Below are 72,089 nucleotides of genomic sequence, written 5' to 3'. Positions count from 1 at the left end.
AGATGGCAAATTAGCTGATTCCAGTAGTGTCAGGGCCTGTTCCTTCAGCCCGTCCTGCTCCACTTCCAGCACTTTCACCCTGTCGGCGTGGACCACGGTTTGGGCATTGAGTGTCTTCTTGTGCCTCTGCTCCAGCTCTTGGGTCCGCTGCATGACGAGCGTCTCCACCTCCTCATCCTTGCCGCGGAGTGTGGCGGTAAGCACCTCCTCACGAGCGGCGAGGTCCTCCTCCTGGGAGTTCAGTAGAGCCTGGTGCTGTTGTTGAGTGGCCTCCTCCTTGGCGGCCTGCTCCATCGCCAGCTCCTGGGCCTTCTCAAAATCAGCTTGTTGCAGAAGGAACTACTGTTGACACTGGGCCAGCTCACCTTGGATGTCCTTCAATTCCCGGTGGGCGTCGTGAAGCCAGGCTTGCGTCTCAGTGACACGCTCCTTGAAGTCTACTTCCGCTTTGTCCACCACGGCCATCCTAGATCTTATCTTATCTTGGCGGGCGCGGTGGAGCGCCTGGAGCTTCGGGAAGTTGGCACCCATGGCCCGGAGAAGCCGCTCCTCTTGATAATCACCGCCGCCGGTGCTCGGTTCATCAACAACCTGGAGCGCGGTGGCAGCAAGCGCTTCATCATCAAACACCTCCCCCTCAGCCGGCGCTCTGGTGCTTGTCATCCCGGGAAGGTGGATGAACAAGTCGTCACCCACCTTCAGGTACTTACCCGAAGCAGAGGCTGTGGACGAGGAAGGATGGTCGTCAAGCTCCTCCTCCTCCCCGGCAGCGGCCTTGACGGCCTCTTCAGCGGCAACCCCACCGGGGCCCCCGGCGGATCCCTTGTCGGCTTCCTCCTCAGCGGTCTTGTCGGCCTCTTCGGCGGCAATCTTGGTGGCCTCGGCCTCAACATCCTTGGCGACCTGCCCGATAATGGCGTCGACGTTCTCCTGATCCGTCAGGGGAGGATCTGGGACCCAAGGGAAGAGAAGCAACGAGGTCAAAATCAAAGCGAAAAACAAGAAAGAGCACAGGGGCAAAAAGCGAGCAACTTACCTGCGCCAGGCCTGGAAGAAGTGGCGCCCTGCTCGCCAACGTTAATTGCTGGGGTGGGACCACCGGCCCTCAAATTTGTCTCCTGCTCCATGTGTGTGGGCTCGGTGGAAGGTGCCCTTGCCAGGGATACCTTTTGGGGCGGCGTGTTGAGGGTGGCCCTCGGCGGCTCCTCCTGCTGCCGTTCCTCTCCTGCGAAAACCCGGCGGGATTAGCACCAAAGAGTTACACCCAAAGATCATCAATGGAGGAGCAAGTAATGGACTCACGCTGGGGGCTGCGTCGGGGGCTGCTCTCCGGGCTGCTGTCTACCACCTGCGGTGTGCTCGAAGTACCCGCCAGGGGCTTGTCGCCCGTCGTGGCCTTCGCCCTCTTCGCCACCCTCTGCACCAGCGTCTCCGTGTCCCTGAGAAGACAACATCAGATGAAGAAAAGACAACACAAGAGTAAAGTCAGAGGAAAATGCAAGGGGCAAGGCGCTTACTCTTCCTCCACCTCCTCTTCTGGTTTCCTCTTCCTCCTCGGGCTGAGGGACCCAAAGTTGAAGATGACCTCCATGTCGGCGTCGGCAGGAGGAGGGGAAGCGGGTGGAGACCGAGGACGCTTGGACGAAGAAGAGGCAGTCGCCTTATTCTTCGCCACCGTGGTCTTCACCGCCTTCTTCGCTGCTGCGGCCCTCGTATGGCACACGGACTCCTCCGGGGCCTCTTGCCGCTACACAGTCTTGCCGGGCCGAACCGGCTCGCTGGAGACGGCCCGGCACAGGACGCGTCTCCTCCCTGCAGCCGACGGATCACTGGCCTCGTGTCGGTGTACAAAAAGAGGGGTGTGTTTTTGTACCCCTATACCTGTGCACAGGCAGTCAGAGCCGCGCCTACGGTCACGCCAAGCAGAACAGGGGAGGTGAGCCAAGATAAGACCAAAGCCCAAGACAATAAGAGCAATGCCAAGGCCAAGACCACAAGGAGCAGAGGGACAAAGCAGGTTCCCCCAGCAACACCCTTGCCGGGGCAGCCTCAGCAGCCTCGGCAAGACCCTTGCCGGGGCAGCTTGCCCCACACCAACAGAGCGAGCCAGCCTTGAGCCCACGGTCCCCGACGCCATCATCCACGTGGGGACAGGGCTCGGGAAGGCACCTCTGTGGTGGCATGCAGATCTTTGTGAAGACATATTCAAGATCAGATGAGGATTAGAAGACGACGATCCTCGGCAAGATCCTTGCCGAGGAAGGCCACCAGACCCCCGACAAGGCCCTTGCAGGGGACGACAGCGCGCCACAGTAAGACCCTTGCCGGGCCACCCGGCAAGGCCCTCACCAAGGACGCCAGCAGGGCCACCACCAGGCCCACGCCAACCAAGCTTCGACACCGACATCTTTGGCGCGCCAGGTAGGGGTGTGCGTAGTTGTGAGAATCTGGTCTAGTAATCAGCCTAGCAGTTCTTCGTCACCATGGCTCCTAAGAAGAAGACGGCCACGGCGTCGGCTCGTTGGGAGCCAAACGGCCCGTGCCGATGCAGGCGAGCAGTGGACCGGTCACAGACAGGACCCGGGCCGCGGTCCGCGAGCACCAGCATGGCCCTGGTAGTCAGAGGCTGGCGAGCGGCGTCGTTCGTGCACCAGACGACCGGCCACACGTCGTCGGATCCAAAGACGGAGCTGGCCCCCCCGCAGGCGGCGTGGGGCCCTCCAGGGGTGTCGTTGTGCCACTTCCGGGCGGCACAGCGACCTCCAGGACGCCCACACCGGCGACCACTGCGCGCTCTTCCCATGGTGTGCGCGCCGAGCAGCGTCACCATGTTGGTGACCCTGAGCACTGCCGTGGGAATAGCCTCGTGCGTCATCCGCATGATGAAGGGGTTCAGCACGCCCGCCGATGCACTGGCGAAAATGGCACGCGGCCGCTGGGTCGTAACGGAGCTTCTTCTAACGTAGTTAGAAGTAGAAGCGCGCCGCGATCCACGCAGCTGTCGCCGCCGCCCACACCAGCAGAAGCTTTGGCGCGCGCGCAGCTACTCCTCGACTTCCCTCCTGTTGCGGAGAAGCTTGACGAGTGGAGGGCCACCATCCGGAGCCTCGTCGCCGTCGCCAACAAAGACGATCCACGACCGGCGGGACCTTCGGGTCGGCGCTCCACCGAGCCACCGCATGCTAGCGCTAGGAGGACCGGGGGAGTTACGGCCACGGTGCACTCTCCTCCTCCTCGCCAGCCGCAGTGGGCATCCGCCCGTCGTGACGACGCTTGTGATAACATCTCCATAGCATCATCCGACCCGCGGACCCTCCGCAACCAGCGCCAGGTCCTTCGGGAACGAGCTCACGAAGACGCTCGAACCACCGTCGAGCGCCGGCGCGAAACGCGCCGCCAGTCGGACAAGCAGGCGGGACCCGCTATGGGCCACCCGGCACCGGGGGGCTCCGGCGGCCTACCTTACGAGGTGGGCTGCCCGACCTTTACCCGTGAGCTGCGGCAGTTCAAGGGCCATCCCACCGCTCGTTCAAGCCGGACGTCGGCGAGAAGTACACTGGCAAGACCCATCCGTCCGAGTTCCTTAGCATCTACACCATCGTGATGCAGGCTGCTGGGGCTCACGACGACAAGGTGCTTGCCAACTATTTCCTGCTGGCGCTCAAGCCCAATGTGATGTCTTGGTTGATGCACTTGCCGGTGGATTCCATTTCTTCTTGGTCAGATCTGTGCCATGAGTTCCTTGGCGCCTTCACAGGAGGCCACCAAGCTCATGGCCAGGCCAGTGATCTGCACATCATTCCCCAGAAAGAAGGGGAAACCCTGCGCAAGTATATCCAGAGATTCAGCCGAGTGCGGTACAACATCCCCGACGTTTATCCCGCCGCTGTGATTAGCGCGTTCCACCAGAACGTGCGCAATCGCAAGATGCGCTAGGAGCTGGCGATGACCAAGGTTAAGGATGTGGCCGAGCTCTACGTTCTGGCCGATAGGTGCACCCGGGCTGAAGAGGGAAGGAAGTACCCCGGTGAAGACGTCGGCGCGGAAACCGACTCTACCGATGAAGATGCCGCTACCCCGACGAAGAAGGGCTGGCGTCACAACAGGAAACGCAAAGGCAAGGCCGTGCTTGCTGTTGAGGGGTCTGACGATACCGGTGCCGGCAAGAAGGTCAAGGCAGGCGCCCCCGACGAGGAGATTGCCGGGTGCGCCGCCTGCCGGGCCTTGGCGGCTACCGACAAGCTAGGGAGCTCCGGCAAGCAATACTGCAAGATCCACCGCACCAAGGGCCACGACCTCCAGAACTGCCGACAAGTCGAGCTGCTTGCTGAGAAGCAAAAGGCTAAGTACGAGAGGCGGGACAAGGAGAAGGACCAAGACGGTGCTGAGGGATCCGGCAAGAAGCGTGGCGGCCAAGGAAGCCGCCCCGGCAAGGACAACCAGCGAGAGAGGCCCGCCCGGGGCCGCGACAAGAAACAAGAAGACGATGATCACGACGAAGACGACGAGTCTATTGAGCAAGGGTTCCAGAAGGCTACAGAGGCCATGTGCGTCGATGGCGGCGCCTCGCTGCATACCTGTCACCGCCAGCTCAAACAGTGGGCGCGTGAAATTACAGCAGCAGAGCCGTCATTCGACGCTCGGAAGCCGCTGAAGTGGTCCAGCACGCCCCTCATCTTTGATGCCGAGGACCACCCTGACCGCACTACCGCGGTCGGGTGTTTGCCATTGTTGGTCTCACCAACGATATGCAACCTCAGGGTGAACAAGATGTTGGTTGACGGCGGGGCCGGCCTGAACCTGATCTCGCCTGTCGTGATCAAAAGGTTGCAAATCCCTGATGGAGACCTCGAGGAAACGGGCACGTTTCAAGGGGTCAATCCGGGGAGGAGCCAGCCAAAGGGAAAGGTCACACTGTCCGTGACATTTGGAGGAGAGTTGAACTACAAGACGGAGAGGATCGTCTTCGACGTGGCCGAGATCCCCTTGCCCTACAACGGGATCCTCGGTCGCCCGGCGCTAGCCAAGTTCATGGCGGCGTCACACTACGCCTACAACATGCTAAAGATGCCCGGGCCGTTGACCATCATCTCCGTCCCCTCTGACAAGAAGGACGCGCTGATTTGCGCCGACCATCTCTACCGGGAATCAATTGCTGCAGCTGCCACCAAGGCGCCTGCTCCTGCCGCTGAAGCCCCGGGAGGGAAGAAGAAGCCCGACAAGACCTCTCGCACCCACTCCGGCAAGCGCACCTCTTCAGAGTGTTGTGCTGCCGTCGAGGACGTGCCGGAGAGCTCTACCGGCAAGAGCAAGAGATCCAGAGCCGAGCCACCGCAGACCAAGAAGGTGTCCGCCAGGGAGGATGGCACGGGAGGGGCCTTCACCATAGGCTCCACCCTCGGCAGCAAATAGGAAGGAGCACTCGTCAACTTCCTGTGGGCGAATGTCGACGTGTTTGCATGGCAAGCATCTGATATCCCCAGTGTTCCCAGGGAGGTGATTGAGCACCACCTAGCTGTCTGCCCCCATGCGCGGCCCGTCAAGCAGAAGGTCAGAAAGCAGGCTCTGGAGAGGCAGGAGTTCATCACAGAGGAGATCAGGAAGTTGGAAGCGGTAGGGTTGGTGAGAGGAGTGCTCCACCCGACGTGGTTGGCCAATCCGGTAGTGGTGCGCAAGGCGAATGGGAAGTGGACGCTTTGTATTGATTACACAGATATCAATAAGGCTTGTCCTAAGGACCCCTTCCCGTTGCCGCGCATTGACCAGATTGTTGACTCCACAGCTGGTGTGATCTGTTATCATTCCTCGACGCCTACTCGGGCTACCACCAGATCTTCATGACAAGAGAGGATGAAGAAAAGAAAGCGTTCATCACCCCATGTGGTACGTATTGCTTTTTACGGATGCCTTTCGGGTTGAAGAGCGCTGGCTCAACATTTGTAAGAGTAGTCCAAATTGGTTTTGAACCACAGCTCCATAGAAATATGGAGGCCTACATGGATGACATAGTGGTCAAAACCAAGGACGGGCCAACTCTTGTGCAAGATCTAGAAGAGACATTTGCCAACCTGCGCAAGATCAACCTCAAGCTGAACCCTGAGAAGTGTGTCTTCGGTGTTCCATCCGGCAAGCTTCTCAGATTCTTTGTGTCGCAGCGCGGGATCGAGGAAAACCCAGACAAAATCAAGGCTATTGAGCAGATTGAGGCACCCAAGCGGACCAAAGATGTGCGTCGGCTCACCGGCTGCGTTGCCGCCATGAGCCGATTCATCTCCAAGTCCTCCGAGCGCGCCCTTCCTTTCTTCAAAATCTTGAAGAAGGCAGACCCAATGGAATGGACCCCAGAAGCCGAGGCAGCATTGAAGGATTTGAAAAGATACCTTTCCTCCATGCCAATACTGGTTGCGCCTAAACCACAAGAGCCGTTGCTGCTGTATTTGGCGGCGACGAATCAAGTGGTCAGCGCCGCGCTAGTGGCGCAGAGGGAGGTTAACAAGGAAGAAGTGACGCCGGCAGAACCAGCGGATGGCAAGCCCAAGATTCCCCCGGCAGGGCCTAGTGCCGGCAAGGCGAGGCCCCCGGCAGAGTCTGGTGCCATCGAGGTAGTGCCCGCGCAGTCAAGAGAGGTGGTGCAGAAGAAGAAGATGATGCAGCACCCGGTTTACTTTGTCAGCTCCCTCTTGCTGGGAGCTAGATCGAGGTACTCCGGTGTGCAGAAATTGCTCTTCGGCCTCCTTATGGCCTCGAGGAAGCTGCGTCATTACTTCCAAGCCCACGAGATCACTGTCGTCACCCGCCTCCCGTTGCAACGGATACTACATAACCCAGATGCAACCGGGAGGATTGTGGAGTGGGCCTTGGAGTTATCAAGTTTCGGTTTGAAGTTTGAAAGTACCTCGACAATTCAGAGCAGAGTCTTGGAGGAGTTCATTGCAGAATGGACCTCAACGCTTGACAAAGAAATCCAGGAGACCACCCTCCCCGGCAAGGAGGAAGATCGCGACTGGATCATGTACTTTGATGGGGCTTTCTCGCTGCAAGGTGCCGGTGCCGGTGTGCTGCTCGTCGCACCTACCGGGGAGAACCTCAAGTACATGATCTGGATGCACTTTCCCCGAGAGATGTCCACCAACAACACTGCTGAGTATGAGGGATTGCTTGCCGGTCTCAGGATCACGGCAGACCTCGGGGTTAAGAAGCTCATCGTCAGGGGTGACTCGCAGCTTGTTGTTAGGAAGGTCAACAAGGATTACCAGAGCCCATTGATGGAAGCTATGTAGATGAAGTGAGGAAGCTGGAGGAGCGCTTTGACGGTATCCAAGGGCAGCACGTCCCCCGAATGGGGAACGACACCGCTGATTACCTGTCAAAGCGTGCCGCATTCAAGCTACCTATGGAACCGGGTAGCTTTTTGCTCCGGCTAACTCAACCATCCGTCAAACCATCAACGGGGCAGAACAAGCGAAGGAAGTCGGGTCCCGGCAAGTACTTTCCTACCGAGCCCTCTGGGCTGTAGGCAAGGGTGCTGCCGCGGACGCTGAGCCTGCCCAAGAGCAGTTGCCTCCGGCAGGGCGTCAAGCCCTAGCCGTAGAGACAGCCTTTCCCATGGCGGAAGAAATGCCTTTGGTCCTTGCCGTCGAGCCCCAGGCTCCGGCGTGGGCGCAACATACCGTCCGATTCCTCCAAACAGGGGAGATTCCTGAGGAGCAGGAAGAAGCGGAGAAAGTAGCCCGTCGGTCCACCCTGTACCAGTTCGTCGATGACGTCCTGTATAGGAGAAGGCCGTACGGCGTGAAATTGAAGTGCATCCCCCGGGAGGAAGGACTGGAGCTGTTGGTGGAGATACATGGAGGCATATGTGGCTCCCACATAGGGTCGAGGGCCCTTGCCGGAAAGGCGTTCCGGCATGGTTTCTTCTGGCCCACCGCCCTCCAGGATGCGACGGCACTAGTAAACAAGTTTGAAGCATGTCAGTTCCATTCAAAGAAGCTTCATCAACCAACCCAAGCCCCTCAAACAATCCCTCTCTCCTGGCCATTCTTGGTCTGGGGGCTCGACATACTGGGCCCTTTCCCCCGCGTTGTCGGGGGCTTTGAGTACTTGTACGTTGCCATCGACAAGTTCACGAAGTGGCCGGAGGTGGAAGCAGTGAGAAAGGTGACTGCTCAGTCAGCTGTCAAGTTTTTCAAAGGACTGGTCTGCCGTTTTGGTGTGCCAAATAGAGTCATCACCGACAACGACACACAGTTCACGAGCCACACCTTCATGCAGTACATTCAAGACCTCGGCAGCAAGGTCTGTTTTGCTTCCGTGGCGCACCCACGGAGCAACGACCAAGCGTAGAGGCCGAATGCTAAAGTGTTGCGAGGCCTAAGGACAAAGACTTTTGACAAGCTGTGCAAGAGCGGAAGGCGCTGGATTGATGAATTGCTGGCGGTTGTTTGGTCAATCAGGACGATGCCAAATCGAGCCACCAGCCAGACACCTTTTGCCCTGGTCTACGGGGCAGAAGAAGTTCTCCCCACAGAACTCATATACAGGTCACCTCGAGTGCTCGCTTATGATGAGCTTGAGCAAGAGCAGTTGCGCCAAGATGACACGACGCTCCTTGAGGAAGATCGTCTTCGGGCGGCTGTGAGAGCAGCGCGCTACCAGCAAGCCTTGCGCCGCTACCATAGCCGCAAGGTTCATGCCCGAAGCTTTGAGGAAGGCAACCTTGTTCTTCGGCGCGTTCAGTCATCCAAAAATGCCAACAAGTTGACACCGAAGTGGGAAGGCCCTTATCGGGTAATACGAGTCACCAGGCACGGCGCAGTCCGCCTGGAGACCGAAGATGCCGTCCCAGTGAGCAACTCCTGGAACATCGAGCATCTTCGCAAGTTTTACCCATAAGGCGCAGCTTGCCGGGCCTCCCGGCAAGCCACCTTTTGTACAAGCTTTGCCGACAAGGCATGTAACCCTTCGTACAAAGCCAGGCGCAGACCCTGAGCATAAATAAATGAAGCGCTGGCGCCCTAAGTCATAGCATGCATGCTAGGTCGAGTCTCTTCCTTAGTTAGGATTGATAGTGCTCAGCAGCGTCTAACCCCTAGCATAGAGGTCGAGTGCGCGTCTATCTGTTTCTCTTCTGTCCTCCTTTGGTTCGCAGGGCACATGAGCACTTCTGCCGAGCTACTTGGAAGAAAGGAAACGGACCGGCGTCCTGACCCCGGCAAACCAGAGTTGCCGGGGGCTGCAAGCACAAGGATCCAACCGCGGCAAGATGAGATTGCCGGGGGCTGCAGATCCAGATAAGTCTTTCATCCTCTGTCATGCATTTCGTAATGGAACTGGGGCATGTGAAACCTCCTTTTTATCTCTAGGCTTCCGTGCTCCCCTTTTTCCTATACCTAAGGATTATTTCTTGGGTCCAGATTTGGTTGTAGCCGCGGCGGCAAGGAGGTAGAACGAGGAGCCTAAAGCCCACTTCATCCCTGCCTCCGCCAAGAGCGCGAGAATGGTCGAGTGGAGTGGGGGGACGGCAAGGCCTGTTGCCGGGCGAAAAATGTTTATCTTAAATAATAACAAGGATTCGCTCCTTGTCGCGGGGTCTACCGACGAACGAAAAACCCGGCAAGCATCCCTTTTTCATTAAAAACATCCCATATAGGTACAGTTCATACGGAATGAAAAACATGAGCAAGGGGATTACAAGTTCTGAATTTAACAAAGGCCCGCAGGCTTACAAACTAAAGAAGAAAGATAAGATGCCCGTGATCCCTTTCTTGTCCCTCTCCTCAGGAGGCAGGTCAAGGAGGCGAGAGGGGAAAAGGGGTGCCTAGGTGAGCTACGAGCAGCAGAAAGCACCAAGAGAACACCTCGGTGACCGCCCAGGGGCGGGCCGGTGATGACGGTGCCGGGAATGGAGCTGGAAGTACGCGATGAAGGCATCGGTGCCCGCGTACTTCGAGTTGACGGCCTTGCCGCTCGCCCTCTTCCTCTTCCATAGCCTCCCCACGCCAGCCGCCCAAGGAGACGGCCCCGAGAAGTTCAAGGAGCTGGCCCCGCCCCGGCAAAACTCTGCCGGAGGAGCGGCCAGGTGCAGATGTTGCTGCTGCCGCACCCGCCCAGGCGCGGGGCGTCCGACGCCTAGTCAGACTCGTCCCCGCCGTCTGCCCCGCTGTCCTCCTCATCACTTTCGCTCCAAGAAGAGCTTCCATCATTGGAATCTCCATCGGAGGAGCTCTCCACACAGCACTTCAGGCGAGTCCCGAAGTCGCCGAAGACCTTGACGGAGAGCAGGCCGTCCTCCATTAATTTGAAGTAGAGGATGAGCCCCACCGTTAGGCTGTGGATGCGAGCGAAAGTCTTCCACCCACGACAGAGGTATATGACCCAAGGAGCCGGGAAGTCGACATCGACCCGCGTGCCCCCATTCCCACAACCCCTCATGTGTAATCTGAGGGATTGGGATGGGTCACGCTCCATCTCCCGAGCGAACGGGGCAGGAAGATGAAGACGGCGACGCAGAGGCCGGCGCAGCCTGATGAAGAACTCAGGGGGCTGGTCTCCAACATGGCCTTCCATTGGAGAAGGCATCATTGGCGGGGGCGAAGCCGGCGCGCCGCCCCGTCCTCCTCTTCCCCGATCACTACAACCTCTGCCCCGGCCTCGCCCACGACCTCACCCCCCCTTCCCCTCGTGGCCGGTTCCACCACCGCGGGCTCAGGAGGAGGACGGGCGCGCTGTCGGGCGACGACCCTCGCCGCCACCGCCGAGGGACCAGGATTCCCCTTCTCCATGCCGAGTGAAAGGAAGAAGAAGAAGCGGGAGGAGATAGATGACGGAAGAGTGCGGGGCACCATCCCCCCTTCCCCCTCTTTATAAGGAGGCGGGGACAGGGCTCGGCCGCCCTGCTCGGCCAATCCAGCCACCAGAGGCACAGGGAATCAGGACCGACCCGCTGCCCTAACCAGCGACGGCCCGGTTTCCTGCCTCCACCGCTTGCAACCCCAGGTGCATGGAGGACGCGTGCCGGACGCGCAGAACCGAGGAGACAGGCGAAGCGACCTCTCCCCACCCCGTGATCGTGGGGAGTGGACGCCTTGAAGACCGCGCCCCGGCCCCGTTCAGTAAATGAGCCGCGCCTCCACGCCTCCCTCTTTTTACGGGGAAGGCACGAGCCGCCTCTTTACTGCAATGTGACGCATGCGTGTGGAAACCGCCCCACGCATGCCGCCCACGTCACGCACACCCCTCCACGCCGCGCCGCGCGCGCAGGTCGTGGGAAGCGAAGCGCGCGAAGAGTTTTACCGCGGTAAAAACCGCCCCGCCTGCCCGCGCACCGTTTTGGGCCTGGCCCAACAACGTGTCGCGCTTATGTGTGGTCCAGGCCAAGGGGCTCCTGTCAGTGTACAAAAAGAGGGGTGTGTTTTTCTACCCCTATACCTGTGCACTAGCAGCCGGAGCCGCGCCTACGGTCACGCCAAGCAGAACAGGGGAGGTGAACCAAGGTAATACCAAAGCCCAAGACAATAAGAGCAATGCCAAGGCCAAGACCACAAGGAGCAGAGGGACGAAGCAGGCTCCCCCGGCAAGACTCTTGCCGGGGGAGCCTCAGCAGCCTCGGCAAGACCCTTGCCGGGGCAGGTCGCCACACACCAACAGAGCGAGCCACCCTTGAGCCCACGGTCGCCGACGCCATCATCCACGTGGGGTCAGGGCTCGGGAAGGCACCTTTGTGGTGGCATGCAGATCTTTGTGAAGACATACTCAAGATCAGATGGGGATTAGAAGATGACGATCCTCGGCAAGATCCTTGCCGAGGAAGGCCACCAGACCCCCGGCAAGGCCCTTGCCGGGGACGACAGCACGCCACGGCAAGACCCTTGCCGGGCCACACGGCAAGACCCTTGCCGGACCATCCCGGCAAGGCCCTCACCAAGGACGCTAGCAGGGCCACCACCAGGCCCACGCCAACCAAGCTTCCACCGCCGTTCACATGCAGCTGCCAGCCCAACCAGCTGGGCGGGCACCTGCGTGGCAACATGCAGCTCCCAGGCCAACTCATCGAGCGCCTACGTGGCGGCATGCAGATCTTCATGAAGGCTCCGCCACTGCGCCACCTCAGCTGCCTGCCTGCCTACATGGAAGCACACGCCTGACTGGCCAGAGCGCGTGTCAAAGCGAGGAGGAGCGGCGACGGACGGGACGGGCCTCGCCCCCGTCCCCAATAAAGCAAGGGGACACCTAAGCTACGCATTAAATGCATCTTGTCCTGTAATACGAGCGATAAGCTTAGGGCACTGTGCGCCTTTCCACCTCCTGTGTGCCACTGTGGCAGCCCCTTTCGACTATAAAAGGAGGCCCATGGCATACTGGAGGGGGATTCGGCTCTTTCGAACCATGCACTGACCACAGCTAGTTCGAGAGCTCAAGAACTCTCTGAAATACACCCACCAAAGCAGGACTAGGGTTTTATTCATCCTCGCGGCCCGAACCTGGGTAAACGATCCTTGTGCTGGCTACTAACCCTGCTCTTCTCGCAACCCAGCGCCCTGGCAACCGTAGTAGGAATTCTTGTGATCCGATAGGTGTCGTTCCACACCGACACCTCGGCCTCCTCCTCGGTCGACTCATCGACCACATCTTCAATGAGAGGAGCCCCGGTGCTGGCACTGCTGGCCTCTCCAGCAGACCCTGCCCACTGGGCGAGCTCCTTTTCCTCCGCAGCCGCCGCGGCCTCATCCTCCACGCCGCCGGCGCTGCCGGCCTCCTTGGCGAGCTCCGCCTCCGCCGCCCTGGCGGCAATATAGTCCAGCTCCGCTTGAGTGGTGTCCCGGATGAGCAGCGGCTCATCGCTGACATAGCTCTCCAACAAAGTATCGAAGAACTCCTGCACCCGATCTGCCTCCGGCTCGGCCCAGTTTGGGTTGAGGCCATGCGCGTTGAAGTCCGGCATCATGGCGATGATGTTGGTCCGGCGAGAGTTGTTGCTCAGCAGGACCACCCCTGCCGGCAACCCAAACAAGGGCCCCTTGATAACCTTGCCAGCCTTCGCGGCCTTGCCGGACCTGTCGGCCCTGCCGTCGCGATCCACGTCGAGCTGAAAAAGCCGCTGGCAGAAGTGGGCGTGCCCCATCACCGTGAAGTTGTTGTTCAAACCGGGGCGAAGCCTCATGATGTCGGCCGCGTTCCTGAAAAGCCAGGTCGGCCTCCCCTTGTTGTGTAGAGGAGCGATTCGGCGGCGGATGAAGTCCGCCCCAATCATCTCCAGGGAGAGCCGGGCAACGGTGAGGCGATGGATCCTGGTGGTGGCGACTGTGAGCTTCCCATCATCAGCATCGACGGTGCTCCAGTCATCTCTTGGACCAGCGGCACCTGGCGAACCCGGCAAAATTCCTGCGGATCTTCTTCCTCAATCCAGCACTACCGGCCCCGCCACTCCTCCCACCTCTCCTTCTGGGCACCCTCCGGATATGTCCCTTTCCCTAGAGTCCTTAGGATCCAAGTGACACAGCCGGAGATGGCGCCTCCCTTTTGGATGTGAGGAAAGAAGAGTGGCGGAAGAGCGCCGTGTTGGGGAACACTCCGGCGAAGCCCTCACAGAGATGGGCAAAAAGAGCCATGCACGCCACGGCATTCGGAGTGAAATCCAGAAGATGGAAGCCGTATGTGTGCATGACATCATTGAAGAAATCGGAGAAAGGGGGGCAGAGGCTGCAGGAAAAGTAATCAACGAAGAATGGGTACCGATTCGGGCCAGCCTTGGCAAAATAAGCGGCGATGATGCGCGTGGCCAGATGCCGTGTCGTCTCCCCCCCCCCCCCCCCGTCTTGCACCCCCACAGGGGCTTGAAGTAGTCTCAGAGGTGGATCGCGTCGACCGTCGACGGAAAGTAGGCGAGCTGCGTCCGCCAGACCGCCAACTCACTCTCCGGCGGCTCCTTTCCCCCGGCGTCCTCGGCCACTCCCTTGCCTTTGCTGGTTTTGGGTGCCATAGCAGCCAAAGGAGACAGAGGATGGGGGATGACATAGACGCGGCGGCGACGAGTGTCGGTGTCAAAACCGGGGGATCTCGGGTAGGGGGTCCCGAACTGTGCATCTAGGATCAATGGTAACAGGAGACGGGGGACACGATGTTTACCCAGGTTCGGGCCCTCTCTGTGGAGGTAATACCCCACTTCCTGTTTGATTGATCTTTATGAATATGAGTGTTACAAAAGTTGATCTACCACGAGATCGTAATGGACAAACCCAAAAAGTCTAGCCTATATGACTATGGTAATGTGTATATCCTTTCCGGACTAACCCTTCCGGTTTATATAGACACCGGGGGGATCTAGGGTTTACATAGAGTTGGTTACACAAGAAGGAATCTTCATAATCGGTCGCCAAGCTTGCCTTCTACGCCAAGTAGAGTCCAATCCGGACACGGGTACAGTCTTTGGCCTCCATGTCTTCACAGCCCATCTGTCCGGCCCAATGGATAACAGGCCAGACGCCCGAGGACCCCTTAGTCCAGGACTCCCTCAGTAGCCCCTGAACCTGGCTTCAATGACGAGGAGTCCGGCACGCAGATTGTCTCCGGCATTACAAGGCGGGTTCCCCTTTCCGAACTCCAAGGTAGTCTTCGGATGTGATGATAGTATCCGGACCTGCCAGATACGCACTGTACATCACCGCAGAGAGAATATATATTTTTACACGAGTTCTATCCGCTGACAGCTTTTTATAACACGACATCACATCTGTCTGGTCATAATTTTGAACCGTTTTTCGTCTGCCGCTCCACGTTTTGAGACGCGGTTGCCATTGGCACGTCTTGTCAAAGCAGAGATCGTGTCCCCTTATCGTGGGATTCTCATCAATGCGGGCATGGGTAACCCAACCGTTCCGTTTATACAGCCCTTGGGAATATGCGAGTTTTTAGGGCGAGTGAGGAGGCGTTTAATATTCGCTGCCTTTATAAGGGGATAAGGACTCCCTCTTCCTCTCTCACGCCCTCTCTCTGTCTCCGCCTTTCCAATCTCGAGCTCCAGCGCCCAAGTACTCATCCCCCTTCCACTCAAGCAACCATGTCCGAATCAGGAGGTCAGGGCAAGTGGATGGTCTCCTCCGTCAAGGAGGAGGACATTACTGAGCTACGGGCGGCCGAATATTTGGTGAAGGAGATCGCCCACCATCTGCCGGCCGAGGGACAAGTCGTCCCCACGCCGAAGCCCACTAAGAGGGTAGTATTCATCCCTCATTTCTTCTGTGGGCTAGGGTTTCCACTCCACCCTTTTGTCCGCGGGCTGATGTATTATTACGGGATAGATTTCCACGATCTGTCCCCGAATTCCTTCCTCAACATCTCGGCGTTTATCGTCGTGTGTGAGGCCTTCCTTCGCATCCAACCCCACTTCGGGCTGTGGCTCAAAGTCTTCAACATGAAGCCGAAGGTGGTGGACAGCCAGCACGCGAAGTGCGGAGGAGCCATGGTGAGCAAGCTACCCAACATCTCCTGGCCGAAAGGTACTTTCGTGGAGACAGTAAAGGAGTGGCAGAGACAATGGTTCTACATCACAAAACCCCGCAGCACCACCTAGCCCGCGGATGCCGAATTCCGCTCTGGTGCTCCCATGCGACTCACCTCCTGGGTCGAGAAGAGTTCGGACTGGTGTTCGCCCGATGAGCTGATAGCGTTGCAGACGCGCGTCCAGAGCATGATAGCCAAGGACGTCAAGCTCGTCGATGTGATCCAGGTGATGCTAGTTTTCCAGATTCTCCCATGCCAGCGCAGAAGTCGCCCTCTGTGGGATTTCAATCCGAAGAAGGATCAGACCCTGGTGAGGCTCTTCGAGACCAGCCACGAAGATGCCTGGAAGTTGCTTTTTAAGGGCAACGAGAAACCGCCGGCCATGGATTCAGACCGTGGTCACGATTGTAAACACCCCGCTGGCGAGGTATGTTATTTTTTATGTATCCCCAACTTAATTGTTTCGAGGATGATGTCTGAGCTTTTATTATTGCTGTTTCATTACTAGATGGAGAGGGCGAAGCGGATCCAGTGTCCGGCTCCGCTGCCTGAAGAACTGGTCATCCCGCGTCTAGCGAATATGCTGGTGCCGGCGCCATATAAGGCGCCGGAGAAGAAGGCCAAGAAGAAGGCCAAGGGGGCCAAGAGTGGCCCCCGTCGCAAGGGCACTTCGGACATGACGTCCGAAGACGACGAAGCTCATTCCTCCGTCCCTGAGGACAATGATGAGGAAGAGGAGGAGGAAGAGGAAAACAACCCTCCCCCTGAGGAGAGGAGGAAGAAGAGGGTGGCTTCGGCGCATCTGGAAGCGGAAACGCCCAAGAAGGGGAAGGGCGCCCCAGCGGTCAATACCGCGTGGGACGTTGACAGTAGTCTGGAACGACGCCCCCGCACTAAGCCCCAGGCCGCATTGTAAGTGACATGGCTCGCTCATGCGCACACCCAGCCCTTTCTCTTCATTATTTTAACATAGTTAACTGTACTATTGCAGTCCGGCCCGCGACCTTATCCAGCGATCCTCATCCGGGGGTTCGCCCGCTCCGTCGGAGATGGCGAGCATGTCGCCACCGCCTGCTTATTCCCCCGGGGCCAGGGACGACATGGAGGTGTTGTCCCGGAGGATCGCTCCGAACCGGGGAGGAGCCCAGGACGCTGTCTGGGAGGTGCCACGAGGCGAGACCTCCACTACCGGACACATGGGGGAGCCGAGCCCCATGGAGACTGGTGAAGAGGGCGCATCCAGTTCGGCCCTCAGCCGAATACAATTCCGGAGACTCATATAGCTTCGGAGTCAGGAGAGCAGCCCCCTTTGAAGGAGGGGGTGCGCCGCTTCCACCGGTGGCTCCCGTACATCCAGGGGCGCCGGATAACCTGATGGAGGCGCTACGAGGCGCCTCCATCATGGATGAGCACCGTGTCCTTATGGGTGCGGTGATCGAGAAGGTTCAGTCCGCCAAGAGCAGACTGAATGAAGCCTGCAGCAACCTGTTGACAGGTTTCGAGGTAAGAAAGAGAAAAACCCCGTGTAGATCGTAGCCCCTGAGACACTGTCCGGTGTTCGGCGAGAAGAACCGGACAGAGGATCAATCTTTTGTTATAGGAGACTAACTGAATATGTATCAATAAGTAGGCGTCGCTGTTGGCCGCAACCTCGCATGCTGCCGAGGTCTCTGAACTTAAGCAGAGGCTGGAGCGGACCGAGAACGAGCTTGGCGAGGTTAAAATTCGGCTCCAGGAGGAGCGAGGTGGATGACGACTTGCTATGTATTCGGAAAGAATAAGTGTTGTATATTGACCGCGGTGTCACGATATGTGCAGGACCCGCGACCGAGGTCGAGGCCCTGAGGAAGGCCCTGGGCGAGGCCGAGGAGAAGGTTGTCCAGCAGCAAGCCGCCCGTAATAAGCTCAAGGCCCTGGTCAAAGAAGTCCAGCAGGAGCTCCAGGATGCGGCAAAAAAATGTGAGACCTTGGAGAATGATGCGTCGGCTCAAGGGGTCGAACTCACCAAGGCTCGTCAGAGTGCGGAGAACGCACGGAATGAGGCCCAAGCCGCCCTCCAGGAGATCTAGGAGGCCAAGAAGATCTCGGCGGGTAAGGCCTTTAAGATGCAAAGCAAGTATGCGGAGAAGCAGTACCTTTTACTAATCCGGGTTCGGAGTTCCCCAGGGGCTTTTGCTGATTTACCATGCAGTGTATCGGACGCCGTGGAGTTCTATCGAGCCGAAGGAGGGGGTTCTACGGAGAAGCTATTCTGGTCGCAATATGCGGCGTCAGAACCTCACATGTCCTTCACCGATCAACTGAAACAGTTGGTGGAGCTGCATAGGGTGGCCGAACTAGCCATGAAGGATTTGATAATCCGGCTATGGCCAGCCGAAGCTATGCCTGGCAGCTACTTCGGACTCGTGAGGCGGATGGTGAACGCCTGTCCTCGGCTGGACGTCGTCAAGCGCTCTGCCTGTGTTGAAGGTGCCCGCATGGCCTTCGCTTGTTGCAAGATGTGGTGGGCAAAGATGAACGCTGTTGAAGTTGCCAGAGGGCCGCCGGAGGGCAAGGAGCACCGCACACCCGAGCGATACTTTGCGGATGTCATAGAAGGGTCTCGACTTGCAGCAGCGCAATGTTCGCAGGACATTGTATTTGAATAAATGTATTCATGTTGCCTTTGCCTTGTATTATGAAAACAAAGCCTGTTTTGTAATGTAATTTTGTTATGCTATTAATTGTTTCCTCCTGTGCGGCCGTGTTGCATGTAATCTGAGAGTTGGCCAGTTGTCGGCTTCTTCCCTCACGTAGGTAGTACGGAGGTGTTCGGGATGGAATCTAAACAATCTTGATCCAATTATATGGTCCTTGAAGGAGTTGTTTAGCGCAACGAACAAGGCAATCAGACTATACGGCTTAAACACCCTCACTTAGCCATAGGAGTTTTATAATAAAGCATGGGCGCAGCCCCTGGTTTAAACCAGAGTGCTGTCAGCATCTGATCGGGAAGTACCGATCTCTCGCATAACGCGGAAAAAATCTCCAACGATTTGTAACCCTCGAACAGCTGACCGGCTCTCGCCATATCATGACAGTCAGTTTTCGGCTTTCTCTACTGAGGTGCTCATCTGGTCAAGGCCAGGGCACAATCGTAGTAGTTCTCCCTTTACTGCCCTAGTCGATTCAGCGGAATGTAGGGTAGCAAGCTCAGGAGCCGGGCAACCCAACTATTGACCAAAGACATGTTTCGGAGCGAATGCATATAATGCTAAATTCGGGGTGCCAAACTTATCTATAAGAAGTGTTCAGACTTTGCTGCCGTATTATGGGGTGATGGGGAGCCCCTGGCGAATGTGAGACGTACCAAAGTGTACGGATGCGGTCGATGAGCAAATCGAAATAAAATGAAGTAAGAAACAAAAACCATAGAAACTGCGTGCAAACCATTTTCATTATAACTGTATTGATACATCAAGGTGTATCTTGTACAAAAAGTGCGATAAGCATCCGGGCTGTTTAACATGCCGGAATCAAGAGGGCGCAGCGTGCGGGTTCTGAGAAATAAGTAGAAATACCGTCAAGAAGAGCGTATAGAGGTTACCCTACACACTTATGTTGCTTGCCGTCTTTGTATGTCGATCCTTCGAAAGGATTGGTTATCAGGCACACGGGAAAAGGAACCTGAAAAAAAGGGAAAAGGGTGAAAGTATGTGTGAGTCTGGGGTCGGTCAAGCCGTACTGTGGACCACAAGCTATGCCTCCATCGATGCCCATGGGATTTTGAGTGCGTAATTATGTGCGCGTGGTACGAGTGCCACTACTTGATCAGGGCTGGGACGGAGGCCGAATTGCTAGTCAAGCTCTTGACGGGCCGAGTTGTCCTGTTGCAGCGTAGTCCGGACCTTTTTAACGGTGTCTAGGGGCTCGGCAGCCGGATTGCGGATCTTCTTGAAAAGGCCGCTCTGTACTTCTGCTGCTAGGGCGGTGGTGTGCTCCTCTGTATGGAGGGAGCGTTCCGTATTTCCATTAACTATTATGACGCCGCGTGGACCGGGCATCTTGAGCTTGAGGTAAGCATAGTGTGGAACCGCGTTGAATCTAGCGAACGCGGTTCGTCCGAGCAGTGCGTGGTAGCCACTACGGAAGGGGACAATGTCGAAGATTAACTCTTCACTTCGGAAGTTGTCCGGAGAACCGAAGACCACCTCCAGCGTGATTGAGCCCATACAGCGGGCCTCAACGCCTGGTATGACTCCTTTAAAGGTAGTCTGTGTGGGTTTGATTCGTGAGGGATTAATGCCCATCTTCCATACTATATCCTGGTAGAGCAGGTTGAGGCTGCTTGCACCATCCATCAGGACTCGTGTCAGGTGGAATCCGTCGATGATTGGGTCGAGGACCAGTGCGGCCGAACCGCCATGGCGGACACTAGTTGGATGATCTCGACGATCGAAGGTGATCGGAAATGACGACCACGGATTGAATTTTGGGGCGACTGGCTCTACCGCGTAGACGTCCCTGAGTGCCCGCTTGCGCTCCTTTTTGGGGATGTGCGTAGCATATATCATGTTCACCATTTTGCTTGAGGGGGAAATTTCTTCTGCCCCCCGGTGTTCGGCTGCCGGGGCTCTTCGTCCTCGTCCTCACTTTGTGATCCCTTTTCTTTGTTTTCAGCATTTAACTTGCCAGCCTGTTTGAAGACCCAACAATCTCTGTTGGTGTGATTGGCTTGTTTGTCTGGGGTGCTGTGTATCTGGCACGGACGGTCGAGTATGCGGTCCAGGATGGAAGGTCCCTCATTGTTCCTTTTGTAGGGCTTCTTCCGTTGGCCGGACTTGGAGCTGCTGAATCCGGCGTTCACTTTGGTGTCATCGGTGTTATCGACATTGCTTCGGTGTTTGTGTCTATTGGGCCGGAGCTTGTCGGTGTTGTTCTTGGCCTCAGAGGGGCCTGCCTCGCTAGCTGCGTTTTTACTTCGGGCCAGCCAGCTGTCCTCACCCGCACAAAAAGCGGGTCATGAGTGTTGTGAGGGCTGGCATGGATTTCGGCTTTTCTTGGCCGAGGTGGCGGGTGAGCCATTCCTCACGAATGCTGTGTTTGAAGGCTGCTAGGGCTTCGGCGTCTGGACAGTCAACGATCTGGTTCTTTTTGGTTAGGAACCTAGTCCAGAATTTTCTGGCTGATTCTCCAGGTTGTTGAACTATATGGCTTAAGTCATCGGCATCGGGTGGCCGGATATATGTACCTTGGAAGTTGTCGAGGAAGGCTTCTTCCAAGTCCTCCCAGCTGCCGATGGAGTTCTCAGGCAGACTATTTAGCCAGTGTCGAGCTGGTCCTTTGAGCTTTAATGGGAGGTATTTGATAGCGTGGAGGTCATCTCCTCGGGCCATGTGGATGTGGAAAATAAAATATTCGATCCACACTGAGGGATCGGTTGTTCCGTCGTATGACTCAATATTGACGGGCTTGAACCCCTTGAGGAATTCATGATCCAGCACCTCATCTGTGAATCAGAGAGGGTGTGCGGTGCCTCTATAGCGGGCCGCATCGCGGCGCACCTCCGACAAAGTCCGTCTGTGGTTATCGGCCCGGGTGTGATTAAGTTTGTCACGTCCGAATAGGTAGCTGTCATCCCGAGTAGGGAAGCATCCTCGCGATCCGTAGATTGATCTGGTGTGTCCTGCTCTACTGTCCAATTCCTGCCGAAGGTCGTATATATGGTCCCGAGCTGGTCTGTCCCTGTGTTTGCGAGGCGGTGGGGCGGGCTATTGTTCGGTCTGAGTTGCCGTTTTATCCTGACCGCGGGGTGGTCGGTCTACCGCACTATCCCGACCGCGTGGTGGTCGGTCCGCATTGCGCGAGGGAGGTATGGGATCTGGTGCCACCTCATCGAACTGAGGTAGCAGTCTGCGTTTTGGGTAACTCTTGGCTGGGCGCTTGAGGCCGTATTCTTCGGCTGCCAGGGCATCAGTCCATCTATCGATGAGTAGGTCTTGATCTGCTTGGAGCTGTTGTTGCTTTTTCTTTTGGCTTCTTGTAGTAGCTATGAGCTGGCGCTTAAAGCGCTCCTGCTCAAGGGGTGCCTCAGGCACGATGAAGTCCTCGTTGCCAAGGCTCTCATCATCCTCAGAGGGTGGATGATAACTATCATCATCCGGGTCATTGGGCGTGGCCTGTTTATCAGGGTTTGCTTGCTCGTTGTCTTGCTCCTCCTATTCGGATGCGGCTCCAACAGGGTCTTCATTGTTCTCGGCGTCGTCCGGTGTACTGTTTTCTCCGGTGCCAGTGTTTCCATCTTTTGAGCAACGAGGATTAGAGCAGAGTTTAGGGCGCCGGCGCTTGGACTGTGTTTCGGAGGGTTTATTCACGTCTGGCTCTTCTTTGTCGTCGCCAGATCCTTTAGGTGTATCAACCATGTACATGTTGTACGAAGAGGTGGCCGTCCAACATCCAGTGAATGGCGGGTCTTGGCCTTGCTCCTTGTCGGCATCGTCATCCATACCGTCGATGTCTTCGGAGCCATAATCGAGCTCGTGGGTTAAGTCCTCGATGGTAGCTATGAAGTGGGTGGCGGGTGGGAAGCAAAATTCCCCATCATCAGCCTCTAACTCGAACCGAACATAGTTCGGCTGCGAGTCCTTCTCCAAGGACAAATTCTTTAGAGAGTTCAGCACATCGCCCAAAGGTGAGTGCCGGAAAACGTCTGCGGCGCTGAATTCGAAGATCGATAAGCGATCTAGCTCGGCGTCCGCAGGCGTACACGGTCTCGAACTTATGGCCGGAGACGAGTCCAAAGTTCCATTGAAGCAAATATTGCAAGGTGTTGAGTCCGTGTGCGGCTCCAATGCCGCAGACTCTATGGCTTTGGATGGCACGATCTGCTCTAGTTCTAAGGCCGTTGCAGCAACAGGAACCATCTCCTGGATGTGATCCGATGACAGATTAAGTCATGTTCATCGGAGCGAGGGGGAGCGATCGCCGCGGTCTCGAATCCCTTGAAGATCAAGTCTCCACGGATATCTGCGACGTAGTTCAGGCTTCCAAATGTGACCTGATGGCCAGGGGCGTAGCTATCGACCTGCTCCAGATGGCCAAGAGAGTTGGCCCGCAATATGAAGCCGCCGAACACAACAATCTGTCCGGGGAGGAAGGTTCCTCCTTGGACAGCGTCATTATCGAACCTTTTGTTGACGGCAGAGTGGAACTCTCAATGAAAGCACTAATGTCGGTGTCAAAACCAGCGGATCTCGGGTAGGGGGTCCCGAACTGTGCGTCTAGGATCAATGGTCACAGGAGATGGGGGACACGATGTGTCACATCCCTAGTTCTGGTTTGCTTTAGGCTAGCCTCATGTGTGCATCATGTTTAATCTTGAAAGAAAGTTGAAATGGGGATGACAGAACCCCCAGCACCCCCCTGAAACCAACTAGGGTTTACTAAAATTGGTTTCAATGAACCCAAAATGCCCTTCACAAAATGTTCATCATTTCTGGATTCGGCTAAAACCCCTGGCAAAAATGGTGCACACTTTTCTAGGACATTCTGGATTTTTGAATTAAATCATAAGTATTTGAATTTGGACATTTAAATTCTATAAAATATCTTAACTGTCCAAATAATCTTGAAAGCATTTGAGGGCTATTGGAGATATTTTCAAAAGTGCCCACAATTATTTTCAGGATCTTACAAAACGAATTAGTATTTTTACTAATTCAAAACAGAGAAATAAAATAGAAAACAGAAACAATTAAGTAAGAGAGAAAGAGAAGGCCACCGGGCCCCTCACCTGGACTTACCTGGCGCCCCACCACGGCCCAGGAGCTGGCCCAGCCTACCAGAGCCGCCACCGTCTCCCACCTCGCGCCAGAAGGACGCCAGAGGGACGTCGGGCGTGTGGTCGCCGCGCGCGAGGCCACCTCCTGCTTCCTCCGCTTCTGGACGCCTCCACGAGTGCCACGCCACCTCCCCGACCCCCTCTCACTTCTCCCTCGCTCTCTGGACCTCCCCCTCCCCTGCTCTCTCCACCGAGCGCAGCCGCAGCCGCACCGCCGACGTAACCACGGCCACCGTGCTCCCCTCAACTCTCCACCTCGTCTGCAAGCTCCGCCATCGTCCGCTGCTTCGCCCCACCCTGGCCCCGAGCGCTGGGACGGCATGCATCGCCGGCTGCTTCATCTTCTTCCTCCTCGGTCGCCGAAGGCCGCGCCCGTCGATTCGCCGCCGTCTCCGTGTCCCTGAGCTCGCCGACCTGCTCGTCCGACTCGCCGTGAGCCACTGACCCGGACCCCCCTCCTTTGCGCTCCATTTGCACGCTGTAGCCGTCGCTCTGCCGGAGACCGAACCACGCCGCCGCCCGAGCTTCTCGCCGCCGTGGCCACAGTCGTCGTAGCTCCCAACCAAGCACACTCACGTGCTCACCGCGCCGGGTAGGTGCCGTAGGAGCTAAGCACGCCACTCCACAGCCACCACAGCCCCATTCCCGAGTGCGCTCGAGCTCCGGCCGCCACGGTCGAGCTCCTCGCCATCGCCTCCGGCCACCCCAGGCCCGACTGGCGCCACCGCCCGGCGCGCGCTGGTCTGGGCTCTCGAACGAGACCAGCCACGCTGCGAACGGGGCACCACAGCCCGCGCCCGAGTGCCCCGCCGTGTCTGTTGCTGCCGGTGGCTAAACGCCGGCGTTTGACCCCGCTGACCAGGGGGTTTGACCTCCCCTCTGTCACTGACGCGTGGGCCAACCCCCACTGACACTTTTAGTTAGTATTAGTTTAACATTAATTAACTTAGGTTAGTTAGTTAGTCACTGACGTGTGGACCCCACACGTCAGGTTTGACCTGGACGGCGCCTGTTGACCTGCTGAGGTCAGCATGACGCAACGCTGACGCAGTAATTTAATTTCTGGATTTATTCTTATATAGGAAATTCCAGAAAATGTTGTAAACTTCCAAAATTCATATAAATTCAACCGTAACTCAGAATGAAATAATTTATATATGAAAAATGATCAGAAAAATCCAATCTATCCATCTGTACCATTTCCATGCATGTTAGAACAACTTATGACTACTGTTTAGGACAATTCAATTAAATGGCATTTAAGAAAGCACATATGGAATTTGAATTTGAACCTAGTGTTCAAACCAACTCCATTTAACTTGTTGCTAGTTGCATTAGCTCAAATCACAACATATTGTCATGCCATGATCATGCATCATATTATGCATTGCATTGATTGTGCTCTTCCTTGTTTGCCGGTAATTGTGCCCTCTCGGTAGACGCTGCTCCGACGCTGTGATCGTTGACACTAATGAAGACTCAATGTTATCTGCAGAAGTGCCAGGCAAGCAAAACCCCCTTGTTCATTCCGATACAATCCCACTCTCTCGCTCCTGCTCTCTTTTACTGCATTAGGACAACAACGATTCATCTGTTACTTACTGCGGTAGTTGAACCCCCTTTCCTCTGCATGACCTGTCATTGCCACAGTAAATAGATGAAACCCACTAGCATGAGTAGGAGTTGTCTGAGCCCTGATGTGCCTACTCATTCATGCTTGTTTGTCATGCCTGCTATTGCTTAGAGTTGTGTCAGGTCTGATTCATCGGGAATGAATTCGAAAGTGGTGAACATGTCCTACTGTGTGAGAGCTAAGGGTGTGAACACGATTTGGTAAAGGTAGCGGTGAGAGGCCATGTAGGAGTACATGGTGGGTTGTCTCATTGAAACCGTCCTCAGGAACAGAGTTCTGTGTTTGTGATCCATGAACAGTTACTACCACACATTGGGTTCCGGTAACTCGACCCCTCTCGACTTATTAATCAACTTGATATCTGTCCAGGAGTTGCAACTAGTTTCTGGTGTTTGTAGGTAGTGTTAGTAGTCTACCAAGTGGCACCCGGTACAGGGTTCCCAAGCCCACAATCCTGGTGTACCGAGTGGCACCCAGATTGTGGGCTTGGGAACCCTGTACACATCGTTTGGGGCCGTGAGCGACACCCCGGCCGGATCTCCTTGCGGATGGAACCCGAATAGGCGATAAACCTGGACGAGAGACTTGTGTGGTTAGTCAGGTCGTGGCCGACTCCCTCGCCAGGCTTCCGCTTGAAGGTTGCCGAGGTACACGACGTGTACATGGTGGTAAGTGGCGGGAGCGTGTGTCATGAAGTACACCCCTGCAGGGTTAATATGATCTATTCGAATAGCCGTGTCCGTGGTAAAGGACTTCTGGGTTGCCTATAACAGTTCATAGACAAGTGAAAGTGGATACTCTAAAATGCGCAAGATAAGCGTGAGTGCTATGGATGGCGTTCTCGTAGGGAGACGGGAGCGGATCCATAGTGGAGTATTGATATGGTGAATATGTGGACTCGTGTGCGCCACCTCAAAAGAGTTACTTGCAGTCGTAGTTCAGGATAGCCACCAAGTGAAAGCTGGCTTGTTGAAGTTAAACTCCACCACCCCCTTTGTTGATACCGATGAATATGTAGATAGTCCTGATGTAAGTCTTGCTGGGTACATTTGTACTCACGTTTGCCTATTTTATGTTTTGCAGAGAGACGTCAGTCTCGCTAGTAGTTCCGTGTGGACTTCGACGTTTAGCTTGATACCTCAGCTACGATCTTGTGCCCTCGGCAGGATCTGGTAGATAGTCAGGATTCTCAGCCTTTTTCATTTATAGATGTCTGTACTCAGACATGTTAAGCTTCCGCATGTGTTTGACTTGTATGCTCTGAATGTTGGGTCATGAGACCCATGTTTGTAATATCTCGATCTTCGGAGCCTAATGAATAAATACTCTAAGTCATAGAGTCTTGTTGTGATGCCATGTTGTATTTGCACATATCGAGCATATTGTGTGTATGATTGAAATGCTTGGTATGTGTGGGATCCGACAACCTAGTTGTTTATCCTTGGTAGCCTCTCTTATGGGGAAATGTAGTCTTGTGCTTCCATGAGCCATAGTAGTCCGCTACAGCCCGGTTCACCGGAGTCCTGCTAGCCCAGCACTACTGCTCCGGACACCTGACTGGCCGGCATGTGATTCACTTCGTTCCTGTGTCTGTCCCTTCGGGGAAATGTCACGCGGTGACATCCGGAGTCCTGCCTAGCCTGCTACAGCCCGGTTCACCGGAGTCCTGTTAGCCCAGTGCTACAGCCCAGATTCGCACGCTGCTGACCGACATGCTCGATGTTGATTCATGTATGCCTGTCCCCGTAAGTTAGTGCCACTTTGGGTTCATGACTAGTCATGTCGGCCCGGGTTCTTTGTCATATGGATGCTAGCGACACTATCATATACGTGAGCCAAAAGACGCAAACGGTCCCGGGCCATGGTAAGGCGACACCCGTGGGAATACCGTGCGTGAGGCCGCAAAGTGATATGAGGTGTTACCGGCTAGATCGATGTGACTTGGAATTGGTGTCCTGACAGCTTTGGTATCAGAGCCTGACTGCCTATAGGTTTACGAAGCCAAACTGGTCGAAGTTGAGTCTAGAAATGCTTTAGTTATATAACGGAATTGATTGTGGAAGGGAACGTAAGGCTCTTTTACTCCTTTACCTTACAGCCTTCTGATCTGAGTCATCCTCTTCTCTTCTAAGGGGATTAAGAACTAGGCTTCTCATCTTTCTATCAGGATCACGTGTTACTAATCCGTAGACTCGTAGGATTGTTGGTCTCAAGCCTCAGTTCAGTTTCTACCACTACAGTGTGTTGTTAGTTGGACTTGAAACCTTGTTATTGTGATGTTAAGTGGTTATGCCACCATTTTCGCTGGATGTCTCAATTCTTTTTGAGCATTTACATCCGTTATGCTGTCCGAGTCATCCCAGGTTTCTAAATAATCTGACGCATTTGCAAATCCCTTCTTTCCATTCTCGATGTTCCTTTGGGCCAGATTAACCACACTAATCCTTGAGTTGAGGTACTCTGTTGCCTTGACATATATGTTGGAGCTACTATTATGACCCTAGGTGTTTTAGGGAGTCACCTAGTAATCTAGCCATGTTTTGTGTTCCCGGTGTGACGATTCTGGCCATTATTCTCGAAAGCATCCCGTATGATGCTATTTAGTAGTAGGTATACTACTCTTGGGTTCTTGACCCAAGATTCCCTCTACTTACCTCGTGTTGATAGTGTTGCTCGTACCTTTAGGATATTAGTAACCTTTGCGATAGTCCTCGAGGTCCGTGGTATATCATTCTTCCAATACCATGAACCATCATGGCAGAAGTTCTTTTGAACGAAAAGATCACAACAAGAGTGCTCTCGATGAGTTCTCCATTCACATTGTGAATCTGCCAGTCCTTTTCCTTCTGCATGGGTTATCCAGAAGAAATATGTTGAACTTGTTCGACATACTAATCCATGCATCCATAACTCAAATAATCATATGTTCTTTTGGGTTGTCCCTCTTTAGCTGTACTCCGACCTTCATCTATCAATTGATAGTCAGGAGTAATTGTGCATTTGTGTTATCGATGCCTATTATTCTTGTGGTCTGTCAAGCCATTCTAATCCGGAATGACTAGGAGAAACAAACTCCAGAACCTCGTCCATATCTAGGATGGGGTCAAAGCAATTGTATTCCGCAGACCAAAATGCCAATCCAGCTTTTGCTCTGCTCTACCTTGGAGCGTTACCATCTTTATGTCAAGAGTGTCATGAGAATTGCACCACCTCTTATGAATTCTTGACGCAGTGATACTTCTCGCCATCATTATTCATTCCTCGGTCCTGTGTTGTCACAACCGGAATACCGACAAGTGAATCATGATGCGTGAAATCAATACTCTGAGCAACTCGTTGCTTGGTAGTTAATGGCAATACTCTCATTCTTAGCGTGCTGGTTATTGAATCATCACCCTAAGATTGATCGTGCTACCTAGTCCTTAATTTTGGTGCACTCTTCAATCAATGAGTTAGGATTTTGTCAAACCCTTGCTCAGTTGATCATATCGTCGTGCCCTGAAAAGCAAGATTGTTCTCGAGCTTAGTAACATATCGGTGGTTCGTGATTTTCCGAATATCTTCTCAGAAGTATCACCAGGTTGTCACCTGACCGCTATGTTAAGCTCGTGATCAAATGGTTTTCCTATAAACCACTCTTTCTCCAAGGATCTGTGTTGGATACCCCTGAGCTAGTTGGTTAAGCCAAACAACAACTTGGAGAGTTGGAAGATAAAAGCTTGCCTGACTTAGTTCTTTCCAAAGGATATCTCTTGTGTGTGTTTGTTGTAGAAAGATGATTTCTTCAACGATTGGTCCTCGTGATCAATTAATGGACCTATCCTCTTAACCAAACTTTGATTTGAGTATGGGCTATTATCAAATCAAATCAGAACCAACGATGTTCGTAATGTTGTCTTACTCGTGGTTGATTCCTCGAGCATACACCATTACATCTTTTGGTCTGACCAATGCTATCATCATGTTCACATGATGGTGGAAGTCCAGTGATATGGAAATTCCGATGAGTTGCTGTTGAGCCCATCAGCAGCATTTTGTCTCCCCCATGATTCATGTTGAACATCAACCTAGTGTTGAAAACTTTGTAACCATTGCCTTCATGTTGTTCATGAGGTATATGTTTGGTGCAAGAAGTGGCTTTCTCCAAGTTCACGTGCATTTGGTGCAAGTTGCCGTCGTGAATTCGAGAAAGTTAGTTTTGCTTCCTCTGGAATCATCCCAAGTCAGTCATGCACATGCGAAGTATACCATGGCTTGAGAGATTAGCTACCTCCATCCCATCGGTATTTCCTAGCACACCAAGCCACTGATTGATTTGTTCAAAGAAAAGAGTTCATGCGCTACTCCTGAAGGGCCCGGACGGACATGCACAAGACTTCGTTATCTTAATGATGGTTCCCAACCAGAGCTCGGCAGTGTTTTCTTGTAAGACTACTATGTGGTCATGCTTGTCTGGGACAGCGTGTTCACATGTTGTAGCAGAACCAGCTCATGTTTTGGAGCTTGCTATCGTAGTTCATCCCCTGAGAATCTCGCAACGTCATCTCGTCGATTTGTGTTGCAAACCTTCATTTTTTTCTTCCTAGACTCGATGAGTCTGGAATATCCTACCACCAACCAGATCTGAATCTCGGGCAGATGTGATGGTTGGGACGTTTCCCAAGAGCTATAATATTGGTCTCTCGGTAACCGGTAGAGTGGATATCGTGGCCAACACACCCAACTGGAACACCTATTATTATAGTATCTTGATTGAGGAAGTTGGCCACCTCTCCATAAGGATTTCATAAGATTCTACTTCCGTAGATATTCCTTATGGACTCTTGTGCTCCCGAAGTCCGACCTTTTACTTGATGTTCTACGTACCAAACCATTTTAATAAATGGGTTGCACTAGCACATCAAGGAGAACATTAGAAGCAGAGTGCTAAATGTCTCTCGGTCGATCATCCAGATTCTGTTTCCTTAGCCTCGCTAAGGGGAAGTCTAAGAAGGTGTTATCTTCCTTTGTACCCGCATTGTCCATCACTATTCATCATGGTAGTAAGATATGATGCCAGGATCCTCGGCACGGATATTGGTAAAACTTGATGAATATGGAAATGCTCAAGTTCTTGAGAGCACGCGCAAGCATTAGGTGTCATCGTCGGCACTAACTGGGATTGGCCCCAATTTCCTCGGTTATGTTATAACCTTTCCAATAGTGGAATCACTCTCTACTGTTGGGTTTCTCCCCAGTTACTAGAATCATTCCCATCATTTGCATTTTGTTCCCAGCTTGCACCGCCATTGTGCCATCCTTCGTACTCCGCCAAACGATTGTTGTGTTTTTCCTTGGGCTGGTATAAAGAGTTTCGATGATCTTTGAATCAAAAGTAATTCTTTTTGCCACTTAAGGGGATATTCTGCGAGTCATCTTCCTTGATATGTCTCGTTATGGAATCATGGCAACTATCTCCTCGCTACTTTGAAACCATGCACCATCCTACCTAAGCGTGGGATTGTTGCCCACCAAACCAAATCTCATCGTTTGTTCTTCCATCCCTCTCGATGTGTTTTGTGTCTCAACTCGAGATGTTTCAACATCTCATTCCGCGAGTTGATCTTGTATAGCTCGATCTTCGAGAAGATCAATCCTGTAGAGTTTCCCTCTCTTCCGTCATCATAGTTGGATGAAGCTCTCGAAAGAAAAGATGTCAAGATCAGGATGATGCAATGAGTCAACATCTTCGAGAAGAACAATTGGATCGTGAAGATTATGTTAGTTTGCATTCCCCTTTCATCTTACCCTATGCTTGAATCTCGGGACGAGATTTTTGTTTAGTGGGGGTGAGTTGTCACATACCTAGTTCTGGTTTGCTCTAGGCTAACCTCATGTGTGCATCATGTTTAATCTTGAAAGAAAGTTGAAATGGGGATGACAGAACCCCCAGCACCCCCCTGAAACCAACTAGGGTTTACTAAAATTGGTTTCAATGAACCCAAAATGCCCTTCACAAAATGTTCATCATTTCTGGATTTGGCTAAAACCCCTGGCAAAAATGGTGCACACTTTTCTAGGACATTCTGGATTTTTGAATTAAATCATAAGTATTTGAATTTGGACATTTAAATTCTATAAAATATCTTAACTGTCCAAATAATCTTGAAAGCATTTGAGGGCTATTGGAGATATTTTCAAAAGTGCCCACAATTATTTTCAGGATCTTACAAAACGAATTAGTATTTTTACTAATTCAAAACAGAGAAATAAAATAGAAAACAGAAACAATTAAGTAAGAGAGAAAGAGAAGGCCACCGGGCCCCTCACCTGGACTTACCTGGCGCCCCACCACGGCCCAGGAGCTGGCCCAGCCTACCAGAGCCGCCACCATCTCCCACCTCGCGCCAGAAGGACGCCAGAGGGACACCGGGCGTGTGGTCGCCGCGCGCGAGGCCACCTCCTGCTTCCTCCGCTTCTGGACGCCTCCACGAGTGCCACGCCACCTCCCCGACCCCCTCTCACTTCTCCCTCGCTCTCTGGACCTCCCCATCCCCTGCTCTCTCCACCGAGCGCAGCCGCAGCCGCACCGCCGACGTAACCACGGCCACTGTGCTCCCCTCAACTCCCAACCTCGTCTGCAAGCTCCGCCATCGTCCGCTGCTTCGCCCCACCCTGGCCCCGAGCGCTGGGACGGCCTGCATCGCCGGCTGCTTCATCTTCTTCCTCCTCGGCCGCCGAAGGCCGCGCCCGTCGATTCGCTGCCGTCTCCGCGTCCCCAAGCTCGCCGACCTGCTCGTCCGACTCGCCGTGAGCCACTGACCCGAACCCCCCTCCTTTGCGCTCCATTTGCACGCTGTAGCCGTCGCTCTGCCGGAGACCGAACCGCGCCAACGCCCAAGCTTCTCGCCGCCGTGGCCACAGTCGTCGTAGCTCCCAACCAAGCACACTCACGTGCTCACCGCGCCGCGTAGGTGCCGTAGGAGCTAAGCATGCCACTCCACGGCCACCGCCGCCCCGTTCCCGAGTGCGCCCGAGCTCCGGCCGCCGCGGTCGAGCTCCTCGCCATCGCCTCCGGCCACCCCAGGCCCGACTGGCGCCACCACCCGACGCGCGCTGGTCTGGGCTCTCGAACGAGCCCAACCATGCTGCGAACGGGGCACCACAGCCCGCGCCCGAGTGCCCCGCCGCGTCTGCTGCCGCCGGCGGCTAAACGCCGGCGTTTGACCCCGCTGACCAGGGGGTTTGACCTCCCCTCTGTCACTGACGCGTGGGCCAACCCCCACTGACACTTTTAATTAGTATTAGTTTAACATTAATTAACTTAGGTTAGTTAGTTAGTCACTGACGTGTGGACCCCACACGTCAGGTTTGACTTGGACGGCGCCTGTTGACCTGCTGAGGTTAGCATGACGCAACGCTGATGCAGTAATTTAATTTCTGGATTTATTCTTATATAGGAAATTCCAAAAAATGTTATAAACTTCCAAAATTCATATAAATTCAACCGTAACTCAGAATGAAATAATTTATATATGAAAAATGATCAGAAAAATCCAATCTATCCATCTGTACCATTTCCATGCATGTTAGATCAACTTATGACTACTGTTTAGGACAATTAAATTAAATGGCATTTAAGAAAGCACATATGGAATTTGAATTTGAACCTAGTGTTCAAACCAACTCCATTTAACTTGCTGCTGGTTGCATTAGCTCAAATCACAACATATTGTCATGCCAGGATCATGCATCATATTGTGCATTGCATTGATTGTGCTCTTCCTTGTTTGCAGGTAATTGTCCCCTCTCGGTAGACGCTGCACCGATGCTGTGATCGTTGACACTAATGAAGACTCAATGTTATCTTCAGAAGTGCCAGGCAAGCAAAACCCCCTTGTTCATTCCGATACAATCCCACTCTCTCGCTCCTGCTCTCTTTTACTGCATTAGGACAGCAACGATTCATCTGTTACTTGCTGCGGTAGTTGAACCCCCTTTCCTCTGCATGACCTGTCATTGCCACAGTAAATAGATGAAACCCACTAGCATGAGTAGGAGTTGTCTGAGCCCTGATGTGCCTACTCATTCATGCTTGTTTGTCATGCCTGCTATTGCTTAGAGTTGTGTCAGGTCTGATTCATCGGTAATGAATTGGAAAGTGGTGAACATGTCCTACTGTGTGAGAGCTAAGGGTGTGAACACGATTTGGTAAAGGTAGCGGTGAGAGGCCATGTAGGAGTACATGGTGGGTTGTCTCATTGAAACCGTCCTCAGGAACTGAGTTCTGTGTTTGTGATCCATGAACAGTTACTACCACACATTGGGTTCCGGTAACTCGACCCCGCTCGACTTATTAATCAACATGATCTCTGTCCAGGAGTTGCGACTAGTTTCTGGTGTTTGTAGGTAGTGTTAGTAGTCTACCAAGTGGCACCCAGTATAGGTGGGCTTGGTACAGACTAGGCACACGTGGCCTGGTGTACCGAGTGGCACCCAGATGGTGGGCTTGGGAACCCTGTACACATCGTTTGGGGCCGTGAGCGACACCCTGGCCGGATCTCCTTGCGGATGGAACCCGAATAGGTGATAAACCTGGACGAGAGACTTGTGTGGTTAGTCAGGTCGTGGCCGACTCCCTCGCCAGGCTTCCGCTTGAAGGTTGCCGAGGTACACGACGTGTACATGGTGGTAAGTGGCGGGAGCGTGTGTGACGAAGTACACCCCTGCAGGGTTAATATGATCTATTCGAATAGCCGTGTCCGCGGTAAAGGACTTCTGGGTTGCCTATAACAGTTCATAGACAAGTGAAAGTGGATACTCTAAAATGCGCAAGATAAGCGTGAGTGCGATGGATGGCGTTCTCGTAGGGAGACGGGAGCGGATCCATAGTGGAGTATTGATATGGTGAATATGTGGACTCGTGTGCGCCACCTCAAAAGAGTTACTTGCAGTCGTAGTTTAGGATAGCCACCGAGTCAAAGCTGGCTTGCTGCAGTTAAACTCCACCACCCCCCTTTGTTGATACCGATGCATATGTAGATAGTCCTGATGTAAGTCTTGCTGGGTACATTTGTACTCACGTTTGCCTATTTTATGTTTTGCAGAGAGACGTCAGTCTCGCTAGTAGTTCCGTGTGGACTTCGACGTTTAGCTTGATACCTCAGCTACGATCTTGTGCCCTCGGCAGGATCTGGTAGATAGTCAGGCTTCTCAGCCTTTTTCATTTATAGATGTCTGTACTCAGACATGTTAAGCTTCCGCATGTGTTTGACTTGTATGATCTGAATGTTGGGTCATGAGACCCATGTTTGTAATATCTCGATCTTCGGAGCCTAATGAATAAATACTCTGAGTCATAGAGTCTTGTTGTGATGCCATGTTGTATTTGCACATATCGAGCATATTGTGTGTATGATTGAAATGCTTGGTATGTGTGGGATCCGACAACCTAGTTGTTTATCCTTGGTAGCCTCTCTTATGGGGAAATGTAGTCTTGTGCTTCCATGAGCCATAGTAGTCCGCTACAGCCCGGTTCACTGGAGTCCTGCTAGCCCAGCACTACTGCTCTGGACACCTGACTGGCCGGCATGTGATTCACTTCGTTCCTGTGTCTGTCCCTTCGGGGAAATGTCACGCGGTGACATCCGGAGTCCTGCCTAGCCTGCTACAGCCCGGTTCACCGGAGTCCTGTTAGCCCAGTGCTACAGCCCGGATTCGCACGCTGCTGACCGACATGCTCGATGTTGATTCATGTATGCCTGTCCCCGTAAGTTAGTGCCACTTTGGGTTCACGACTAGTCATGTCGGCCCGGGTTCTTTGTCATATGGATGCTAGCGACACTATCATATACGTGAGCCAAAAGACGCAAACGGTCCCGGGCCATGGTAAGGCGACACCCGTGGGAATACCGTGCGTGAGGCCGCAAAGTGATATGAGGTGTTACCGGCTAGATCGATGTGACTTGGAATCGGGGTCCTGACACGATGTTTACCCAGGTTTGGGCCCTCTCTGTGGAGGTAATACCCTACTTCCTAGTTGATTGATCTTGATGAATATGAGTGTTACAAGAGTTGATCTACCACGAGATCATAATGGCCAAACCCTAAAAGTCTGACTATGGTAATTTGTATATCCTTTCTGGACTAACCCTTCCGGTTTATATAGACACCGGGGGGATCTAGGGTTCACATAGAGTCGGTTACACAAGAAGGAATCTTCATAATCGGTCGCCGAGCTTGCCTGCCACGCCAAGTAGAGTCCAATCCGGACACGGGTACAATCTTCGTCCTACATGTCTTCACAGCCCATCAGTCCAGCCCAATGGATAACAGGCCGGACGCCCGAGGACCCCTTAGTCCAGGACTCCCTCAACGAGCAAGAGTGAGAGATTGAGAAGGAAGAGGGAGGGGAACGGCGATTCCAAGATTGGAGAGGCGCAGAGGGTAAATGAGCGGCGCGCCTGCGGTTTTCCTTTTTCTATGGGGAAGGCGCGGGCCGCCTCTTTACCATTTACTGCGATGTGACGCGTGAGGGCAGCAACCGCCCCGCGCATGACCCCCACGTCACGCACGACCCCCACGACATGCATTCAACGTGGGTCGTGGGGAGCGCAATGGGCGTGAGAGTTACCGCAGTAAAAAAATCCGCCCCGCCAACCCGCGCATCATTCTAGGCCTAGCCCAACAACACGTCGCGCTTATATGTGGCCCAGGCCCGGGGGCTCCTGTCGGTGTACAAAAGTAGGGGCTCTCCTTTTGACCCCTTTACATGTGCACGGGCAGTAAGAGCCGCGCCCGCGGCCACGCTGAGCAAAGCAGAAGAGGGAAGCCAGAGCACAAGATGGTCAAAGCAACGCCAAGACCAGAGACACAAAGAGAAAGTGGGCAGGGCAGACTCCCCCGGCAAGACCCTTGCCGGGGCCTCCGCGGCCCTTGCCGGGGCAACTCGCCCAATGCCAGCAGAGCGCGCCACCTTTGAGCCCGAGGTTTCCAACACCATCAACCTCGCTGGGACCAAGGCTCGAGACGCACCTCCATGGTGGCATGCAGATCTTTGTGAATATCATGAACACATAAGATCAGATGAGGACCAGAAGACGACGATCCTTGGCAAGATCCTTGCCAAAGAAATCCACGAGACCCCCGGCAAGCGCCTTGCCGGGGACGACCGCGGCGCCACGGCAAGACCCTTGCCGGGCCCCCGGCAAGACCCATGCCGAGGACACCAGCAAGGCCGCGGCCAGGCCCGCGTCTTCCAAGGCTCCACCGCTGCTCCCATGCAGCTGCTAGCTCGACCAACTAGGCGGGCACCTGCGTGGCAGCATGCGGCCTCTACGCCGACCCAGCAAGCACCTGCGTGGTGGCATGCAAATCTTCGTGAAGGCTCCACCACCGCGCCAGCCCAGCAGGCAGCCAACATGGCACCACGACGCCTCGTCAGCTCGGATGCATGTCGGAGCCAGGCGAGGCGGCGATAGCTGGGACGAGCTTCCTTGCCATCCCCGATAAAGCGAGAGGAGCACGTCGACAGCGCATTAAATGCGTTTGTCCGACGGTGCCAGAGGATAGACTCATCCACTGTACACCTTTACACCTCCTGTCTGCCACTATGGCAACCCCTTTTGTCTATAAAAGGAGGCCCGAGGTATCCAGGAGAGGGATTCGGATCTTTTGGATAAGTTACACCCCGTAGCTAGTTCAAGAACTAAAGAACACTCGAATACAAACCAAAGCATGACTACAGTATTACGCACTCTCGCGGCCCGAACCTGGGTAAACGATCCTTGTGCTGGCTCTAAACCCGCTCTTTTCACAACCCCGCGCCCGCCAACCGTAGAAGGGGTCCCAGTGATCCCATAGGTGTCGTTTCCCCGACAATGCCAATATGAATTATGCTTATGGAGATGAACTTGCTATAGTTCCTTATGTTAAGAATGAAATTGTTGCTATTGCACACATGATAGTCCTATTATCTTTTTGAATTCTCCAAACTACACTATATATGAGAAATTTGCACCTATTAAGGTTTACATTAATGGGTTGCCTTTTACTGTTGCACATGATGATTTTGATGAATATAATATGCATGTGCTTGCTGCTCCTAATTGCAATTATTATGAGAGAGGAACTACATCTCCGCCTCTTTATGTTTCCAACACGATAGAATTGCAAGAAACTACTTAGGCCTCTCCCAATGCTCCACCTTGTATAGGTGTTAAGGCTGACATGTAGGCAAAAGATGATGTGGCAAGGTAATTAAGAGGAGAGAGATGGGTGTGGTGACCCCAGGAAGAAACAATGCCAAGCGCGGGGACCTAGGGAAACACTTAAATGAAAGAAGCCCACCAATGCATGAATAACTTTATTTTCTAAATCATTAAATGAATGATGCTTAGCTACAACAAGTTAAGAACCTTTCCATTGGGGACTTTAGTTGCGTATCTCTTTAATGTCCTTAGCACCTCATCTTAGCACTAGTGCATTGGAGGAGGTCTTATGCTATGTATTGGTCTTTACTTGATGTGCATGAATTGTTCTTTTATGACATGCCAATGCATAGGAAGAGAGTTAGACTTCGCCATTGCATGATATATGTTGCTTTGTGCTCACTACTAAATGCCAAATCATTGTTAATTAAATTTGGCTTTGACATACCTTGGGATCCGGGTAGATCCATTACTTGAGCACTTTATGCCTAGCTTAATGGCTTTAAAGAAAGCGCTGCCATGGAGACAACCCGAAAGTTTTAGAGAGTCATTTATTTCTCTTGAGTGCATTTATGAAGTTTAAAAAAATATAGAGGGGAACTTAAAAACTCTTTCACAAAAGAGAAACGATTGGAAGTTATGCATTGGAGAAGTGAGGGTTGACCTTGAACACTAGTGTTCATGCTCATGGAAACAATGTAGAATTTTTCATGAAGATTCTCACAAAAATAATCATCCCCTTGTACAATTCCATTCTATTATAAAAATAATGTGCCAAGATTTGCCTTTAGGATGATTAGATTGCTTGTTGGTATGTGCGGTGCAAAAACAGAAACTTTGGCTGTAATGCGCGATTTACATTTTTTACTGGAATGTCAAAAGCTTCTAAAACTTTTTGCACAATATTGTTGTACAAATTTTTTATTTTGTCCTAACCTTTCAGGATTTTTGGAGTACCAGAAGTATGGTAGATGTTCAGATTGCTATAGATTGTCCTGTTTAAGACGGATTCTGTTTTTGATGCATTGTTTTGCTTGTTTTGATGAAACTATCGATTTTTATTGGTAGTATAAGCCATGTAAAAGTTATATTATAGTAGCTACAATGCAAAAACAAAATATGAATTGGTTTGCAACAGTACTTAGAGTAGTGATTTGCTTTATTATACTAACGGATCCTATCGAGTTTTTTGTTGTGTTTTGTGTGGATGAAGTGATCAAAGATCGAGGAGGACTCGATATTAGGAGAAGGAGGAGAGGCAAGACCTCAATCTTGGGGATGCCCAAGGCACCACAAGTAAATATTCAAGGAGACTCAAGCGTCTAAGCTTGGGGATGCCCCAGAAGGCATCCTGATACGTCCATTTTGCATCATGTTTTCCTACAGTTCTTTATGTTGTTTTATTGTATAATAATGCTTTTTGGAGTAATTCTAAAGCCTTTTCTCTCATAATATGCAAGGTTTGCACCAAGGGGGAGAATTCTGGCAGCTGGAGATCTGGACCTGAAAAAGCTACGTCAAGCTACTGATGCTGCACAACTCCAAATGAGCTGAAACTCCCCAAGGAATTTTTATGGAATATTTGATAAATATTGGAGCAAATAAGTACCAGAGGAGGGCCACCAGGTGGGCACAACCCACCTGGGTGCGCTAGGAGGCCCAGGCGCACCCTGGTGGGTGCTGCCCTCCTCAGCCCACCTCTGGTGCCCATCTTCTGGTATATAAGTCATTTTGACCTAGAAAATATAAGGAGAGGACATTCGGGACGAAGCGCCGCCGCCTCGAGGCAGAACTTGGGCAGGAGCACTTTTGCCCTCCGGCGGAGCGATTCCGTCGGGGGAACTTCCCTCTCGGAGCGGGAAATTATCATCATCATCACCAACAACTCTCCCATCTTGGGGAGGGCTATCTTCCTCAACATATTCACTGCACAAACTTTTCTCAAACCCTAGTTCATCTCTTGTGTTCAATCTTTGTATCAAAACTATAGATTGGTGCTTGTGGGTGACTAGTAGTGTTGATTACATTTTGTAGTTGATTACTATATGGTTTATTTGCTGGAAGATTATATGTTTAGGTCCATTATGCTATTTAATACCCCTCTGATCTTGAACATGTTTATCATTTGTGAGTAGTCACTTTCGTTATTGAGGTCACGGGAGAAATCATGTTGCAAGTAATCATGTGAACTTGATATGTGTTTGATATTTTGATGGTATGTATGTTGCCATTCTCTTAGTGGTGTCATGTGAACGTCAACTACATGACACTTCACCATATTTGGGCCTAAGGGAATGCATTGTGGAGTAGTTATGCGCTATTCCGTAAGGGACCAATTGGATCCAAAAGTTTAATGCTATGGTTAGAATTTATTCTTAATACTTTTTCATAAGTAGGAGGTTTGTTCAAGTAAGAACATCACCTAAGCACCGGTCCACCCACATATCAAATTATCAAAGTACCAAACACGATTTAAGCCAACATGATGAAAGCGACTAGATGAAATTCCCATGTACCCTCAAGAACACTTTGCTTATCATAAGAAACCGTTTTGGCCTGTCCTTTGCCTCAAAAGGATTGGGCTACCTTGCTGCACTTTTGTTACTACTATTGTTACTTGCTCGTTACAAATTATCCTGCTATCAAACTACTCCGCTACTCACAATTTTTGCACTTGCAGACATTACCTTGCTGAAAACCACTTGTCATTTCCTTCTGCTCCTCGTTGGGTTCGACACTCTTACTTATCTAAAAGGGCTAAAATTGACGCCATATACTTTTTGGTCATCAAGGCAATTTTTTGGCGCCATTGCCGGGGAGTGAAGCGCTCTTGGTAAGTGGAAATTGGTAAGGAAACATTATTATTACTACGTGCTGAAATTTATTGTCACTTGCTACTATGGAAAAAATCCTTTGAGGGGTTTGTTCGGGGTATCTTCACCTCAACCGGAACCAAAATTAGTTACCCCTCAACCTACTGCACCTACTGAAAATATTGAATATGAAATTCCTTCGGGTATGTTAGAGCAACTGCTAGCTAATCCTTATGCAGGAGATGGAACCGAACATCCTGATATGCACTTGATATATGTGGATGAAATTTGTGGATTGTTTAAGCTTGCAGGTTTGCCCGGAGATGAAGCTAAGAAGAAGGTTTCCCTTTATCTTTGATGGGAAAAGCATTGACATGGTATAGGCTATGCGATGATATTGGATCTTGGAACTGGAACCGTTTGAAATTGGAATTTCATCAAAAAAATATCCTATGCATCTAGTTCATCGTGATCGAAATTATATATATAATTTTTGGCCTCATGAAGGAGAAAGTATCACTCTATCGTGGGGGAGGCTTAAGTCAATGTTATATTCATGCCGCAATCATGAGGTCTCAAGAGAAATTATTATTCAGAATTTTTATGCTCGGCTTTCTCGTAATGATCAATCCATGCTCAATACTTCTTGTACTGGTTCTTTTATGAAGAAGACTATTGAATTCTGGTGGGATCTTTTACAAAGAATTAAACACAACTCTGAGGATTGGGAACTCGACGAAGGTAAAGAGTCAGGTATTGAACCTAAGTTTGATTGTGTTAAATCTTTTATGAATACCGATGCTTTTCAAAAGTTTAGCACTAAATATGGACTTGACTCTGAGATAGTAGCTTCCTTTTGTGAATCTTTTGCTACTCATGTTGATCTCCCTAAGGAGAAGTGGTTTATATATCACCCACCTATTAAAGAAGAAATTAAATAACCGGTAAAAGCTAAATAAGAAACTATCATTTACAATGTTGATCCAGTTGTCCCCACGGCTTATATTGAAAAACCACCATTTCCTGTTAGGATGAAGGAACATGCTAAAGATTCAACTGTGGTTAACAAAAGTTATGTTAGAACACTCAAACCATCTAAACAAATCAAATTTGAACCTAGTGTTGCTATGGTTAAAGGTCTCTTAGTTGATAATATTGATGGGCATGTTATCTACTTCTGTAGTGAAGCTTCTAGAATTGCCAAACCTAAAGGAAAAGATAAACATAGACCAGTTGCTGGCATGCCGGTTGTCTTAGTTAAGATAGGAGATCACTGTTATCATGGGTTATGTGACCTAGGTGCTAGTGTGAGTGCTATTCCTTTCTCCTTATATCAAGAAATTAAAGATGAAATAGCACCCGCTGAAATAGAAGACATAGATGTTACTATTAAAATTGCTAACAGAGATACTATATCACCAATTGGGATCCCTAGAGATGTTGAAGCCTTGTGTGGAAAAATAAAATACTCTACTGATTTTCTTGTTCTTAGCACCCCACAAGATGACTTTTGTCCCATTATTTTTGGTAGACCTTTCTTGAACACCGTCAATGCTAAAATAGATTGTGAGAAACAAACTGTCGGTGTTAGCTTTGGTGATGAATCTCATGAGTTTAATTTTTCCAAGTTTAGTAAACAACCTCATAAGAAAGATTTGCCTAGTAAGGATGAAATTATTGGCCTTGCTTCTATTGTTGTGCCTCGTACTGATCCTTTGGAACAATATTTGCTAGACCATGAAAACGATTTGCATATGCGTGAAAGAATGAAATAGATAGAATCTTTTTCTAACAACAACCTCTGCTTAAACACAATTTGCCTATTGAAACTCTAGGAGGTCCTCCTCCACCTAAAGGTGATCTTGTGTTTGAATTAAAACAACTTCCAGACACTCTGAAATATGCTTATCTTGATGAAAAGAAGATACATCTTGTTATTATTAGTGCTAACCTTTCAAAACATGAAGAAGAAAGATTATTGAAAGTTCTAAGGAAGCACAGGGCTGCTCTTGGATATACTCTTGATGATCTTAAGGGCATTAGTCCCACTCTATGTCAGCACAAGATTAATATGGAACCTGATGCCAAACCTGTTGTGGATCACCAATGCCGGTTAAACCCGAAGATGACGAAGTGGTAAGAATGGAAATATTGAAACTTTTGGAAGCAGGTATAATCTATCCTATAGCTGATAGTAGATGGGTAAGTCATGTTCATTGTGTCCCTAAGAAGGGAGGCATTACTGTTGTTCCTAATGATAAGAATGAGCTTATTCCACAAAGAATTGTCACAGGCTATAGAATGGTAATTGATTATAGAAAATTAAATAAAGCTACTAGAAAAGATCACTACCCTCTGCCTTTAATTGATCAAATTTTAGAAAGATTATCTAAGCACGCACATTTTTGCTTCCTTGATGGATACTATGGCTTTTCGCAAATACCTGTTTTACAATCTGATCAAGAAAATACCACTTTTACTTGTCCTTTGGGAACATTTGCTTATAGACATATGCCTTTCGGTTTATGTAATGCACCTTCTACCTTTCAAAGATGTATGACTGCTATATTCTCTGATTTTTGTGAAAATATTGTTGAGGTTTTCATGGATGACTTTTCTGTTTATGGGAAGTCTTTTGATGATTGTTTAAGAAATCTTGATCGAGTCTTGCAGAGATGTGAACAAACAAATCTCGTCTTGAATTGGGAGAAGTGCCACTTTATGGTTAACGAAGGTATTGTCTTGGGCCATAAAATTTCTGAAAGAGGCATTGAGGTGGACAAAGCCAAGGTTGATGCAATTGAGAAAATTCCATGTCCTAATGATATCAAAGGCATTCATAGTTTCCTTGGTCATGCTGGTTTCTATTGGAGGTTTATCAAAGACTTTTCTAAAATTTCTATGCCTCTTCCTAATATTTTGCAAAAGGATATTCCCTTTGTGTTTGATGATGATTGTATGGAAGCCTTTGAAACACTAAAGAAAGCCTTAATTACTGCACCTGTTGTTCAACCACCTGATTGGAACTTGCCTTTTGAGATTGTGTGTGATGCTAGTGATTATGTTGTTGGTGCTATTCTAGGACAGAGAGTTGATAAGAAACTAAATGTTATTCATTATGCTAGTAAAACTCTATACAGTGCTCAATGAAACTATGCTACTACTGAAAAAGAATTCTTAGCAGTGGTGTTTGCTTGTGATAAATTCAGATCTTACATTGTTGATTCTAAAGTAATTGTTCACACCGATCATGCTGCTATAAAATATCTTATGGAAAAGAAGGATAATAAACCTAGACTCATTAGGTGGGTTCTTCTGCTACAAGAATTTTATTTGCATATCACTAATAGGAAAGGAGCAGAGAACCTCGTAGCTGATAACTTGTCTAGGCTTGAAAATATTCTTGATGTCCAACAACCAATTAATGATAGCTTCCCTGATGAACACCTAGCTGCAATAAATGTTTCTCATAGTACACCTTGGTATGCTGACTATGCTAATTATATTGTTGCTAAATACATACGACCTAGCTTCACATACCAACAAAAGAAAAAATTCTTCTATGATTTAAGACATTACTTTTGGGATGGCCCACATCTTTATGAAGAAGGAGTACATGGCATTATTAGACATTGTGTACCTGAGCATGAAAAGGAACAAATCCTACGGAAATGTCACTCTGAAGCTTATGGAGGACATCACGCGGGAGACAGAACTGCTCATAAGGTATTGCAATCTGGTTTTTATTGGCCTACTCTCTTCAAGGATGCCCGTAAGTTCGTCTCGTCATGTGATGAATGCCAAAGAATAGGTAATATCGGTAAGCGTCAAGAAATGCCTATGAACTATTCACTTGTTGTTGAACCATTTGATGTTTGGGGATTTGACTTCATGGGACCTTTTCCTTCCTCTAATGGGGATACACATATTTTGGTTATTGTTGATTATGTTACTAAGTGGGTAGAAGCTATTCCAACCAGTAGTGTTGATCACAACACCTCTATCAAAATGCATAAGGAAGTTATTTTCCCAAGGTTTGGAGTCCCTACATATTTAATGACTGATGGTGGTTCACACTTTATTCATGGTGCTTTCCGTAAAATGCTTGCTAAGTATGATGTTAACCATAGAATTGTGTCACCTTATCATCCTCAGTCTAGTGGTCAAGTTGAACTTAGCAATAGAGAAATAAATCTAATCTTACAAAAGACTGTCAATACGTCCCGGAAGAATTGGTCTAAGAAATTAGATGATGCACTTTGGGCTTATAGAACAGCTTATAAAAATCCTATGGGTATGTCTCCATATAAAATGGTTTATGTAAAAGCTTGTCATTTGCCTCTTGAGTTAGAACACAAAGCATTTTGGCAATAAAAGAACTCAATTATGATTTTAAACTTGCTGGGGAAAAGAGGTTATTTGATATTAGTTCATTAGATGAATGGAGAACCGAGGCTTATGAAAATGCGAAGTTGTTCAAAGAAAAAGTTAAAAGATGGCATGACAAAAGAATCCAAAAGCGTGAGTTCAAAGTAGGAGAATATGTTCTTTTGTACAACTCTCGTATCAGATTCTTTCCAGGAAAACTCCTCTCCAAATGGGAAGGACCCTATGTCATCGAGGAGGTCTATAGATCCGGGGCTATCAAAACAAATAATGTCGAATGGAGTAACCTGTAGGTTGTCAATGGGCAACGAATAAAACACTATATCTCAGGTACGCCCATTAATGTTAAAAGCAATGTTATCCAAACTTTGACACCGTAAGAACACATAAAAGAGTCCCTCCGGAACATTCCAGAATCGTGAAAATAAGGAGGTACATGATACGGTAAGTAAACGGACTCCGAAAAATCCGCAAAAATATTTTTTGTCAGTTTTGGAATATTTAGAAAATTACGAAAATAAGAAACTTCCAGGAAAGTGACCTCGGGTACTTTCCGAACTCCGTTTTTCTTCCGTTCTGCTTGTTCCAAGATAAAAATCTATATATACCTCCCGAACCTGTTAACCTCCGTATAGCGGAGAAAACTCGTGTTTTCTTTTCTTGTTGTTTTCTGTCAGATCCAATCCACCATGGCCGCTTCAACCTCCTACAAGGACAAGTTCTTCGACAACGTCATCAACCCATATCTACGGGAGGTGATGTAGCACCCTCAAGCTATCCAGATGTGCGATGGGGTGCTGCACATCCGCGATGTGCAATGTGGCACCCCGGCTCAGAGAAACCGGAACGCCCCGTATTCCAGCCCAGTGATCGAGATGAAGTCTTCTTGAATACGGCACTGCTTAGAAGAACAAATCAGCTCTTTATTACAATATATTTGGGTACAAGGGTTTCCGATATAATGGGGAATTACATCGGCACGGCGACACTACGCTTGCCACTGTTGCTCTATGCAAGCAGCAGAACAACTCGAAGCAGCGGAATAGCTTCTAGCAGCGGAACAACGATGATGGTGGTGAACTCCACTCCGCAGGGACTCTGACTGGAATGCTTATCCTAGCTTGCAAACAAGGGATCCACGGCAAACAAGCTATCAAATCCGGCATGACCTGCAAACTGGCATGACATGCCAGGTTAGTACATTGAATGTACTTGCAAGCTCACAATAACCAGAAGCATTCAAGACAAACAACAGCATGGCAATTATAGGTTAATACTGATTAACATGATATCCTCAGAACAACATGGCATGAACAAAATGAACATGATACAACTAGCACAATATGAGCACGACATGAACATATGAATTTGAAGATACTAGCATGCAACATGATGACACTATATGCACCACTTATTCTGCTCGGGTTTCCTCGTAACCATCACATGCATCACTTACCATCCACGGACATCACACGATCATCTCAGGATCAAATCAAGCTTGGTATAAACAATACCGGAGTAATCATTACATGACCACAAGGAGCTTGATCTTTACCCATGATTCTCGCACAAATATCCAACAACTCGGTATCCTCGATACCACGGTGATCAATCACGGATCACAAACGGAACCACACTTGGTTCAACGGGTTACCTCGTAACCCAACAGTGATCAATCACGGATCACATAACCAACTTATCTCATCATCAAACTAGGTTGTTATTAAGCACATCATTATTATTACTGTTGACCCATAGTGTGACCAACTACAAACTAGGCCCTTATCCGTGGGCGCGACTATCTATAGATTAGTACACTCTGCAGAGGCAGCACACTGTGCCCACACCACAGAACCCATGGCCTCACACTCCCATTCGGATGGACCAACGACGTTCCGACAAAACTGTACCCACTGCCATGACACGCTCATAGCTACTCCGACCAACACCCCTTATTGGGTTCAGTCCAGGGTGACCGAGCCTACCAAAGGCAAAACAGCCACCGTCGTGGCAAAACAGAACAGTCCCAAACGGGGACAACCCGGGTACAACAACAACAGGTCCACATGGCTTATGTCCGCCTACCTGATCAGGGTAGCGCGCGCCCATAACCTTCCCTAGTTGGAGCACCGACGAGAGGCATGACAATAAACCAGCTAGGACCGTCCCATACCAGCAAGTGTGGTTGCACTTGTCAGCTCGATATGGTGACAGCATGACTCAGCCAATAGTTGTTCAGGTTCAATTAAGCCCGGTTAAACTTGAATGGAATAAGCTGAGTCATATGAAAATAACATGATGCAACTACAATACATGAGCATGAAATCAACATAAGCATGGCTGTGCAACATTACTTCTTAACATATCACCAACAACAATCATATATCTGACTAAGCATGGCATACTGACTAGCATGAACATCACAAGTACATTACTCAGAAACATAGCAGGACTACTAGCATCAACAATAAAGAGCATGCAAGAACATATCGATAATGCTACCATGCAAGCATTTAATCAACTGGATACAACGGAACATGCATAACGACGGCACTCGGGACAGACGACAGTCATGCACCGAAGACCATCACCGACATCAACATGTACTACTAGAAAGCATAAACATCTGAAAGGAATACTAGCAGGTAGAACATGATGGCAGAGTACAAGACAACATGGCACAAGAGTAAACATGAAACTCTAAGTATCACCGGAACAACGATAACCATATTTTAAATAGACAAACATTTATTAAATATTCAAGTTGAAAACCATGGCTACTGCATGAATATCATGCAAGTGGGTATTGTGGCTTGCCTGGGGATGAAGACGGCACCGGGAAGAAGTTCGGTGAAGCCGCGGAAAGATTTGCCAGAAACAGTTCTCTCCCGGAGGGGGCTGTTTACGTGCAAGGGAAATATGGTCATTTTCAGAATTTTAACACATGGTGAAAGTGTGACCGACAGAACGGGCTCGACGAGACGAAGAAATGGGCTTTGGAATCACCTCAAACGGAGTAACGAGCAAAAAGATACGAAGGATTGAAACACAGGGACTAATCTATAAAATTTATATTCATAGACAGGCCCCTGGCAACTCGGCGGGTCGCGCATTCCAGGAAAATACGCTTTCCCACGGGGAAAGCGTAAAGTGAAGAATGCGCTTCCACTTATCCAGCATGGAAAAGGCGGGGCTGACTCCTGTGCGGCTGACAGGTGGGTCCCACCTTATCCACTTCTCTCTCTCCTCCCTTTTCTTCTTCCTCTCTCTCCTCCCTTCTCTTCTTCCTCTCTCCTCCTCCCGACAGCGAACTGAGGCAGAGGCATGGCCGAGCGCTCCAGCGACGAGTCCAGCTGACTTCGGGCACCACTCGGGCCGTGTGACCTACGGGTGAGCTCACGAGAACGAGCCGCACCCGTTCCCGGTCGTGGAAGACGCCGAGGATCACCGGGAGGGGCGGGGCATGGGACACGACGGAGGAGAGCTTCGGGCGCCGGCGAACCCACGGCAGGAGGCCACCAGAGGAGGAGGAGGAGGAGAGGTGCTGGGGCAGCGTACTGGTGGCAGAGGAGATGTCTAGAGGTGGTGGGAGCGAGGGAGGGGCTCGGGTTCGCTCAGATTTAACCGGAGGGGAGCGGCGGCCATGGTGGCGATGCGATGGTGGAGCTAGAGGGGCTCTCGAGCTCAACAAGACGGCTGGGCGGGGTCCAGGGAGTCTGGGGAGGCTGGAAGTGAGCTCAGACGAGCACGGGGAGGGCTACTTATAGCCGTGGGCGAGGAGGCCGAGCTGTCATCGCCGCGGACGCGTGTACTCGTGCATGGGCCCGGAGGTAGACGATGGTGAGGCACGGGGGAGAGTCTCATGGGGCAGAGAGAGCCAACGGAGCACGGGGAGGAAGAAGACGGCGACGAACAGAGCCAAATGGCTACTCTTCGCCCGTGGGCACGTGGCGGCGAGCATCGGTGAGGAAGCTGCCGGAGGGGTAGAGGGGTCCAAGGAGGTGGCAACGACGAGAGGAAGACGCTAGACACGCTCACGCGCGCGAAGACGACGAGAGGAGGAGGGGCCCGAGCGCAAACGACGTTCTGGCCGCGCACACTACATGCCAAATCGGTGGTCACCACCAGTAATGGCATCACGAGGGGGCAACAAGCTGGAAAAGGTTGTCTGGGAGTTATTCCTTCCAGGGTAGGTTTCAACTGAGGTGGTGGATTAGTAAAAGGTGCTCTGGTTAAGTGGGAATTAGCCTCTGAAGTTCGCTGTTGCAAATTTGATCAACTTAGTGTGATCAATAGAGAGATGCTATGGGTCAAATGTGATGTCTGGGGTGTTTAGGCTAGGAAGGACTACAGTCCTGCGGAGTTTGAAGATAAATGGATCAAGGATTAATACACTTGCTTTGCAACTAACCAAAATGGTCCAGAAGCTTGAGCATGATGATGCACTCACATGGAGTATCAACTTGAGCTCAAATTGGGCAAGGCAGGGTCATTTGGTCCTATTAAGATGCTCAAATAGTCTCATACCAATTGGCCAAGCCAAAATGGTACTTGCTTCACAAATATCTCCTCTAAACAGAAATAGCAAAAATTCTAGAGGAACAATGGCTTGATAAAATATGCCCAAAATGGGTGGATATAGGTTATACGGATAATAGAAGGCCTAGATAAATTTGCAGCCATAATGGAGCAAGATAAATATACTTGCCTCACAAACTAAAAATTTGGTCAGAATCAAAGAATTGAAGATGAGCTCACACGGAGGCATGAAACGAGCTCAACTTTGGAGGAGGGCTATGATATGATGATATGAAGGACCATACAAAATGGCAACTCATTTGGATATGCCTAGCTTGTACCTCCTTCACAAAGTTTCTTTCTGGATAGAAACTTTGGAAAATCATAATTAAATAACTACTAGGCAAATGAGGTTACATTTTGGCATGTGGCAATTATAGGGACATGAAAAGATGTCCCAGGAGTTTGAGGTCAATTGGGCAAAGGAAAATAGCACCTGCTTCACAATGTGCCATTTAGGGAAGAATAGGAAATGAATTATCTGAGGATTATTTTTGAACACGGCAATGAAAAGTTTTGCCATATTTGATGAAGATATGACTCAAACAATTTATGAGAATTATTTGGGAATTTTAGGAGTGAGGGAAATATGGGTTGCTTCACTACCTAGGGCAAATTGAGTTATTCCTTTAATAGAAAAGGAATATTCCCAATAAAAAGAATGTTGGGAATTGGTCCAAGGTGGAAATGGAAAGGTCTAGGGTTGGATTTGGGTATGACAAGCGACTCTGGAAAGAAAGAAGAGGTCATCTTCTTCAGTTTCCAGACCACAAAGCCACGGAAAAAGAAAACTCAGGCAAAAACCTCAGAAAAAGAAAAGAAAAAGGAAGGGCCAAAAATCAGGCTGTTACAACTCTTACCCCCTTAAAGAAATCTCATCCTCGAGATTTGGTTGCTCAGGGAACAAGTATGAATCTACTGACGTAAGGAACCGTTTCCAACTCGGGTATCGTTTTTCCTTTATTGTTGTTCCCACTAAATTTTTATTTGGCTGGCCCTGAGGTAATTTGCTTTACTGTATCCACGTTCTAACAGATCTTGCTTGTTTATGCTTGTACAGGCTCCCATTTATTTTTAGATCTGCTGACTTAGCTGAGTGTGATTTGTTATCATGACTGAAATATATGTCCGTCTCACAAATCCAAGAGTGATTTTCGCTGGGTGTGCCATCCGACACTAACAACCTTTTACGAAGTTGTGATCAGGTTTTCCCTGCTGAACACCCAAGCTCTGACTCCTTGCATTGGGTTTCTCCACTAAATGCAAGTCCTTTGGGTTCCAAACAGCGAGTTGAGGCATAATCGTTTCCTGACAGTTTCTGACTTATCGCAGGAATTTCTGAATTATTTTGACTAGTTCCACTGTTTTGAGTATCAGATCGGTTCCAAATATTTGAATGTCACTTGTCGTGGCCAGCCTAAGGGGTATGTCCTTATATAATAATATCCTCATACTTGACTGACGGTGGGTCTGGCGGAAAATTTTTGTTCCAGACAGGCTATCCATGATGATTCACATAAGCGAGGGCACATGCTTCGAGATGGTTATTTCACCTATTGATTATTCATTCTGTCGGGGTACCCATGGGATAGTAGGCTGTGTGATGCTTCACCATGGTTGCGGGAGTCAAACTGTTGAATTGACCCTTAGTCTAACTTGACAGACTTAGATATTTGATACTGAAAAATCTGAGCATATACTGTTAACTGAGCGGGTTGTCTGGATATGGGTCCTTACCAAAATTGAGTAGACCCGTAGGTGAATATTCAAGGTGATCGATTTTGACTCAGACTGTCCGGGGTATCTACACCATATGGTTCATACAACAATTTGCATACTTGCATTTCTGGTCTTTGCTCCTTCATTCTTGGTTTCTTTGTCTGGATCCTTTGCTGAAAGAGCTTGATCATATTGCATTCTTCGTGTGACCATAGGTACTGTCGGGTGCATAAATTATCCTCATTCTTCTGACATGGTAATATTGTTTAAATGGCAGGCTCATCACTTCTCAAGTTCTGACCATTGGGAAATGATCATTCGAACCCAGAGAAAGAAGACAAGGGCTCATCAGGATCATATTCCAGGTTCACAGGTTCTTGTACTGAGCTCATTGTCGTCAATCTTCATAATCCTTTGTCACACTGCGGTGTATACTGGCTTTCTTCTCTTAACAATCCTCACGTGGTTGTCAGATCCTCGTCCGAGTGACTTGCAAAACCTTGGTGGTATGCTTACCGCATATATATGAGAATCTGATTCCCGAGACAGACATGTGCTCTGACTGATTCTTGCTTCGGACAAAACTGTTGCGCATCTTATCCTTGGGATTCACTGCCATATGTTGTCAATTCACAGCATACTACCTTGTACCAATGCCTTACTGAGGAAGATGGGATGGCTTGTGCTCAAAACTTTCATCGGACAACTTGCCGAAGAAGACTGAATATCGTGCTTCATAAGCTTACCCCCTTAAAGACTTTGATGGGGAATGACTCGGTACCTTATGCCAGAAGCTTTTCCGGTTTCTTACTAAAGAAGACAGGGTACCTTGCACGGGAAATCATCCATGTATCAGACTGAGGAAAATAGATGAATCTTGCCTTGAAATCTTCTCTGGTAGTTTGCGAGGGAAAAGTGGGTTGCTTACACCAGAAGCTTCTCATTGTGATATGCAGACCGATTACCACATATACATACCATCTTAATATTTCTGATGTTGATTTCTTGTATGAAACGGGGTTTTACCGGACGATCCTCCTTTCTGAGTATTAGATACATGCCATATTTTTGCTTGCTTTCGGGCATATCATGCTTCAAAATCATCCTTAGTGAAGAATCAAACTTGTATCTGAGCCATACCTTTGACTGAGAATATTCTGTCAATCTTGCACACAATTTATCTTCTTGCTGATTTGATCATTTCTGCTATGAAGATTGCACACTGAGGGAGACTTGATATTCAGGATCATGATCAGATATCCCCAATCTCAATGTAGTCGGTTGAGAATTCCATACTCACTACAAAAAAAGACACATTCATCACATTTTGGGCCGAACAAAAAAAATTATGTCATACTTATGACACTTCTATGACGATAATTTTGACAAAACCCGGTATCATCATACATATGGTGGGATCCTAGTTCTATGACAAAAAATATGACAGAAAATGGGCTTTTTGTCCTGGGAGGGCCGGAGACGCAGCTGCATGACATTCTTTGGGACGTGCATGACGGAAAAAACCGTGGTAGAAGCAAGGGCGAGGAAAATATCAGGGAGTTCCCGGTTACGGTCGGTGGTCGGGGGCTGAGCGATGCGCGTTTCTCTCGTACACGTACGCATGTGGGTGCGAGAGGCGTTGGGCTCTAACTGAACCCGAGCGATTGCACTAGCTACGTTACTGAACTCGAACGATCGATCCCTTGTTGTTAACTGAACCCGAGTGATTCCTTCGCCACTACTGCTAACTGAAGCCGATCGAACCCTGCTGCCTCCTTCCCTTGATGAACAGTGAGCGTTGTTGGGGGGTTTGGATGAACAGTTCCCGGTGGGGGTGGATGAACAGGACCCTGTGGTGTTGCCTCTGGATGAACAGGACCCCGATCGAGTCGGTTGGGGGTGGATGAACAGGACCCTGTGGAGGGCTGGATGAACAGGACGACCCCGTGGAGGGTTGGTTGAACAGCAGCTGGTGGAGGGCTGGATGAACAGTAGCCCATGGAGGGGTGGTTGAATAGGACCCCGTGGAGAGGGCTGACTGAACAGTAGCCGGTGGAGGAGCGCGCGGTGCAGGCTGGATGAACAGGAGCCCGTGGATGAACAGTCACAGGTGGAGGCTGGAGGAGGTCGACGGTGGATGAACAGTAGCTCATGGAGGCTGGAGGAGGTCGACGGTGGAGATGAACAGTATCCCGTGGAGTCCCGTTTTGCATTACGCCACACCCCTCCCGATGAACAGGACCCCCGTTTCGACCGTAACGCTCCAACACAAGTCCGTTTCCTCCATTTTGCGGTACACCACACCCCTCCCGATCAACACGACCCCGTTTCGACCGTAGGAGGTTCAAAAGAAGTCCGTTTACTATGTTTTGCGGTACGCCAGACCCCTCCCGATGAATAGGATCCCGTTTCGAACGTGGCCGGTCGAACACAAGGCCGTTTCCTCCGTTCTGCGGTACGTCGGGCCTCATTTCCATCGGCTGTTCCGTCCAAGCCCTCCCGATGAACACAACGTATTCCGACCTAGTCGGTTGCCTCCTGATGAACAGGATGATGTTTCGCCGTTCCGACCCAGCCGGTTCGCTGCCCGATGAACAGGACGCCGTTGCTGCCGTCTGTTGCCTCTCCATGTACACAAGCCATGGCCGTCCGTATATATATGCGCGAGTACGCGCTCGAGACCCCACCCGTATGTACGTATGTGGCCATATTTTCTTTCTTGCACCCTGGCCGCTGTACATATGTGTACATGCTACGTGTGCGCCTCTACTATGACACGCGCCCTTCCTTACACGGCCACGGTTCATCGCTGCAGCCTGCAGACAGACCGATCGTATGTACATACACGTTCACGACCAGAATGACAACGCTACGTATGCTTCCACCAGGCGGGTCCCAACTGTCAGGCACTTCCTTGCGTGCGAAGATGTAGCTGGTAGGTCCCAGCAGTCAGGGGGGAAACGTTTTTCTCGCGAAATATGGTGGCCCGTCTGGTGGGTCCCTGCTGTCAGGTGGACGAATCATTATTTTCCATGTAATAAGGAGGCACTTCCTTGCAGTGGCCGTGGACCCAGTTGTCAGCCTCTCCACGTACAGTACTCTTTCGATGGAAGATGGTTGTTGACCACATTGACGACGCCGCGCCGAGAGCACCAAGGCGGTGGACGACGGTGAGGCCTAGGAAGGGGACGACGCGAAGCCGGGGAAGACGCGGCAGTGGATGCCCACGTGGAGAGGAGTACAAGGGTTCACTGGTTCGGCTGCGGTGTGAGGCTGCCGTTGCCGCAGAATAACAGGGGGTGTCGGTGAGTGGAGGGATGGCCTGGCTAGCGGTGGGAGTAGTAGGGGCGGTGAGGCCTCCGCGGCAGCACAGTCGGCCACGGGAGGCAGGAGCAGGCGGCACGACCGACGCTGCTTTTGGCGGCTGGAGCAAGAAGACCAGAGGTTGAAGAAGCACGAAGGTCGTTGGATGGACATCGTACGGTCACTATAGCTAGAATCGTTTATATTGACTAAGTTGACAAAGCCCTTGGTACGCGTCAACTTAGTAGGCCCACAGGTCAGCTTCCGAAACAGTGCACCCCATATGTCAGGGGGAGGAATCATTTTTTGGGCGGGTGAAGGTAGAATATCCGAGATTGAAGAAGAAGCACGACATCCGTTGGATGGACATCCAATGGCCACTGCTGCTAGAACCGTGTGTTCACTATAAGTTGACAAAGCCTTGCATATGCGTCAACTTTTTTTTGAGGGGACGCGTCAACTTAGTAAGCCCAGAAGTGTGTGGCAGAGAACTTATAGCCCATTTGCGATTTGTAAGAATGTGCAACCCATTTTTGAATTCTAATGCAATTTACTACAACCCATTTAGAGTTTGTTAAAAGTACAGCCCATTTTCTAGCTAGGACAACGATTAATAATTTCAACCAACCGTTCAAAACAGAATTCAATAAAATTTCCCACATTTTGATGGGATCCGAAATATTTTTATCCCAAAATTTCTAGTCAGATTAAATACAATTTCAATATAAATTTGTATTACGTAAAAATCCAACGAAACATTGTGCGTGCAACAATTAATGAAATTAAAATTTTCAAAATCCGAAAATAATATTTTATAAAGTAACTACGTGTTTGGTGCATTTTTTATAGTTACTACCCAGTTTTTATAATTACATCCCATTTATTATTTCTTAAAGCCCATTTTCTTGTTAAGCCTAATGCATCCTTCCTAGGAAAGATTTGCAGCCCAGCGGGGCGAAGAATAACAAGTTGACCTTGCCTGGGAATTCCTCAAAAAAAAGTATAGCTGGGCTAGCCATTTTCAGCTTGAAAAAAATTAATATCTGGGTGGATATCTGGCCTGGGCTAGACGGGCCACAGCCTACCCAGTTAAAACCCTGCTCTCCTCTGAACAACAACGAAAACATCGCTCAAAAAAACTGTGCAGTGCTCACACCTCAAAAACACAAATACTGCTCGAGCTGCTTGGTCCTAGGTGTCGTCGCTCCTTGTGCAATTCTCTCGTTTATTGACTACATAGGTTGACAATGGTGTGGGACTGTGATGTCAGGAAACAAGGAGGAAGCAAAAAAATTACAGTTGTATATAATAAGGAGGCACTTGCGTACGTGCGGCTATGGCCCTGGTGGGTCCCCACTGTAATCCTCTCCAAGTAAAGTCATCTCCTCATTCCTCATGTCCATTGACCATGTTGACAACGCGAGACGGCGGTGCCACAGCGAGCGCAACAACTCGAAGGATGACGGAGAGGGCCTCGCAGGCCCTACCGATGGTCTGATACAGCACCCGCTGCTCATTTGGGAAGCCAGGATAATAGGGTCACATGTCCGAGATGGCATTGTCGTTCGCTTGTTCACCGGTGCTCGTTGAGGAGACGGAGGTTGCAGCACAGGTCCTCCTGGGCTGGTAGCTCTTCCGCCATTAGGGCATCGAAGTCCGGCCGCACCTGCTCTGTGGTGAACACGGCATGAACTGGCTTGGACAGTGGCGCCAGCTCCTGATCCGAGGCTACGTCCATCGTGTGATTGTCGTTGCTCAGCTCCGCGAGCTCGTTGGCAAGCCAGCATATCCGGCTGCTGGACCAACCCGCTGCCAAGCACAAGTCTGACTGCCCTAGCCCACCCAGACCGCCTCCCTCGCCCGCGCGCGCTTTCCACCCGAAATGGTCAGCGCTGCCCGCCCCGCTTCCCGGTGCAGGCGATTGCTCCACCTTCAAACGACACAAGTGTCGTCCGTCCGTCCATCTGCCGCCCACATTAATGATACGCAGTTGCCGAGGCGGCTACTCCGGCGCCACACGTCTGTCCCTCCGCCGCCCACTATTGCTATATAAACTGCTGCGCCGGCCATAGCCGCCGTCATCTGCCTCCGTTCCCTTTCTCCTGTCCACACTGCCCACCAAGGCTTCCTCGCGCTCCAGCGCTCTTCAGGATGGGCGGACGATGGACCACAAGGAGATGGCAGCCATTGCTGCCGACTGGCTGGCCGACTGGCAGCCGGAGGACGATGACGTCCCAATGGAGAACATGGTAGTCGATGATCCGGCGCCAACCCCCTCCTCCGCGCCATCCTCGCCGGTGCATTGCACCATGACCATCGGCGAGGCCCGTGCCCAATACATGGACACGGTGAGGCGGAAGCGTGAGGAGCAGTTCCGGGAGGTGCAGGCTGACGCTGCCTACAACCACCATCTCCTCCAGGAGCACCTGCAGGTGGAGGAGCAGATCGCTACGGAGCGGGCGGAGCAGGAGGCGCTGCTCGATTCGTACCGGTCCGCCTGCGAGGGCCGCCTCGAGCACTGGCAGTACCGCATGCGGGTGGCAAAGGCTGCGGCCGCCTACAAAGAGGGTGATGAAGCGGGCGAGGCGCTATTTGGTGAGATCGAGGACGAGGCAGAGGACAATGCCGGCTCCGACGAGTCCCTGCTCCGCTGGCGTCGACGAGGCCCTGCTTCGCCGAGGCCCCGCGGCACCAACAACGAGGCAGAGGACACCGCCGGCTCCGCCGAGGCTCTGTCCCGCCAACAACGAGGCAGAGGACATCGTCGGCTCAGCCGAGGCCCCACCCTACCAGCAATGAGAGGGAGGATTTCCCCTGCTCCGCCGAGGCGCCGCCCCGCCGGCAATGAGATAGAGGACATCGCCGGCTCCGTCGAGGCCCCGCCCCGCCAGCACCGAGGCGGAGGCCCTACTCCACCGAGGCCCCGCCCCACCAACAATGAGGCAAAGGACATCGCCGGCTCAACTGAGGCCCCACCCTGCCGGCAACGAGGGGGAGGATTTCCCCCGCTCCGGCGAGGCGCCGCCCCGCCGGCAACGAGACAGAGACATCGCCGGCTCCGTCGAGGCCCCGCCCCGCTGCCAATGAGGCCGCGCCACACAAAAAACAAGGAAGAGTAGAACACGGTAGGTCATCGCCGCTCGGGTCCAAGTAAGGCCACCGCTGCTACCCTTCGGTTGAAGCGAAGCTATGCGGGTTGACCATTGACGGTCGATTAGCTTCTTGGCGGTGACGTGGAGTCGGAGAGCTATGTTGGAGAAGGACGCTGCTTCTACTTAACTGCTGATGCAATTGGCTAGCTGACACATGGGCCCAACAGGCATCTGGGCCACATGTCACTTATGCAACTGCACCTGCAGTTAAGTCACTGAAGCTCAGTCCGCTGGAGAAGAAGCTTTTGTTCGGCTCAGCCGGACACAGGTGGGTAGCTTCGGTTAGTTAATTATACCTCCAGCGCACCCCTTTTTAGTTGAAGAATGTATGAAATGTAATGAAATCCGGCATGTTTATATGAAATCTGACCATGTATGAATGAATTTATTTCGATTAGTTCGAATTCTTGTATCACTGGCATTGGATGAACATGCAAAACAATACGTACTAGCATTATTCCCAGGGTGATCACCTCGTTTGCAGCAGTTTCACATGTACTCCCTCCGGTCCTTTCTAGTCTGCATACAAGTTCTGTTTGCAGTCAAAGTATCTCTACTTTGACCAGTCTTATAGAAAAAAGTATGCACTTTCACAATGTGCGAAGTAAAAAGGAACAGAAGGAGTACAAAGAGTTTGGGAAGCTTTTTAGTGTTCCTGTACATTGCAATCAAACACACAGGCCTGGAATTCATAGAGAACATTCAAAACAATCGATGATTATGCATCTCAGCGATTCACATGTCAGAGCCAATATTTACTTCACAACTAAAGAATAAAAAAATCGATCGACGCTGCTGACAGCAAAGGGCGTCCCATTCGAAAATATCAAACGCATGTCTTCTTGCTAACATCAATGAGCAAAATTTGACAAGGTTGTCCCATTCCAAAATATCAAATGCCTACGATTGTGGAATGGGCAGGGTTTGACATCAGTTCGTACATTGACATGCCACATCATGCTAAATAAACCAGGTGTTCTTTTTGTGCAGTTCCACCAAAATCAACCAAATTCCCGCGTAGCTTGTATGATTTCGCCCTTATATGTTGCAACGCCTTGAACTTATCGGCACCTCCTTTCTTGTGGTGGAAATGAATGATTCGATGTATTCATGAACATTTTGTGCAGTTCCCATTGAAATCAAGCTAAGCACCCCTGTTTGCACAAATACAAAAAAGTGATTAGTATAAAGCAAACTGTACTATGAATTGACAGTTTAAGCAGGCACCTACATGGTCCACGTAGAGCACACTTTTAGAAAAATGGAACTCACCAGAAAGAATCCTAGAACAATATTGTGCTTGCCCATCACAGCAACAAAATGGAGATCTGTCAGTCCTTCTGATTTGAAGTTAGTTTGGTCTTGTGGGGAGTAATGTAACCATCCTTCAACTGCTCCTTCTAATGAGAAGATAGACAGGGCTTCTTCATCCTGGCATAATCGGAACTAGTCACTTCACGTACTCCATATTCTTCTTCAGAGGAGGATGATCCTGTTGTGCAAAGACAAGAGGACAACTAAATACTAGCATCCCTGTTTGCTCGAAAAAAAGGAAAGGAAATATTTAAAACAGCACAGAGGAAGCACTTCTCAAGGAAATACCACTTTCTCAGGACAGTATCTAAACAGTAGCACAACACCAATAGAGATGACAAAGCTCAATCATATGGATGAAATCTGTGGGCGAGTACCAACCTTTGTCAGGAGGCTTATTGTGTAGAGCATACAGATGAAGCACTTCTCCGGAACCATCTGTTGCTATCTACTATGGTGGCCATGCTTACTATATACCCCTCGATTAGTTTAATGTTTCCAACATCTTGTGCAGTTCCACTAAAATATATGGTATCTTCAAACAAGATCCCTGTTTGCACAAGTAGAGATAATTACATATTACATTAAGAGTGGCATCAAATCAGTGGCAAAACAATTGCTCGTTCCAGCCATAGCAATAAATTAAGATGCAACACTATATCATTACTTGTGTCATCACAGTTCCAGTGCTTCATTACAGCACTGGGAGTTGATTTTTGTTTTTCTTCCACTTGTTCTTCCCCTTCATCACTTGGTTCAATAATAGACAAGCTTCACCTTCAATGTAACATTTGGCATGTCAATTACGGAGCACAAGTATAGCACTAAACAATGACATTAATTTTCTGATGAAAGTGGCAAAATACAGGCTAACAGTTGTGAAATATCCTTATCTTACCTCAGTGGGATATTACGGTGCACATACAGATTGGAAGTCTTGTCTCCATTTGTGCAATTCACTAAAATCAAGCAACATTACCATACAAGTAGCACAACATATGAAAGCACACTGCAGAATCATGTGAAAGAAGGCTAGTACTGACCTCTCATGATGCGGAATTCAAACAACTCACAAGAAGAAGATCTGAACCGAATTTGCCAACATTGATAGGAAGTAAGATCTCCTCTTGTGCAGTTCCACTAAGATCAAGCAATCAAGCAATGTTGTCGGTGTGACATTTTGGTTGAACTGCACAAAACACTCTTAAAACAAAAGTGTTTTGTGCAGTGCAACAAAAGGTCACAATAGCAACGAGGTGAAGTAGATAACCCTGTTTACACAGAGGTGCAAAGGAAACAACTAGTGATCAATAACGGTGGATGACACAGAAGCCAACAAAAAGAAGCATCTAACTTATCTAAATGGGAAAGAAAGTAAGACAGTAGCATTTCTCAAACGGTGCCATTGATTAATATTAACAGAGAGATTGTATTAATAATAAAATTCGTTAAACATGTAATTTGCTTTTAACTGTGGCATTGCATCAATTTTCCAGCGGCATTATTAGAGGGTGTTTGTTTACAGGGACATTTTGGTGTAGGGACTAAAAAAATTCCATGTCAGTCCCATCTAAACCAAACAGGAGGACTTTTAGGGACTAAAAGTGGGCATTTGGTACTAAAGAAAAATACCCCGAGGGAGAGTCTTTTTGGGACTTCTTCCAATAGTTGCCCCTGCCCCGCATCGCACCTTGTCTCTATTAGTTCATTACTAGGGGTAACATGGTCTTTTAGCATGTCATTTAATAACCTCTAGTCCATGTTTAGTCCTTGGAACCAAGCAGGTAGGGACTAGGGAGTTTTTAACCAAACATGGCCTTAGATTAACAACAACTAAAGAGTTGCCCGGGACAGTGGACGCACCAGCACCATGTGCATCTACCGATGTACTCCCTCCGTCCGGAAATACTTGTCATCAAAATGGATAAAAAGGGATGCATCTAGACATATTTTAGTTCTAGATACATCTTTTTTATCTATTTTGATGACAAGTATTTTCGGACGGAGGGAGTATGAAGGGGTGATGCACAGTCTGTTGTAACAAAGAACAAACAACCAAGGAGCATATTTGTGTTGGTCCCAGTTTTGTTATCTTTAGACACCTTTCCCTATGTGAGCGCAGCAAATCTAGTCCTGCTCAAACTCTATAGCCTTGTCCCCCAAAACAAAAGATCAGTTCGTTACACATGTGCGTACTGCGTTTGTCATTGTTTTCCCTTTTCGACCAACGTAGGTGCTGGATAGCCAGTCTGTACTAGTACTTTTCCCCCTTCCTTTCCTCGTTGAACCACGTCCTAGATTCATGCTATACAACTTTCCCCACTACTTTCCCCCATTCCTTTCCTCTTTGAACCATGTCTTAGATTCATGCTATACAACTTTACCCACTACTTTCCCCCCTTCCTTTCCTTTTTGAACCACATCCTAGATTCATGCTATACAACTTTCCCCACTACTTCCCCCCATTCCTTTCCTCTTTGAACCACGTCCTAGATTCATGCTATACAACTTTCCCCACTACTTTCCTGTTTGATCCAACACCTAGATTCGAGTGCAGAAGCGGAAAAAGGCCACATGCAGCTAGAGCAATGCATGTGGAATAAGTAAATTATACCTTAAGGTTCTTGGGGTGTGGTTCGGTGGGCGACCGGAGGCCGTTCGGCCCACAATATGTACGGCGATGAAGAAGAAGGGTCGGAGGCCCTCCCGCGCCGCCCCTGGGTGAAAGTGAACAGCTGCGCCGTTAGTGGATTCCCTACCTCATCAACGGCGACAGCGTCAAGCCTCCTTCGCTTCCCGGCGGACGGATCTTGCCGGCTCTTTGACCAGCAGTGAGGGGAGAGAGAGAGGCCAACGAAGTCTTGTTTAGATCTGGAGAGGGTGAGAGAGTGTGAAGAGAGCAACTACAAGCGCTGAGGCTCCAGCGTGTATATATATATACTGGAGAGAGAGTGTGACGAGTGCAAACCCTAGAAAACAAGCGCCGAGGTTGCAGCTTATACGTGATGAGGTGATTATACGGTCACTACGAGATTGTATAGCTCCGTATCCATCCATTTTGACTAGTCAAAGAATCCTCCTGGCATCGCCCCAGGTCACTTTCTCTCTCTGTCATGCGGGGCCTACCTGTCATTGGGTGGAAGAAAGAAGTCGAACAAAAACAAAATTATGCTCAAATGTAGTTATCGAACCCGAGACCTCAAGTTTGATGAGAAAACAGGCTAACCAGCTACACAACCCTCCCGTTATGTTCAACGAGAGGAAAACAACCTTTTATACATTACTGCATTCGTGTGACAAGCATGCCGTGTTTTTTTTGTGTGGGAGTCATTGGGATTTAAATCATAACCGTGTCATGTGGCTTTGGTGGTAAGACTATCCACAGTGGGAGTAACATAGGTGGTAACATCACACATCTTTAGGCAAAATAGATGATGTGGCGAGTAATTAATGAGGAAAGAGAGGCAGGTGGTAACATATCTAGTTACTGTAACATCACACATACCAAGACAAAATGAGTCTACAATCTAATAAATGAAGTGTTGCATGATACCACACAATGTTACTCCCCACTATAGAGGTAGTAACATGGACTAGTAACATATGCATGTTACTAGTCTAAGTTACTATCCATTGTGACTAGTCTAAGGTGTTTTGGGATTTAAATCAGTGTTGGTAGTACAGAAATAATGCAGCCTTAGTCACCTTACCTCTCTCCATGTAGTACGTTGGGTCCCACCAGTTAGAGGGTGAAACAAACAAATTAATAAGAAAAAGTAAAAGCGCCAGCGGTGTATCTTACCTCACACATCTCGCTACTGCTCGTGAACACTGTCCAATTGATCCCTCTGTTCGCTCACGTACTATTTTAAGTGAATCCTTATTATAACATGCACACAATTTTGGGCACTTGTATTCGACCTAAGTCATTGTGCCACCGTATCTCATACTACTCCCTCTGTCTAGGTGTAATAAGTCACGTCAGAAGGTGCAGCAGGACCAAGGTGCAAGCAGATTGGAGGAGAAGGAGAAACTTGACCAGTCCTTCCTCCAACAAAGCCCCGATTTCTGTCTCTAAACACAACAATTAATCCAAACAACTAAGAGATGCCATTTTAGCTACCATGCGGGGCCACGTATTAACTCGCATGCAAGCCGACTTTGATTTCTTGACTGATCAATGCGTAGTTGCGCTCCATGCATTGGGTTTTTGGGGGAGATAACAAGGCAGAGTAAGGAGCGTTTGGTTACATTGCTTAGGCTGGTCATAGTGGTCAGTAACTTGGACAGGTAACATGCATTACTAGTCTATGTTACTACTACGCGAAGTTTGCCATCGGAAGCGAGCCAATCTGGCTCTCCTGAGCTAGCAAGGATTTTCTAGCCCACCCAAGCTAGTTGGCCCACAAAAGCTAACATATTTTAACAGTTCCAAACGCCTAACCTTGCCCAGCTAGGCAATAAGCTGTTCTTGCTAAGGATCCCAATGCTCCCTAAGTAACAATGCTCGCTAGCAACGAGGTCAGGAGGGGATTGAGATGCGAAGTTAATGGACGACGCCTAAACATTTTGGGAATATCTGATTTCTGTAAGATGACTTAACACCTAGACGGAGGGAGTACTACTCCTCAGTCCAGGTTTGATGGAATATTCGTCACCTCTTCTCTTCTTGTACGTACTCCATTTGTATCTCACTTCATGTGGCTTCGCACTCGCACGATTTGTGTGTGCATGTGCGTGTGTGTATGTGTTAGAGAGAGCGACACATCAACCTACTCCTACAGAGAGATGGTGTGTAGTGTACGATTTAGCCGCGAGAGTCGGTGCATCCTCTCGTTTCCGGGCGTCCGATCAGGACAGGTGGACAGCTGCCACGCCCACTCCTGACCAGCCTGGCCCACCCAAAGCCCCTCCATCGCCCGCGCGCGCTTCCCGCCCGAAACGGTCAGCGCCGCTCCAAAGAATCGGTGCCGCATTCATGCCCGGGCAGAGCGGACGCAACCTCTCACTGGCACCTGCGTTGAAGGGAGAAGCAGATTCAAGAGTGATGGTTGCTTCGTCCGTCCAACTTACTCCTGGGTCTATGTGATTTGACGGTTCATTGGTCATTATTACTGAGGTGGTAGGACTACTAGATGTCCCACGCTTTCGGCGAAATGAGGTACTACTAGATTACAATTTTCTCCATTCTTACAGCGGAGGAGTACGAAAGCAGTGAAAACACGCAGGCTCAGTGATTACATGGCCCACCTCACACTATCACCATATTTTCTAGACACCATGCGACACCTAACTCTTTACATAGTACTAGTATAGTACGTACTGTAATTTATCAGTGAGATAAATTTATACAATGCTATGAAGCTTCCAGCTTCTCTTTCATGTATCTTGCGTCCAAGGTTGCCCGTTGCAACATTTCATCAAATACAAAGGAGACTAACACGCATGCTATTGCATCTCAATGATTGACAGATCATAGCCAATATGTAATCCCTCCGTTCCAAAATAAGTGTCTCAACTTTATGCAAACTTTAGTACAAAGTTGTACTACTACTAAAGTTGACACTTATTTTGGAACAGAGACAGCTAAAGAAAAAAACGATCCATGCAGTCCCTAGCCCTTGAACCGTAAACCCTAACCATGCTTTAATTTGCTGGCAACGTTGGAGCTTCCCAACAAATGAAGTTTGCAACCCTTTGACCATCGGATCATTTTGTGCAGTTTCACCAAAATCGAGATGAGCATCCCTGTGGGAAAGAAATTGAAGAAGCGTGATTAGAATAAGATTACTGGGACCAGTTGACGACACATAAACTCATCACAAATACAGTACGTAGAAGCCAGTAGAGGTATGTGTGGGGCAAAGAAGTAGAGAAATATCCACATGGAGTGATGTGGGCCGCTAGAGCAGTGGTGCAAGCCGGCTGTAAAGGGAATTGTACCTAAGCGATGTCGGGATGTAGCTCAACCTAGAGAACGGCGGCGGGAGGCGGCAACTGCCCACGTCGCGCAGTGAGCAAGGGACTAAGGCAACCTCACCGGTGTTGTGAGAGAGAACGGCGGGGACCCCTGATCGGGACGTGCCGACAGTGGGTTTTCGCCATCGGCGATGGTGATTGCATTTACACTAAGCATCCACCCCTTCCCCCGGCGGACGTGATCCGTTGGGATGTTAGAGATGTGGCCACGATCGTTTTGTGCGAGAGAGTGTGAAGAGAGCAACCCCAGCAAGAAACCATGTAGGCTCGTCCTGACTATGTATATAGTGGAGCGGTTTCCTTTTCTCTCCATATGACTACAAAAAAATACACTTCCGTGATGATACGTGTTTGTCACAGTAGGTCACGTTTTCTGTCATGCATGTACATCCATGACAAACTAATGACAGAATCAAGATAGTCATACCTGTGCTGTCGTAGAAGTGTTCCATGACATTACCAAAATTATCATCACGGAAGTGTCCACTTCCATGACGATAAATCGCACGTCACAGAAATGCTTTCGTCAAGGGTGACCGACACGTGGCATCCACCATAACGGAATGCCGTTAAGCTATCGGGTCCGGTTTTGGATCTGATAACCCGTTAACAACCCCGACCAATGGGGATTTTCCACGTGTAAAATCATCATTGGCTGGAGGGAACACGTGTCGGCTCACCGTTGGGACAGATGTCATCCACTCATTGGACCCAAAACGCCTATGATACGTTGACACGTGGCATGGCCCAACAGAGGCCCATTCCTGTGAAAAGGCCGGCCCGTTTGACTTGGTCAAAAGGTGGCGGGCCAGCCCACGGCAAGCCTGTTAACGGCCTGTTCGCATATAGCCCATTTACAGCCCGCTAACCCAGGGCCCGTTTACGGGCTATCCGAATTAGGCCCAGTAGCGTCATCTGGGCCGTCCAATATAATTCCAGCCCATTTTAACTTCCGGCCCATGTATGGCCCATGACGTCTTTCGGCCCATATGAGGCCCTTAGTAACCCTCGGCCCATTAACGGCCCGTGGTAAAACTGGCCCGTAATGAACAGTGTATCACTTTATACCCATTAACGACCCATTATTCCGTTGGGCCGTTTCCAGCCCATGTTATCTTTCGGTCTTCTCAGGGCCCATTTATTCTTGGGCTCATTTCCAGCATTCGTTTACTTTTGGCCCGTTACTGTCATTTTTTGCTTGTGGGCCAAATTCAGCCTGTGGTTACAGTCGGCCCGTTTGTGGCCCGTTAATACGTTGGGCCATTTTCATAGCGTCATCAAATACGGCCGATTAACGACGGCCCGTTATGGTCGGCCCATGAACGGACGATTTCAACTCTAGCCCATTTACGGCCATAATGTGGTCTGTTATTGGCCCATGTTTGGCCAACTGATCATACGGCCCGTAGAAGGCCCATTGATGATACGGCCTGTAGAAGGCCCATTGTGTCTACGGCCCGTATAAGGCCCATTGTTTCTACGCCCCGTAGAAGGCCCATTGTTTCTACGGCCCTTAGAAGGCCCATTGTTTCTACAGCCCGTAAGAGGCCCATGTTAACTACAGTAAATATGTAGCCCATGGTTAATGTGGCCTAGTTTTAAAAAATAGGCTATTGCGGCCACTAGCAAACCGCGGAAAAAGAACTGTACTGACTACAAGAAAACAAATAAACAAGACAATAAGGAAATAAATAGGCAAGCAACTTACGCTAGGCTATCACGGCTATTACACATATTACATCCACTGGGCATCAAAGTTCGCCACCAGTGCAAATATAGGGAACAAAGCAGCATATAAACGCCGCAGCAAAACAAGTCCAGAACTGAAACCACTTCAGAAGAGCTCAAGAAACAATATCCTGGGTACCCATAATGCTGGCAAGATGCTTAGCAAGCTTATTAACTTTCTCTTGTTTGGCGTTTAAATCCTCCAGCACTTGTTGTTGCACCAGAAAGTACGCATCTGAATTCTGCAGGGACTTCCTCAGTCCTTCGGCTTCAGCATAACATCTGATCGATGTCTTTCAACTTGAAGTTGAGACTCAAGAAGCCGAACTGATTCAGGAAGCAAGTTCGAAGAGCTGGTGCCAGCAGTAGTAGCCAGTAACTCGAACACTACATCAAGACAGGACTTTGGGGTTGTCTCAGTGTCTTCAATATAGTTTTTATCAGCTTTCTTGGAGACCAACAGGGATGTCTCACTATCTTGAACCTTATCTGCATTACTTCATGTACCATTGCATAACGGGGTACTCTTCTCCAATATTTTATCCGCATTCTAAAAGAGAAACAAACAAACACATCACAGGTTTACAATGTAGTATATGAAACTCCTTTTGGTAAACCAGTTCAGTAGTAAGGTGGACAAGATAACAGCATGAAACAAACATATATCTATGTAGTATGGTCACTGTATGGTCTATATCATTCTAGTTTATGTTGCCAAATCAAGATAGATACAGTTTGAATCATATCTATTTAAGACAAGGCAGCTTAGACAGAATATAAGTGTGGGAAACTACACAGCAATAACAACACTTGTAAGGTGCATGGCATGAGAATATAACTATTTATTCAATTGAAACTGAAATCAACATAGATCAAGTTACAACAGCAAACACGTTAAAGAAACAGGTTTAAAACATACCTGTTGCGCCATTGGAGTTTCAATTGCATCCTTCAAATTTGAAATTAGTTGGTATGAGTAAATACAGTGATGCAAGAGCAAAGTAGTATGAACCATAGCTATGGAACCTGACCTGAGAACAATTCTTCTTCTGCTTTAAGCGTTGACTTGGGGTTCGGAGTGGTGGTCCTCGTGCTTTGGGCACTGCAGTTGCCTTACTAACTGCTCGTGTTTGGGTGCTCTGTGGTGGAGATGGTGCTGTGTCAACAGGAACTGGGTTACTATCTGCTGGGGTTGGGGTTAGAAGGGGTGTAGATGGTTCTCTGTCCAACTAGGTAGGGGTACAATCTGCGTGAGTTTGGGTTATGTGTGGTGGGGCTGGTTCTTGGGCAAGTACAACCGTAGTTCTATCTACATCGACAGGTAGCACGATCTTTTCTGAAGACCATGTTTTTACTCCCACATATACTGCCATCACCCCCTCCAATTGAAATGGCTGATAAACAAGAAAAGTAATTGAATGTACAGACATTGTAAGATAGACAGGTGCAATGGATAGTAGGGAAGAAAGCAGGGCATGAAATAATTCACATTTATGTTGTCTAACCAAACAGAATAGCAGGACATAATTTCACATATATGATGGCTAATTAAACAGGATAGCATGACACAATTTCACATGTATGATGGCTAACTAAACAAGATAGAATGACATACTTCAAAATATGATGACTATGTAAACAGGATGACATGATATAACTATACGATGTGTCTATTAAAGTGGTTGGCATGACATAAATCACAAACATGCCGTCGATGGAAACATGATGGCATGATATAATTCACGGATAGAATGACATAATTCAAAATATGATGACTATGTGAACAGGATGAGATGATATAACTATATTATGTCTTTAGAAAATGGGTTGGCATGCCATAATTCAGATACATGCTGTCTATGTAAACATCATGGCATGATATAATTCAAATATATGATTTATATACTAAAGAAGTGAGCAGAGGAAAATCGCATATATGATGTGTAAACTAAGGAGATGGCATTCAATATCGTGTATATGATGTAAAAACTAAGCATTGCAATATAACATATGCATGATATGAGTAATATAACCCTGCCAAGTTTGAGCATACACCTCAGGGGGATAATAGGACTGGTCATCTGCCTCTGAATCCTCCTCTGAAGAGCTATCTATAACCAGCAAGATATCTGCTTCACCAGGTAGCATTGTCTGCTCTGAAGACCTTGTTTTCACTCCAGATTTCTCCATCACCAATTCAAATGGCTGATGCACAGGAAGAGCAGTTGAATATACAAACATTGTCGACAAAAGCAATGAGAAATACAAAAAAAGGATGGCAAGATATAATTCACATATATGACGCTTGGCTAAACAGCATGGCATTGCATAATTCACATATATAATGCCTTGCAACAAGATAGCATTGCATAATTCACATATATAATGTCTTGCAACAAGATGGCATTGCATAATTCACATATATGGTAATTAGACACTAAACAGGTGGCATTCACACAAAGCATGTCTAAACTAAGCAAATGACATAGCAATGTAAGATACCATACGCACGATATAAGCATCATAACCTTGCCAAGTTAGAGCATGCACCTCGGGGGGAAATAGGACTGGTCATCTGTCTCTGAATCCTCCTCTGAGGAGCTATCTGTAACCAGCAAGACATGCGCTTCGTCAGATAGCATTGTCTGCTCTGAAGACCTTGTTTCCACTCCAGATTTTTCCATGACCGTGCCATATGGCTGATGCACAGGAAGAGTAATTGAATGTACTACAATTGTTGACAAATTTAACACGTAATAAAAAAATGATGTCATGATATAATTCACATATAAGATGACTGGCTAACCAGGGTGGCATTGCAAAATTCACATATATGATGCCTGGCTAAACAAGATGGCATTGCATGATTCAAATATACGATAAAGAAACTAAACATATGGCATTGACACAAAGCATGTCTAAACTAAGCAGATGACATCTTTAATGTATACAGTAAGCAATGCAAGGCCCCATATGCATGATATTACCAACATCGGCATGCCAAGTTAGAGAGAAGACCTCATGGGGTAAATAGGAGTGGTCTTCTGCATCTGAATCCCCCTCAGAACAGTTATCTTCCTCTTGATTACGATCCGAAATGGGTGGAGGGGGGCTGCCTTTGCGCCCACCATGGAGCGACGTCTGCATGAAATTTTATTGCCACGCAAGGCTCGTCTCTTTTGCTCTACATGTTCAGTTCCATTGTGTACAATAACTGACATGCATAGGAATGAAACATAGTGAGATTATGTAAGGAGTGCATGCACAAATCAAGAGTGATGGTAGCAAACTGCGGATAGACCCAAAACAAATGATAGCAGGCAGATAATAGCTTTAGTTAAAAAATACAGATAATGGCTCCTTTAATGTTTGTTTGCACCCAACATGAAACTCATAGTAGACACCCGAGATTAACCAGATAGTAGACAGATAGTACTGATTGCCGACCCAATATGTACCCCACAACCATTTAAAAACTCAAGTTTCAGCATAAGTTTGGACCTGAGTCGGAGTCTAATAGGTGAACACGATGATAAAGTAGCATGTCATCATATTAAGTGATGCATAACGTAAGCAGACACGGAAGAGTGCGACCTCTCTTGCGGACCCATGTAGTCCTCAAGGTCATCTGCTCAGTGGATGATTGTAATGTAGTTGTCATGGCTGCCGGCGGCAGGGAAGAAGATCTGAGGCGGCGAAAGACAGTCTGGAGAGCGGATCCCTGCTGTGGTGAACCCTTCCATCATTGGAGCAGCTGGGCTGGGGTGGAACACAGCACCGCAGGAGCAGGACAAACCACACAAGGTTTTCTTTGAAACATATTTGTAACAGAAGTAATTGTGTAAGGGCTTGTTTGAATTTGAGGATTCTAACAATGCAGGGATAGGAAATAGACAGGAATAGGATAGGAATGCACGTGCAAAACAGAGAATTTAAAAACACAGGATTTCTGCCAATCTGGGTGTTTAGTTCACAAGAATTGGAAGATCACAGGATGCAAAGAAGCATGGTGAGATTAAGTCAAACCACAAGAAGTGTACAATCTCTTTGGCGAAGCCATGTCGATCTCAGCGTGATTGGGTTGGCCGGTGAGGATGCTCCGGCTGACTTGGCTGTCGAAGGAGGGGAATAAGATCTTAGGCATCTGGAGATGGAGCCCGAGGTACTGCTCCGCTGTGATGGAGGGTTTCGTCATTGGAGCAGCTCCGGTGAGTTGTACGACGTCGAGGCTGAAGCAGGACAAGAGAGACAACGTTAACCTGAGTGGAATTCTAATAGCATCTCCAATAGATGACCTAAAATACATAACCACAAAGTGCTAGATGTATACATCAGCCGCTCATCTCTGAACTTAACTGTCAAAACTGAATTTAACTGTCGAAACTGAACTTAATTGTCGAAACTGAATTTTGCTGTCGAAACTGAATTTTACTGTCGAAACTGAATGCACTAGAGGTGAGGCTACATGTCAGTCGACTGACTTTTTCATCTCTGGTCAGTCGATTTTGCAGCCGTTGGATACAAAATCATGGGCCTACAGTTCATCTTCAACCTCCACTCCCTGAGCCGCCAGCCACCACCGGCCAAACAGCCGCCCCCGCCACCCGCGGCCGGTGGTGTGCCGCCCCGCCCGCCCCGAAAACACTCCCCACCGCCGGTCCGCCGCCGCCCCGGCCATCCCTGTAGGCCCCCTCGTGCCGAGCTTTTTCTCCGGCGATCCCCACGCCACCGCCCCACCACTGCCGGCGACCACCGCCCCCACCCTGAACCCTAAGATAGATAGTGGGGTACATCTCCGGCGAGCCCCCCACCCCGCCGCGGCTGGTTCTTCCTTGACTCTGGCGAGCCCCCCACCCCCTGAAAATCGACTGACCCAAAAGTTGATTCAGTCGACTGAAGTGTAGCTAAATCGGAGCAGCATCGCAAGCAAGAGCAAGAGCGAGAGCAGCAGCGCGAGCAAGAGCAAGAGAAAGAGCAGACCAGGCAGGGGACCGAGAGCAAGAGTAGAGCAGCAGAGCGAGCGAGAGCTAAAGCAGCAGCAGCTCCTACTGATGTGGATGTCGCCGCCGAGGGAGTGACGCCGTGGAGGAAGTGGCCGGCGACGCCTCCGTGGATGGAGCCGCGCCGTGTCGGCTCGGGACCGAGCGCAAGCAGCACCGTGGGATCGAATCAAGAAGAAAATGCGGCGATTAGTGTACAACCTCTTTGGTGGCGCCGATTAGGCCGCAGCTTCATCCGAGGAAACGGTGATGATGATGCTCTTCCGGTGGTGCAGGTGAAGACGGCGGTGTGGGAATGGAGGTGGTGTGAAAGACGAGGGGAACATCGGGGCAGCTCCTTGGAAGTGGAGGACCGGGTTGCTGAACCGGCGGGACGACCAGATCGACGAATGGTCCTCATCTGGTACAGTGGATGAGGGACATCGAGGTGTTGATGTGGACGACATCGTCGGGGAAGAGGCTCCGGCTGGGTGGCGGACGGAGGAGGGTGTGGGGCTGCGTGGGTTTTGCCGGCTTCGGTGTACGAATGGGTGGGCGGATGGGATGGGAGTGGGGAACCATGGCTTAGGGATGCGCTTGTCCGGAATGTTGGGTAAATTATGAAAGTACCCCCACCGATTTGAGGCGGTTCTTTCGGTTCAGGGGTATCACGGGCATTTCGCGTGTCGGGATTTCACAGGAGGTGGGAGTTTTCGCGCGCGTTGTAATTTTGGAATAGCAAGGCGTGGGTTGAGATGAGGGAGTTGTCGGAGCACAACGAGAGAAAGATATATCTTAAATATTTCGGGCTAACAAGGCGCGGGTTGAAGAGGCGGGAGTTTTGCAGCACGATAGACAGAGACGCTAGCTTGAAATTTCGGCATAACTAGGCACGGCTTGAAATTTCGGGAGAACAAGCTTAACGTGTACCCAAAAAAAGACAATTTAGACTAGTATGATATACTACGTACAATGTGTTTAACACGCACAACACACACAG

General features: G+C 49.7%; 1 long non-coding RNA gene across 1 annotated transcript; it reads right to left on the bottom strand.

Moving 5' to 3' along the window:
• Nucleotides 1-45,239: 45,239 nt before the first annotated feature.
• LOC141021175 (uncharacterized) lies at nucleotides 45,240-48,710 on the bottom strand. Its single transcript, XR_012181217.1, has 2 exons — nucleotides 47,155-48,710; nucleotides 45,240-45,513 (listed from the first exon to the last, which is right to left on the bottom strand). It is a non-coding gene; the product is annotated as an uncharacterized lncRNA (long non-coding RNA).
• Nucleotides 48,711-72,089: the final 23,379 nt, after the last annotated feature.

Source organism: Aegilops tauschii, chromosome 1, assembly GCF_002575655.3.
Source record: "Aegilops tauschii subsp. strangulata cultivar AL8/78 chromosome 1, Aet v6.0, whole genome shotgun sequence".
In the NCBI taxonomy this organism is placed as follows: Eukaryota; Viridiplantae; Streptophyta; class Magnoliopsida; order Poales; family Poaceae; genus Aegilops; species Aegilops tauschii.
This window is presented reverse-complemented; position numbering and strand designations above follow the sequence as displayed.